General features: G+C 56.3%; 1 protein-coding gene across 1 annotated transcript; it reads right to left on the bottom strand.

Moving 5' to 3' along the window:
• Positions 1 to 28,313: 28,313 nt before the first annotated feature.
• Umodl1 (uromodulin like 1) lies at positions 28,314 to 61,579 on the bottom strand. Its single transcript, XM_042687206.1, has 21 exons — positions 61,504 to 61,579; positions 58,100 to 58,342; positions 52,788 to 52,952; positions 52,726 to 52,733; positions 51,193 to 51,303; positions 50,264 to 50,450; positions 48,816 to 48,956; positions 47,646 to 47,700; positions 46,284 to 46,417; positions 43,947 to 44,531; positions 42,579 to 42,836; positions 40,485 to 40,597; positions 38,899 to 39,112; positions 37,880 to 38,017; positions 35,624 to 35,943; positions 33,055 to 33,200; positions 32,551 to 32,787; positions 32,246 to 32,405; positions 30,423 to 30,507; positions 29,044 to 29,257; positions 28,314 to 28,328 (listed from the first exon to the last, which is right to left on the bottom strand). The coding sequence occupies exons 1-20, from the start codon at positions 61,577 to 61,579 to the stop codon at positions 29,076 to 29,078; spliced, it is 3,558 nt and encodes a 1,185-aa protein (XP_042543140.1). The 3' UTR covers positions 28,314 to 28,328; positions 29,044 to 29,075.
• Positions 61,580 to 71,510: the final 9,931 nt, after the last annotated feature.

The raw sequence follows: 71,510 nt of genomic DNA, 5'->3' as shown, positions 1-71,510 counted from the left end.
CCCTCTGCTTTCCCTCCTTCCATCCTCTCTTCCTCCCTTCCTCCCTCTCCCCCACACAAGCACACACACACACACACACACACACACACACGCGCGAGATCCACTATTACCACTTGTGGTGAAGGCTGGGAGGGCGAGCTGGTGCGGACTGTAATACTTCTCCTCCTCCAAGAGCCCCAGGGGAGTTTACTGAGAAAAAGTCTGGCGAGCATCCCCTTGGGGCTCTCTCGAACCCCTCCCCCTCCCCCCCCCCACCACCGCCACCTCCCCCACACTGAGTGGCCTCCAGGCTCCCAGAGGCTGCCTTATCCTCTGGTTCCCAGGAAGCCGGAAGCCCCAAGCCACCAACCCAGCCAGGCACCATGGATGGCTGCAGCTGCCAGGCCCTCACCCAGCGCCCAGAGGGGCCGGTCACTTCCCAAGGCCGCCGGCCTCCTCTCCACCTGCAGCACCAGGGCTGGGGGCAGAGATGGCGCTGTAGCTCAGCGGCAGAGCGCTCACCTTGAGCTGAAGAGCTCAGGGACAGCGCCCAGGCCCAGAGTTCAAGCCCCACAACCAACCAAAAAAAAAAAAAAAAAATCATAGCAGCGGGCTGTGAGCCACCTACTGCCACCGTGCGTAGCACATGCAAAGGTAGCTGGACTTCATTTTATCTTTGCATGTGCAACAAAAGTATTGAGCTTTCAAGCATGGCTTCAAGCAGGCCTGAAAGACCCTTCTTTGAAGTGAGTTCTCTTTTATAATGGGTTAAAACGAACTAGAAGCAGGGGGTTGGGGGGGGATATTATTTTGTTTTTAAGTTTGTTAGAAACTTTCATTAGAGCACATTGTGAACATTTTTCTAACCATTCCAATATCTTAAGCCTCAGAAATGATTTGAAAAAGGTCAGCATAGCATATTTTTTTTAAAAAAAAAAAACCCACAATGCTATAATTGTTTGGAATTCAAAATGCGGAAAGAGAAATGTTTCCACTTTCTCATATTTGGACGAACCAAGAACACTTGCCTGTTGTGCCCTGCGCCCCCAGCCCCCGCGGGAGGCGGATCGAAGCCCTGCGCCCCCCAGTCCCCGCGGGAGGCAGATGGGAACCCTGCGCCCCCCAGCCCCCGCAGGAGGCGGATGGAAGCCCTGTGCCCCCAGCCCCCGCGGGCGGCGGATCGAAGCCCTGCGCCCCCCAGTCCCCGCGGGAGGCGGATGGGAGCCCTGCGCCCCCAGCCCCCGCGGGAGGCGGATCGAAGCCCTGCGCCCCCCAGTCCCCGCGGGCGGCGGATCGAAGCCCTGCGCCCCCAGCCCCCGCGGGAGGCGGATCGAAGCCCTGCGCCCCCCAGTCCCCGCGGGAGGCGGATGGGAGCCCTGCGCCCCCCAGTCCCCGCGGGAGGCGGATGGAAGCCCTGCGCCCCCCAGCCCCCGCGGGAGGCGGATGGAAGCCCTGCGCCCCCAGTCCCCGCGGGAGGCAGATGGGAGCCCTGCGCCCCCCATCCCCCGCGGGAGGCGGATCGGATCGAAGCCCTGCGCCCCCCAGCCCCCGCGGGCGGCAGATGGGAGCCCTGCGCCCCCCAGCCCCCGCGGGAGGCGGATCGAAGCCCTGCGCCCCCCAGCCCCCGCGGGCGGCAGATGGGAGCCCTGCGCCCCCCAGCCCCCGCGGGAGGCGGATCGAAGCCCTGCGCCCCCCAGCCCCCGCGGGAGGCGGATGGGAGCCCTGCGCCCCCCAGCCCCCGCGGGAGGCGGATCGAAGCCCTGCGCCCCCCAGCCCCCGCGGGCGGCGGATCGGAGCCCTGCGCCCCCAGCCCCCGCGGGCGGCGGATGGGAGCCCTGCGCCCCCCAGCCCCCGCGGGAGGCGGATGGGAGCCCTGCGCCCCCAGCCCCCGTGGGAGGCGGATGGGAGCCCTGCGCCCCCAGCCCCCGCGGGAGGCGGATGGGAGCCCTGCGCCCCCAGCCCCCGCGGGAGGCGGATCGGATGGAAGCCCTGCGCCCCCAGCCCCCGCGGGAGGCGGATGGAAGCCCTGCGCCCCCCAGCCCCCGCGGGAGGCCACCCACAGGGAATTTTGAGGTGTAAGCACGGCATTTTTACATCCCAGGCAATCAGTGGTATCCACCGCATCGAGCAGACCGCTCCAATTCAATGAGGCAGATGAAGTGGCCCAGCTGCCTCAGCTTCCCCAATGAGACAGGACAGAGGCCAAGGCTCACTTTCCAGGGCGAAGGTCGAGCTTGGTCCTGATGTGACTTAAGCCGCCATCCCTGGACCCAACCCTCAGTCGCAGCTGTACAAATGCAAACACACCCCACGCCTCCACAGGTAGCCCGTCACCCAGGACCACACCCACACAGCTTCTAGAAGGTGGCCAAAGCCCGCCTCCACCTGAGCCCCCTCCGGAGTATTCTGAGGTCAGGCCGCTGGGCCCTGCGCAGTGGCCCTTGGCTTGCTCTTCTCTCCTGCCTCCGGTTCCCTGGGCGGCTGGGTGGTGGAGGAGAACGCGAAGCCGTCTCTGGCTCTGGCCGCCATGCCCAGTGTGTGAAGCCGACCCCTTCGCCCCTCCACCCAGCAAGCCAGCCAGTGCACAGTCAGGAAATGAGCGGTGGCCCAACATTTGTTGACCTCCTACCAAGCGCAAGCATTGTGCTGAGGCTGCATGAATAGACATTGTTTCTGCTCTCAAGAACCTAATTGTCTGATGTGGAAGAAAGACAAATAAATTAGAGCAGCGCTGAAACAATGCCACGATCCAAGTACAAATGTTCCGTGCTGCAACAAGAGGAAGAGGCCACGCGTTTGGGTGTCAGGGTGGCGCTTGATGCTTACAACCTGAGCAGCTAGAAACGTGTTTCCCTTCACTAAATAACAGAGACAGAGAAAGTCCACGCCGGTGGCTCACTCCTGCAATCCCGACTACTCAGGAGGCTGAGATCTGAGGATCGCGGCTCAACTCTGGGCAGAAAAAGACTCATCTCTAACTCAGCAGCCAAAAGCCAGAAGAGCCCCAACCTGGACAGTGCCCGGCCCTGAGTTCAAGCCATGGGACTGGTACACACAGAAATGAGAGGACAAAAGAGAAATGAGTGACCAAAAGTAGAAATGAGATCAGTACCACTGAAACGAGGCGCACCTCACCACAGAGAGCCAGGACTCAACGCGACCGAGCGCTCAGCGAAGGGAGGAAAGAACAACAAAGTCTGAGACAAATCGCAAGACACCTTCCCCCCCTCCCCAGATGATCCCAAATATGCCCCAGCCAAGAACCCCAGTTAGAAGGCAGAGAGTTTCAAACCAATGCCAAACAACCAAACAAACAAAGGCAGAATCAGGTTTACCCTGCCCATAAGAAAGCCCTGCCGGAACCGCCACCAGACAGCGGGTATCTCAGTGAGAGGGAGATGCTCCCCTCACTCCTGACTGCGGAGGTGTGTGAGCGCACAGGTTCCAAACTAGACAAGAAAAAAAGCAAGAAATCCCAAAGGAAAGACAGCTGGGCCCTGGAGGCCAGTAACCCTAGCTTCTCAGGGAGCTGACATCTGAGGATTTCAGCCCAGGTGGAAAAATCCCTGAGACTCTTCACTCTCCAGTTAACCAGCAAAAAAAGCCAGAATGGGAGCTGTGGCCCAAGTGGTAGAGCACCAGCCTTAAATGAGAAACAAGCAAGAGCATGAGGTTCTGAGTTTGAGCCCTAATAGTACAAAATGTAATTGATTTTAACTAATGGAGACCTTCCTCCCCACCTCCCCAGGCCTCATCAGGGCCTCCCTGATTCCAGCCTCTCTCTGTGTTCCGGAAGACACACAAAGGCTTCATCTGCTCCTGCAGGAATATTTTCCCCTCCATTGAGTGAACATTTATTGAGCACCTACTATGTAGGACTGTGTTGGTCCTGGGCCTCAGCCCAGAGGTAAAGATCACACCGTGGCCCGTGACAGAGCCCAGATCACAGATAGCACCCACAGCCCGGGGCCAGGCCGGCCTCCTGAGGCAGACAGCGTCTGCCTGGCGTGGGGCCGGGAGGACAGGAGGACTGAGAGTGCGTGTGTGCACTAGGGAGCAAGGCCTGACACGTGGGAGCAGCTCAGAAGGTAACACTGCGATGCTCTGTGTGTGCGCATGCACATGCACACACACGCATGCACATCTCTATGCACTGGGTCTTGAACTCAGGGCCTGCGCTGTGTCCCTGAGATCTTGTGCTCACAGCTACGGCTCTACCCCTGGAGCCACAGCAACACTTGCAGCTTGTGCACCAAGGCCGTTTAGTGTGAGTTCATATCGCCAATTCCTGCAGGGTCGTGGCGAACTGAGCCTGCTCTAGGCTCCATCAGTCTGACAGTTAGGTCGAGACCCTCCGTGAGATGTTTGGTCAGGCTGACTGCCGTGGTGTACCCTCCCATGCCATGGACCGCTGACCTCAGGCTGACCTGGTGATGTGAAGGCAGATCAGGCAAGCGCTAGAAAGGCTTCTGGATTCCAGAGTGCAATAAGGACAAGGACATAAGTCATAGTAAAGTAACTAGAAGGTTGAGTAAAGTGCAAGGCATTCCTTGTCCAAGCCTGGTCTACCTGGCTGGCCATGGGGGGGGGGGGGGGCAATGCCACTGAGGGGCGGGCGGGGCTCAATAGCTGGGCGGGGCTCAATGGCCTCCCGGGCCAAAACCCTCCACGTGGCTCAACCTTGGGACGCGGGAGGGGAAAGAGGGGAGTGGAGGATATAACTTGGCCACCGCTCATCTGCCAGTAGAGGTTTCATTCTGGATGACACAATGCAATGACCAGGATCCTTCGATGCAGCGAGAGGAAGAAAGGAAAAGGAACTCCGCTTACTCCTGCTGCCTTTGAAGACGCAGGCCTAGCGAGATCCAGGGGTGTGGGTGGCCTGGAGACGCCGGGGAGGCCTAGAGAGGGCACGCCCCACGCTTAAGGTGTGTGTGTGTGAGAGAGAGAGAGAGAGAGAGAGTTCCAACTCCACTCGTGGTCTTGGCACAGCAGCTGGGGGCCGCGGTGTCACCCGCCTCCACCTCTCATCCTCCTGTCTCTCCCCCTGTGAGGAGGCTCTGGGCGATCCAGGAATCATGATAGCAGAGTGACCTCAGGAGACCGTCCCTAGGGTCCAAAGCGGCCATGAATGAAGGGGCTCCCTCAGGGTGGGCAGTGAGCCACGGGGGGCTTGGGCCCAGGGGGCTGTCAGCTGCTGTGAGGGTGGCCTCTCCTCTCCCCTTCCCCCTCCCCGCTCTGCCCCCCCTGCCCCCCACCATAGCCCCGCCCTCCCAGCCAGCAGGACCTGCTGCTTCTGGGCCGGCTTTTGTCCTGCAAGGACGTGGAAAGGCCACTCTGGGACGCGGTGGCCTTACCCAAAGCTGCCAGGCTCTTTGCCCATTGCAGCAGACCCGCCTGTCCATCCGGAGTTTGCCTGTGATCATAGAGCCGATTGAGGGCAAAGCTGGCTCTTGGAGATGCCACCTTGGGCGGGCGGCTCAGCCTCCTGTTTCTCTCCCTGTCTCCTGGCCCACGTGGAGCTGGGGTTTCTGACCGGTGGCCCCCTCTCAGGCGGATGGGGGCGGTGTGTGCTGAGCACCGGTGCCCTGAGCGGAGGGTGGCTCCCGGGGGAAGGTCCGTGCCCGGGAGAGGGAAGCTTCCTACGGCTCTGTGGGGTGGACGATTCCTATGTCTGACGTGGGTTCTGAGGCCCCAGGGCCGGGCTGAGTTGCTGGGTCGTCTGATGTTTGAAGACCGGCTTACCAGAACTTGCTGCCACTCCGAGTTGTGGGGAGTCAGACCCCAGTAGCGCACGTCTGTAACCCCAGTTATTTAGGAAGTGAACTCAGCACCGTGCTTTGAAGCCAGCTGGGCAGGAGAGCCTATGGGACTCAGCTCCAACTACACAGCAAAAAGCTGGAAGTAAAGCGGAGGCTCGAGCGGTAGAGCACTAGCCTTGAGCAAAGAAAGCTCAGGGACAGCGCCCTGGCCCTGAGGGGAAACTTCACTACCAGTACAAAAAGAATTCCAGGAGACCCGCGGCCGGTCCCCCACAGCCCTGCCACTGCAGGGGGGAGACCCGCGGCCGGTCCCCCACAGCCCCGCCACTGCAGGGGGGAGACCCGCAGCCGGTCCCCCACAGCCCTGCCACTGCAGGGGGGAGACCCGCGGCCGGTCCCCCACAGCCCCGCCACTGCAGGGGGGAGACCCGCGGCCGGTCCCCCACAGCCCTGCCACTGCAGGGGGGAGACCCGCGGCCGGTCCCCCACAGCCCCGCCACTGCAGGGGGGGGCAGCGCCTGCCTGTGGCGTCTCCTCAAAGCACGGTGCATGCCCACAGGTGAGCGGAAGCCAGGCCAGGCTCACACAGGGTCTCCCTGTGAGCTCACCAGGGGCAATCTGGCCAAGCACAGGGGCTGTGGGCTGGGCCAGGACTCACCTGTTTCCAAGTCTGGACAAACTCTGGGGCCCGGGTGGGGACCTGGGGGCCTACCCCACAGGAGCAGGTGACTGCCCCTCGCTTTCCACTGTCCCTAACTCCTGATGCTTCCTGGTGGTTGTCTCTGTGGCTGTGTGTGTGTGTGTGTGTGTGTGTGTGTGTGTGTGTGTGTGTATGTGTGCTGCCTTCACAAGTCTCCGCCTTCCTGTTCCATCACAACCTTTCTGGGATGAAGGCTGCGTGTCTTGTTCCCATCTGTCTTCCCCAAATGACTTCTGCTGTGACCTTGGAGATGGTCAACGATCATTTGCCTTATCAATCTGACATAACCAGCAGACATTCTCTGAGGGATGCGGACGTGGATGTTTATGTGGGACCCGCAGTGGGTTGGAAGGGTAACACGTGCTATAAGGAAGGCGCACTCAAAGCCATGGAGCCCCTGGGAAGCTTTTCAAGCGGGAGGGAGCACTGGCGTCAGACAGCTTCACACGCCGCTCAGTGGCACAGGGCAGCTAACGGAGGGCCGGCATCCTGACGCTGGACGGGCAGTCGCCTGCAGACGTGCTGTGGCCCTGACAGTTTTGTGATGGTTACGATCGGGCGAGCATGTGCAAGAACGCTTCGTAGGCCGAGTTTCCTTCTGTGAGGGCTGACACCAGCCGCTCTGCCTGGAGTCTGACCCTCCGCCTCCCGCACAGGGGCTCCCCGGCATCTCCAGACGTACTCCGCAGTGCCCTCTAGAGGTGAGTGTCTAGCCAGAGGACAGCATCAGACTACGTCCCGGGGAGCATGGAGCAGTCGCCTCAGACTCCGAAATCCACAGAGGACTCCAGTCCTGCCAGAGCCCCCAGTTCTTCCACCATTAGTAAGAACCTTGCATCAATATGAACTCTACCTCTGGCTTATCAAATCAGTCATCTGGCCTTACCACAGAGGAGAGGGGACACGGAGTCACCATGCACACACGGCCTGGGCGTGCTGCAGCGGTCTTGGGTCTCAAAGCATTGGGGCCGTCTGCCAGAACCAGGACTCGTGGTCTCTGCACACAGCTAGGTAGGTCTAGCTCTGCCCGTGCACATGGATTCTAGTTTACAACGCTCCCTCCCGCTCCCTCCCTTGTGGCCTCGTGGCTTTAGAACCCAAAGGGGTGAGAACAAGAAGTGCATGAACAGGGTGGGGCCTGAGCCCACCTGCACACCTGGAGCTCAGGGCTCTGGATGTGGCTGGGCAGTGGGCGTGGCTGGGCAGTGGGCGTGGCTGGGCAGTGGGTGTGTCCCTGCAGTAGGCGTGGCTCCACAGTGCCCCTCCCCTAGCATACTCCAGGCTCTAAGTCCATACTCAATACCAAAATAAAAAAACAAAGGGGCTGGGAAGGTGGCTCAGTGGTAGAGCGCTTGCCTCGCATGTGTGAGGCCCTGGGTTCCATTCCTCAGCACCACAAAAGCAGGAAAAGCTGGAAGTGGTGCTGTGGCTCAAGGAATAGAGCACTAGCCTTGAGCTGAATTTCTGAGGGACAGCGCCCAGGCCCAGAGTTCAATTCCCATGACCTACCAAAAAAAAAAAAAAGAAAAGAAAAGAAAAACAAGGAGCTCACCAACTCTCCACCAATCGTTCACAGCCCATGGGTCAGGCAGCCACAGTGCCTCACAAAGCAAATGAAGAATTCAGTTTCAAATGTCTGAGGAGAAGCCAGAAGTGGGTGGCCCAAGCCGGTAATCCTAGCTACTTGGAGGCTGAGACTGTTGGGACTGACGTTCAAGGCCACTTCTCCAGTGAAGATCTGGACTCGTGGAACATGCCGGATATTCTAGCTGTTGGAAACTCAATGTAGGCAGATCATTCCAGCTGTGTGCCCGGCAGGAAGCAAGACCCCCTCTTAATCATAACCAGCAAAAATCACTGCAAAGGGGGTCCACCTGGCAAGTACAAAGCCCTCAATACTGTAATAAGTAACTAAATAAACAAATCAGAGGGGAATTTAATTAACAGGATTGTTTACTAGGTTTTTAATCACTTGAGTTGGTCAACCATTAATCAAATGTCTCTTCGAATAGAATCACTAAAGTTCCCAGATGTGTGCAAAATACATGAGGCTAACAAGTAGAAGGCGCTAAGGGAAAGGAATCACCTCTGGACGCTACCCTTGATGGGGTCTGTAGTGTTTTCACAGAGTGTGAGGCATCTGCCGGGCGTCACCCCCATTTCCAGGCCCACAAACTCCCCGGCTCCTGCCGCCTGCTCTGAGGCCCAGGGTGGGCAGGCTGGAGACAGCCCAGCACTGCAGCTCCAGGCGGCATGAGAGCTGGCTAGCAGCTATGGAGCCCCATCGATGGACAGACTGCCGGGCAGAGCGAGGCGAAGGTGGCAGGTCTGTGTGCCCTACAGGCAGCCCCTGAGACCAGAGGTAAAGGAGCCTCCCCAAGACCAGGCAGAGCCCAGAGCTGACCTGCGGACCTAACAACCCAGCCCGCCCTGCAGAAGGTGTGGCTTATATTAGACGGGGGGTGGGGGGGGCATTAAGGTGGAAAGGGATGATGGGAGAAGGGTAGATTGCTGAGACCCCGATAGTAAAAAGGGGGGAGCAGCAAGGCAAATTCTGCCTCTGGGAGGAGCCATTTACCCTGTCGGGCCACTCGTGTGAGGGCATCTGGTGACTGGTAGGTGGTCAGTTTCTTCCCAGCCCCAGAGCTCAGCATGAGGACGCTGGGATCCAGAGGCCACACAGCTGTCCCCGCACCACGCTGGCTTCCACCTGCCCCCCACCTCCTCGTCGGGGCTTCCCGTGCAGCCAGGAGGCCACAGATCCTAGAAGCTGCAGTCCCAGCAGGGCTGGGCTCCGGCGGCCTGTGCACAGATAGCTCGGGCTCCAGTTAAGAGGAGAGAGCCCCAGAAACCACTCCCTGCCCCCTCTCTAGCTCAGGAGGAGGGGACTGGAACCAGGGCAGGATCAGGACAAGCCCTCCCGGGAGATGGCGGCTGGGGCCTGTGCTCATCTCTGGGCCATGTCTCCAGTAGTCTAGCCACTGTTGTAAGAGATCAGCAGAGTGAGGGTCCAGGGGCAGCGTGGTCTGGGGGTGGATGTTTCCATCCAACTGTCTGTCAGCATGGTCAAGGGACTGGAAACCTTAGTCACCTGGCCCAGCTGCCCTTCCCTCCTGGTAACAGGCCGTGGGCGGGCTGTCTCCCTCCCTGGGGAGCTGCACCTGGGAAAGCAGTTGTCCACATTGGTGCTGCCCCACGTCTAGCAACACCACACATGGAGGATGACCGCTCACAGTGACTCCGTTCCATCAGTAAAGACCAATGTCACTTTCAGGGCTGTTGAGGGGCTGATGGTAAAAGAATTCCTGATAACAGATGCTGGTCTCACAGAGGAGGCCCTGTGTGAAGGTCTGACGGAGGAAGCCCTGATAGAGGTAGAGGGTCTGATGGAGGAGGACCTGATACAGGTAGAGGGTCTGATGGAGGAGGACCTGATATGGATGGAGGAGGTCTTGATACAGGACCAAGTGAGATGGGGAAGGTCTTCATATAGATGTTGAACTGATGTAGGAGGCTCTCAGGGAGGTGAAGCTACAATGATAGGGTTTAGTGGAGGAGGGCCTCAAGGCTCTGCTATATATTCTGAAGCCTCAGAATAACTTCAGATTTGCTGTTGTTTAAAAGCAAGAGGCTCAAATGCAGTGGAAACGGAGCAAACACAAGAAGCAGGGATGTGGTTGTGGCACAACAGAAGAGGCCTGGAATGCCTGATGCAGACCGTGGCTTAGGGTGCCACCTAGTGTCCATTATGGACAGCTGCAGCCCAGGCCAGCTGGTGTCAGAGCACCCCCTTCCCAGAGGCATCCGCTGGGTTTCACGCCAATCCTGGCTCCTCCACACATCATAAACTCTGGAAACTGTGCATAGCATCTCAGTGTCATCAACGTGGGAGTCACCTGCCTGGACAGATCCCGGAGGAGCCAAGAAAAACGCCTGCAAGTAAGTGGCCCTCCAGCCTCACCCTCCACAGAGAGGGTCAGCCTCACCCTCCACAGAGAGGGCCAGCCTCACCCTCCAAAGAGAGGGCCCAAGGGCTCATTTGTCTGTGAAGGGGGGACAGCTGAGGAATGGAAAATGGGTGAGTAGATAGACAGATGGATGGATGACTAACTTGGTGGAGGAATGGACGGTTGGATGAGGCGGATGGACGGATAAACGGATGGATGCTGAATGGATGGATGGATGGTGGTAGGTAGATGTTTGGCGGGATGGGTGGGTAGATGGATAGGTAGATCAATGGGGGTGAGGAGATGAATGGATGGGCAGAAGAACTGATAAATGGGTAACTGTGCAGGTAAGTGAGTAGATGAATGTCTGTATGGCCAGACGAGGAGACGGATGGATGGACCAGAGAGCCAGACCAGGAGACGGAGGGATGGACCAGAGAGCCAGACGAGGAGACAGAGGGATGGACCAGAGAGCTAGACCAGGAGACGGAGGGATGGACCAGAGAGCCAGACGAGGAGACGGAGGGATGGACCAGAGAGCCTGAACAGGAGACGGAGGGATGGAGCAGAGAGCCAGACCAGGAGATGGAGGGATGGAGCAGAGAGCCAGACCAGGAGACGGAGGGATGGAGCAGAGAGCCAGACGAGGAGATGGAGGGATGGACCAGAGAGCCAGATGAGGAGACGGAGGGATGGACCAGAGAGCCAGATGAGGCCCCATAATGCGCTCTTCTTCCAGCACTTGCTGTGGATCCCATCTATTGATTGGAGTGTCTCCCTTCCCCCTCACCCCACAGGACCATGTTTTCCAGGAGGGCGGGATCTCTCCGCTGGCTGTCAGCATCTGCTATGGGGCCTCAGCTTGGAATCCGGTACCCTATGACTGTGTAGGAAGCACTTGTCAAAGAGCAGATTAGGGTGGGGTGGCAAGGAGAGCAGTTTCCCTATTGCAGAAAACACACGAATAAGCCAGAGCACAGCATCAGGGATTACATGAATACTGGAGACAGAGTTTGAAAGATGGAGCCTGCTTGGAAATCTGAAGAGCCATCTCAGCCTGGGCTCCACACTGGCGTTGACCACACCTTGCACACTCGTTCTCAAGAGGGGAAGTGGAGGTTCGAAGCTGAACTCACAACAGATGAGTACAAGTTGGGAAGGACCAGAGACGAGTTCAGGGCTTTCCCAGAGGATCTGCCACAGCCCTGGGCCTCAACTAGTGCTCAGAGAGCCTGGGACACAAGTAAGCCACACAAAAAACCACAGCCGTCACACTGCTGTCAACCTCACAGACAACCACAGCCGTCACACTGCTGTCAACCTGACAGAGAGCCACAGCCATCACACTGCTGTCAACCTCACACAGAGAACCACAGCCATCACATTGCTGTCAACCTCACACAGAACCACAGCCGTCACACTGCTGTCAACCTCACACAGAACCACAACCGTCACACTGCTGTCAACCTCACACAGAGAACCACAGCCGTCACACTGCTGTCAACCTCACACAGAGAACCACAGCCGTCACACTGCTGTCAACTTCACAGAGAACCACAGCCGTCACACTGCTGTCAACTTCACAGAGAACCACAGCCGTCACACTGCTGTCAACTTCACAGAGAACCACAGCCGTCACACTGCTGTCAACCTCACACAGAACTACAGCCTTCACACTGCTGTCAATCTCACAGAGAACCACAGCTGTCACACTGCTGTCAACCTCACACAGACAACCACAGCCGTCACACTGCTGCCAACCTCACAGAGAACCACAGGCGTCACACTGATGTCAACCTCACAGAGAACCACAGCCGTCACACTGCTGTCAATCTCACACAGAACCACAGCCGTCACACTGCTGTCATCCTCACAGAGAGCCACAGCCGTCACACTGCTGTCAACCTCACACAGAGAACCACAGCCGTCACACTGCTGTTAACCTCATAGAGAACCACAGCCGTCACACTGCTGTCAACCTCACACAGAACCACAGCCATCACACTGCTGTCAACCTCACAGAGAACCACAGCCGTCACACTGCTGTCAAACTCACAGAGAGCCACAGCGGTCACACTGCTGTCAACCTCACAGACAACCACAGCCGTCACACTGCTGTCAACCTCACACAGAGAACCACAGCCGTCACACTGCTTTCAACCTCACAGAGAACCACAGCCGTCACACTGCTGTCAACCTCACAGAGAAGAAGCACAGGCGTCACACTGCTGTCAACCTCACACAGAGAAGAACCACAGCCGTCACACTGCTGTCAACCTCACACAGAGAAGAACCACAGCCGTCACACTGCTGTCAACCTCACAGAGAACCACAGCCGTCACACTGCTGTCAACCTCACACAGAGAACCACAGCCGTCACACTGCTGTCAACTTCACAGACAACCACACCCGTCACACTGCTGTCAACCTCACACAAAGAACCACAGCCGTCACACTGCTGTCAACCTCACACAGAACCACAGCCGTCACACTGCTGTCAACCTCACACAGAACCACAGCCGTCACACTGCTGCGAACCTCACACAGAACCACAGCCGTCACACTGCTGTCAACCTCACACAGAACCAAAGCCATCACACTGCTGTCAACCTCACACAGAACCACAGCCGTCACACTGCTGTCAACCTCACAGAGAACCACAGCCATCACACTGCTGTCAACTTCACAGAGAACCACAGCAGTCACATTGCTGTCAACCTCACAGAGAGAACCACAGCCGTCACACTGCGGTGAACCTTACAGACAACCACAGCCGTCACATTGCTGTCAACCTCACAGAGAAGAACCACAGCCGTCACACTACTGTCAACCTCACAGAGAGAACCACAGCCGTCACACTGCTGTCAGCCTCACAGACAACCAGAGCCGTCACACTGCTGTCAACCTCACAGACAACCACAACCGTCACACTGCTGTCAACCTCACAGAGAAGAACCACAGCCGTCACACTGCTGTCAACCTCACAGACATCCACAGCCGTCACACTGCTGTCAACCTCACAGAGAACCACAGCGGTCACACTGCTGTCAACCTCACAAAGAACCACAGCCGTCACACTGCTGTCAAACTCACACAGAACCACAGCCGTCACACTGCTGTCAACCTCACAGAGAAGAAGCACAGGGGTCACACTGCTGTCAACCTCACACAGAGAAGAACCACAGGTGTCACACTGCTGTCAACCTAACAGAGAACCACAGCCGTCACACTGCTGTCAACCTCACACAGAGAACTACAGCCGTCACACTGCTGTCAACTTCAAAGACAACCACAGCCGTCACACTGCTGTCAACCTCACACAAAGAACCACAGCCATCACACTGCTGCCAACCTCACACAGAACCACAGCCGTCACACTGCTGTCAACCTCACACAGAACCACAGCCGTCACACTGCTGTCAACCTCACAGAGAACCACAGCGGTCACACTGCTGTCAACCTCACAAAGAACCACAGCCGTCACACTGCTGTCAAACTCACACAGAACCACAGCCGTCACACTGCTGTCAACCTCACAGAGAAGAAGCACAGGGGTCACACTGCTGTCAACCTCACACAGAGAAGAACCACAGCCGTCACACTGCTGTCAACCTAACAGAGAACCACAGCCGTCACACTGCTGTCAACCTCACACAGAGAACTACAGCCGTCACACTGCTGTCAACTTCAAAGACAACCACAGCCGTCACACTGCTGTCAACCTCACACAAAGAACCACAGCCATCACACTGCTGCCAACCTCACATAGAACCACAGCCGTCACACTGCTGTCAACCTCACACAGAACCACAGCCGACACACTGCTGTCAACCTCACAGAGAACCACAGCCATCACACTGATGTCCACCTCACAGAGAACCACATCCGTGACACTGCTGTCAACCTCACAGAGAGAACCACAGCCGTCACACTGCTGTGAACCTTACAGACAACCACAGCCGTCACACTGCTGTCAACCTCACAGAGAAGAACCACAGCCGTCACACTGCTGAAAACCTCACACAGAACCACAGCCGTCACACTGCTGTCAACCTCACACAGAACCACAGCCGTCACACTGCTGTCAACTTCACAGAGAGAACCACAGCCGTCACACTGCTGTCAGCCTCACAGAGAACCACAGCCGTCACACTGCTGTCAACCTCACAGACAACCACAGCCGTCACACTGCTGTCAACCTCACACAGAACCACAGACGTCACACTGCTGTCAACCTCACACAGAACCACAGCCCTCACACTGCTGTCAACCTCACACAGAACCACAGCCGTCACACTGCTGTCAACCTCACAGAGATCCACAGCAGTCACAGTGCTGTCAACCTCACAGAGAAGAACCACAGCCGTGACACTGCTGTCAACCTCACAGAGAACCACAGCCGTCACACTGCTGTCAACCTCACAGAGAAGAACCACAGCCGTCACACTGCTGTCAACCTCACAGAGAACCACAGCCGTCACACTTCTGTCAACCTCACAAAGAGAGCCACAGCCGTCACACTGCTGTCAACCTCACACAGAGAGCCACAGCCATCACACTGCTGTCAACCTCACAAAGAGAGCCACAGCTGTCACACTGCTGTCAACCTCACAGAGAACCACAGCCGTCACACTGCTGTGAACATCACAGACAACCACAGCCGTCACACTGCTGTCAACCTCACACAGAACCACAGACGTCACACTGCTGTCAACCTCACACAGAACCACAGCCCTCACACTGCTGTCAACCTCACACAGAACCACAGCCGTCACACTGCTGTCAACCTCACAGAGATCCACAGCAGTCACAGTGCTGTCAACCTCACAGAGAAGAACCACAGCCATCACACTGCTGTCAACCTCACACAGAGAGCCACAGCCATCACACTGCTGTCAACCTCACACAGCGAGCCACAGCCGTCACACTGCTGTCAACCTCACACAGAACCTCAGCTGTCACACTGCTGTCAACCTCACACAGAACCACAGCCCTCACACTGCTGTCAATCTCACAGAGAAGAACCACCGCCGTCTCACTGCTGTCAACCTCACAGAGAACCACAGCCGTCACACTGCTGTAAACCTCACACAGAGAACCAAAGCCATCAAACTGCTGTCAACCTCACAGACAACCACAGCCGTCACAGTGCTGTCAACCTCACACAGAACCACAGCTGTCACACTGCTGTCAACCTAACAGAGAACCACAGCCGTCACACTGCTGTCAACCTCACACAGAGAACTACAGCCGTCACACTGCTGTCAACTTCAAAGACAACCACAGCCGTCACACTGCTGTCAACCTCACACAAAGAACCACAGCCATCACACTGCTGCCAACCTCACACAGAACCACAGCCGTCACACTGCTGTCAACCTCACACAGAACCACAGCCGTCACACTGCTGTCAACCTCACAGAGAACCACAGCGGTCACACTGCTGTCAACCTCACAAAGAACCACAGCCATCACACTGCTGTCAAACTCACACAGAACCACAGCCGTCACACTGCTGTCAACCTCACAGAGAAGAAGCACAGGGGTCACACTGCTGTCAACCTCACACAGAGAAGAACCACAGCCATCACACTGCTGTCAACCTAACAGAGAACCACAGCCGTCACACTGCTGTCAACCTCACACAGAGAACTACAGCCGTCACACTGCTGTCAACTTCAAAGACAACCACAGCCGTCACACTGCTGTCAACCTCACACAAAGAACCACAGCCATCACACTGCTGCCAACCTCACATAGAACCACAGCCGTCACACTGCTGTCAACCTCACACAGAACCACAGCCGTCACACTGCTGTCAACCTCACAGAGAACCACAGCCATCACACTGATGTCCACCTCACAGAGAACCACATCCGTGACACTGCTGTCAACCTCACAGAGAGAACCACAGCCGTCACACTGCTGTCAACCTCACACAGAACCACAGCCGTCACACTGCTGTCAACTTCACAGAGAGAACCACAGCCGTCACACTGCTGTCAGCCTCACAGAGAACCACAGCCGTCACACTGCTGTCAACCTCACAGACAACCACAGCCGTCACACTGCTGTGAACCTCACAGACAACCACAGCCGTCACACTGCTGTCAACCTCACACAGAACCACAGACGTCACACTGCTGTCAACCTCACACAGAACCACAGCCCTCACACTGCTGTCAACCTCACACAGAACCACAGCCGTCACACTGCTGTCAACCTCACAGAGATCCACAGCAGTCACAGTGCTGTCAACCTCACAGAGAAGAACCACAGCCGTCACACTGCTGTCAACCTCACAGAGAACCACAGCCGTCACACTGCTGTCAACCTCACAGAGAAGAACCACAGCCGTCACACTGCTGTCAACCTCACAGAGAACCACAGCCGTCACACTTCTGTCAACCTCACAAAGAGAGCCACAGCCGTCACACTACTGTCAACCTCACACAGAGAGCCACAGCCATCACACTGCTGTCAACCTCACAAAGAGAGCCACAGCCGTCACACTGCTGTCAACCTCACAGAGAACCACAGCCGTCACACTGCTGTGAACATCACAGACAACCACAGCCGTCACACTGCTGTCAACCTCACACAGAACCACAGACGTCACACTGCTGTCAACCTCACACAGAACCACAGCCCTCACACTGCTGTCAACCTCACACAGAACCACAGCCGTCACACTGCTGTCAACCTCACAGAGATCCACAGCAGTCACAGTGCTGTCAACCTCACAGAGAAGAACCACAGCCGTCACACTGCTGTCAACCTCACAGAGAACCACAGCCGTCACACTGCTGTCAACCTCACAGAGAAGAACCACAGCCGTCACACTGCTGTCAACCTCACAGAGAACCACAGCCGTCACACTTCTGTCAACCTCACAAAGAGAGCCACAGCCGTCACACTGCTGTCAACCTCACACAGAACCACAGCCGTCACACTGCTGTCAACCTCACACAGAACCTCAGCTGTCACACTGCTGTCAACCTCACACAGAACCACAGCCCTCACACTGCTGTCAATCTCACAGAGAAGAACCACCGCCGTCTCACTGCTGTCAACCTCACAGAGAACCACAGCCGTCACACTGCTGTAAACCTCACACAGAGAACCAAAGCCATTAAACTGCTGTCAACCTCACAGACAACCACAGCCGTCACACTGCTGTCAACCTCACACAGAACCACAGCTGTCACACTGCTGTCAACCTCACAGAGAGGAACCACAGCCGTCACACTGCTGTCAACCTCACACAGACAACGACAGCCGTCACACTACTGTCAACCACACAAAGAGAGCCACAGCCGTCACACTGCTGTCAACCTCACACAGAGAGCCACAGCCATCACACTGCTGTCAACTTCACACAGAACCACAGCTGTCACACTGCTGTCAACCTCACAGAGAATAACCACAGCCGTCACACTGCTGTCAACCTCACAGAGAAGAACCACAGCCGTCACACTGCAGTTAAACTCACACAGAACCACAGCCATCACACTGCTGTCAACCTCACACACAACCACAGCCGTCACACTGCTGTCAACCCCACACAGAGCCACAGCCGTCACACTGCTGTCAACCTCACACAGAACCACAGCCATCACACTGCTGTCAACCTCACACAGAACCACAGCCGTCACACTGCTGTCAACCTTACACAGAGAACCACAGACGTCACACTGCTGTCAACCTCACAGAGAACCACAGCCGTCACACTGCTGTCAACCTCACAGAGAACCACAGCCGTCACACTGCTCTCAACCTGACACAGAACCACAGCTGTCACACTGCTGTCAACCTCACAGAGAACCACAGCCGTCACACTGCTGTCAACCTCACACAGAACCACAGCCGTCACACTGCTGTCAACCTCACAGAGAGGAACCACCCCCGTCACACTGCTGTCAACCTCACACACCACCACAGCCGTCTCACTGCTGTCAACCTCACACAGAACCACAGCCGTCACACTGCTGTCAACCTCACACAGAACCACAGGAATCACACTGCTGTCAACCTCACAGAGAACCACAGCCGTCACACTGCTGTCAACCTCACACAGAACCACAGCCGTCACACTGCTATCAACCTCACAGAGAACCACAGCCGTCACACTGCTGTCAACCTCACAGAGAACCACAGCCGTCACACTGCTGTCAACCTCACAGAGAGCCACAGCCGTCACAGTTCTGTCAACCTCACAGACAACCACAGCCGTCACACTGCTGCCAACCTCACAGACAACCACAGCCGTCACACTGCTGCCAACCTCACAGTCAACCACAGCCGTCACACTGCTGTCAACCTCACAGAGAACCACAGCCGTCACACTGCTGTCAACCTCACAGACAACCACAACCGTCACACTGCTGTCAAACTCACAGACAACCAGAGCCATCACACTGCTGTCAACCTCACAGAGAAGAACCACAGCCGTCACACTGCTGTCAACCTCACAGACAACCACAGCCGTCACACTGCTGTCAACCTGAGAGACAACCACGGCCGTCACACTGCTGTCAACCTCACACAGAACCACAGCCGTCACACTGCTGTCAACCTTACACAGAGAACCACAGACGTCACACTGCTGTCAACCTCACAGAGAACCACAGCCGTCACACTGCTGTCAACCTCACAGAGAACCACAGCCGTCACACTGCTGTCAACCTCACAGAGAACCACAGCCGTCACACTGCTGTCAACCTCACACAGAACCACACCCATCACACTGCTGTCAACCTCACACAGAGAACCACAGCCGTCACAATGCTGTCAACCTCACAGACAACCACAGCCATCACACTGCTGTCAAACTCACACTGAGAACCACAGCCATCACACTGCTGTCAACCTCACAGAGAAGAACCACAGCCGTCACAGTGCTGTCAACCTCACACAGAACCACAGCTGTCACACTGCTGTCAACCTCACACAGAACCACAGCCATCACACTGCTGTTAACCTCACACAGAGGAAACAAAGCCGTCACACTGCTGTCAACCTCACAGAGAACCACAGCCGTCACACTGCTGTCAACCTCACACAGAGAACCAAAGCCGTCACACTGCTGTCAACCTCACACAGAACCACAGCCCTCACACTGCTGTTAACCTCACACAGAGGAAACAAAGCCGTCACACTGCTGTCAACCTCACAGAGAACCACAGCCATCACACTGCTGTCAACCTCACACAGAACCACAGCCGTCACACTGCTTTCAACCTCACAGAGAACCACAGCCGTCACACTGCTGTCAACCTTACAGACAAGAAGCACAGGCGTCATACTGATGTCAACCTGACACAGAGAAGAACCACAGCCGTCACACTGCTGTCAACCTCACACAGAGAAGAACCACAGCCGTCACACTGCTGTCAACCTCACACAGAGAACCACAGCCGTCACACTGCTGTCAAACTCACAGACAACCACAGCCGTCACACTGCTGTCAACCTCACACAGAGAACCACAGCCGTCACACTGCTGTCAAACTCACAGACAACCACAGCCGTCACACTGCTGTCAACCTCACACAGAGAACCACAGATGTCACAGTGCTGCCAACCTCACACAGAACCACAGCCGTCACACTGCTGTCAACCTCACACAGAACCACAGCCGTCACACTGCTGTCAACCTCACACAGAACCACAGCCATCAAACTGCTGTCAACCTCACAGAGAACCACAGCCATCACACTGCTGTCAACCTCACAGAGAACCACAGCCGTCATACTGCTGTCAACCTCACAAAGAGAACCACAGCCGTCACAGTGCTGTCAACCTCACAGAGAAGAACCACAGCCGTCACACTGCTGTCAACCTCACAGAGAACCACAGCCGACACACTGCTGTCAACCTCACAGACAAAAACAGCCATCACACTGCTGTCAATCTCACACAGAGAACCACAGCCGTCACATTGCTGTCAATCTCACAGAGAACCACAGCCATCACACTGCTGTCAACCTCACAGAGAACCACAGCCGTCACACTGCTGTCAAACTCACAGAAAACCACAGCGGTCACACTGCTTTCAAACTCACACAGAACCACAGCCGTCACACTGCTGTCAACCTCACAGAGAACCACAGCCGTCACACTGCTGTCAATCTCACAGAGAACCACAGCCATCACGCTGCTGTCAACCTCACAGAGAGAACCAAAGCCGTCACACTGCTGTCAACCTCACAGAGAACCACAGCCGTCACACTGCTGTCAACCTCACGCAGAACCACATCCGTCAAATTGCTGTCAACCTCACACAGACCCACAGCCGTCACACTGCTGTCAACCTCACAGAGAACCACAGCCGTCACATTGCTGTCAACCTCACACAGAACCACAGCCGTCACACTGCTTTCAACCTCACAGAGAACCACAGCCGTCACAGTGCTGTCAACCTCACAGAGAAGAAGGACAGCTGTCACACTTCTGTCAACCTCACAGAGAACAATAGCCGTCACACTGATGCCAACCTCAAACAGAACCACAGCCATCACGCTGCTGTCTACCTCACAGACAACCACAGCCGTCACAATGCTGTCAAACTCACAGACAACCAGACCCATCACACTGCTGTCAACCTCACAGAGAAGAACCACAGCCGTCACACTGCTGTCAACCTCACAGACAACCACAGCCATCACACTGCTGCCAACCTCACAGACAACCACAGCCGTCACACTGCTGCCAACCTCACAGTCAACCACAGCCGTCACACTGCTGTCAACCTCACAGAGAACCACAGCCGTCACACTGCTGTCAACCTCACAGACAACCACAACCGTCACACTGCTGTCAAACTCACAGACAACCAGAGCCATCACACTGCTGTCAACCTCACAGAGAAGAACCACAGCCGTCACACTGCTGTCAACCTCACAGACAACCACAGCCGTCACACTGCTGTCAACCTGAGAGACAACCACGGCCGTCACACTGCTGTCAACCTCACACAGAACCACAGCCGACACTCTGCTGTCAACCTCACACAGAACCACAGCCGTCACACTGCTGTCAACCTTACACAGAGAACCACAGATGTCACACTGCTGTCAACCTCACAGAGAACCACAGCCGTCACACTGCTGTCAACCTCACAGAGAGAACCACAGCCGTCACACTGCTGTCAACCTCACAGAGAACCACAGCCGTCACACTGCTGTCAACCTCACACAGAACCACACCCATCACACTGCTGTCAACCTCACACAGAGAACCACAGGCGTCACAATGCTGTCAACCTCACAGACAACCACAGCCATCACACTGCTGTCAAACTCACAGTGAGAACCACAGCCATCACACTGCTGTCAACCTCAAAGACAAGAACCACAGCCGTCACAGTGCTGTCAACCTGAGAGACAACCACGGCCGTCAAACTGCTGTCAACCTCACACAGAACCACAGCCGACACTCTGCTGTCAACCTCACACAGAACCACAGCCGTCACACTGCTGTCAACCTTACACAGAGAACCACAGACGTCACACTGCTGTCAACCTCACAGAGAACCACAGCCGTCACACTGCTGTCAACCTCACAGAGAGAACCACAGCCGTCACACTGCTGTCAACCTCACAGAGAACCACAGCCGTCACACTGCTGTCAACCTCACACAGAACCACACCCATCACACTGCTGTCAACCTCACACAGAGAACCACAGCCGTCACAATGCTGTCAACCTCACAGACAACCACAGCCATCACACTGCTGTCAAACTCACACTGAGAACCACAGCCATCACACTGCTGTCAACCTCACAGAGAAGAACCACAGCCGTCACAGTGCTGTCAACCTCACACAGAACCACAGCTGTCACACTGCTGTCAACCTCACACAGAACCACAGCCATCACACTGCTGTTAACCTCACACAGAGGAAACAAAGCCGTCACACTGCTGTCAACCTCACAGAGAACCACAGCCGTCACACTGCTGTCAACCTCACACAGAGAACCACAGCCATCACAATGCTGTCAACCTCACACAGTGGACCACAGCCGTCACACTGCTGTCAACCTCACACCGCACCACTGCCGTCACATTGCTGTCTACCTCACACAGAGAACCACATTCGTGACACTGCTCTCAACCTCACACAGAACCACAGCCGTCACACTGCTGTCAACCTCACACAGAGAACCACAGCCATCACACTGCTGTCAACCTCACAGACAACCGCAGCCGTCACAGTGCTGTCGACCTCACACACAACCACAGCCATCACACTGCTTTCAACCTCACACAGAACCACAGTCGTCACACTGCTGTCAACCTCACACAGAACCACAGCCGTCACACTGCTGTCAACCTCACAGAGAACCACAGCCGTCACAGTGCTGTCAACCTCACAGAGAAGAACCACAGCCGTCACACTGCTGTCAACCTCACAGAGAACCACAGCCAACACACTGCTGTCAACCTCACAGACAAAAACAGCCATCACACTGCTGTCAACCTCACACAGAGAACCACAGCCGTCACATTGCTGTCAATCTCACAGAGAACCACAGCCGTCACACTGCTGTCAACCTCACAGAGAACCACAGCCAACACACTGCTGTCAACCTCACAGACAAAAACAGCCATCACACTGCTGTCAACCTCACACAGAGAACCACAGCCGTCACACTGCTGTCAACCTCACAGAGAACCACAGCCGTCACACTGCTGTCAAACTCACAGAAAACCACAGCGGTCACACTGCTTTCAAACTCACACAGAACCACAGCCGTCACACTGCTGTCAACCTCACACAGAACCACAGCCGTCACACTGCTGTCAATCTCACAGAGAACCACAGCCATCACGCTGCTGTCAACCTCACAGAGAGAACCACAGCCGTCACACTGCTGTCAACCTCACAGAGAACCACAGCCGTCACACTGCTGTCAACCTCACGCAGAACCACAGCCGTCAAATTGCTGTCAAACTCACACAGACCCACCGCCGTCACACTGCTGTCCACCTCACACAGAGAACCACAGCCGTCACATTGCTGTCAACCTCACACAGAACCACAGCCGTCACACTGCTTTCAACCTCACAGAGAACCACAGCCGTCACACTTCTGTCAACCTCACAGAGAATAGCCGTCACACTGATGCCAACCTCAAACAGAACCACAGCCATCACGCTGCTGTCTACCTCACAGACAACCACAGCCGTCACACTGCTGTCAAACTCACAGACAACCAGACCCATCACACTGCTGTCAACCTCACAGAGAAGAACCACAGCCATCACACTGCTGTCAACCTCACAGACAACCACAGCCGTCACACTGCTGTCAACCTCACAGACAACCACGGCCGTCACACTGCTGTCAACCTCACAGACAACCACGGCCGTCACACTGCTGTCAACCTCACACAGAACCAAAGCCGACACTCTGCTGTCAACCTCACACAGAACCACAGCCGTCACACTGCTGTCAACCTTACACAGAAAACCACAGACGTCACACTGCTGTCAACCTCACAGAGAACCACAGCCGTCACACTGCTGTCAACCTCACAGAGAACCACAGCCGTCACACTGCTCTCAACCTCACAGAGAACCACAGCCGTCACACTGCTGTCAACCTCACAGAGAACCACAGCCGTCACACTGCTGTCAACCTCACACAGAACCACAGCCGTCACACTGCTGTCAACCTCACACACCACCACAGCCGTCTCACTGCTGTCAACCTCACACAGAACCACAGCCGTCACACTGCTGTCAACCTCACACAGAACCACAGCCGTCACACTGCTGTCAACCTCACACAGAACCACAGGAATCACACTGCTGTCAACCTCACACAGAACCACAGCCGTCACACTGCTGTCAACTTCACACAGAACCACAGCCGTCACACTGCTGTCAACCTCACAGACAACCACAGCCATCACACTGCTGTCAAATTCACACTGAGAACCACAGCCATCACACTGCTGTCAACCTCACAGAGAAGAACCACAGCCGTCACACTGCTGTCAACCTCACAGAGAACCACAGCTGTCACACTGCTGTCAACCTCACACAGAACCACAGCCGTCACGCTGCTGTCAACCTCACAGAGAGAACCACAGCCGTCACGCTGCTGTCAACCTCACAGAGAGAACCACAGCCGTCACACTGCTATCAACCTCACAGACAACCACAGCCGTCACACTGCTGTCAACCTGAGAGACAACCACAGCCGTCACACTGCTGCCAACCTCACAGTCAACCACAGCCGTCACACTGCTGTCAACCTCACAGAGAACCACAGCCGTCACAATGCTCTCAACCTCACAGACAACCACAACCGTCACACTGCTGTCAAACTCACAGACAACCAGAGCCATCACACTGCTGTCAACCTCACAGAGAAAAACCACAGCCGTCACACTGCTGTCAACCTCACAGACAACCACAGCCGTCACACTGCTGTCAACCTCACAGACAACCACAGCCGACACTCTGCTGTCAACCTCACACAGAACCACAGCCGTCACACTGCTGTCAACCTCACACAGAACCACAGCCGTCACACTGCTGTCACCCTCACACAGAGAACCACAGCCGTCACAATGCTGTCAACCTCACAGACAACCACAGCCATCACACTGCTGTCAAATTCACACTGAGAACCACAGCCATCACACTGCTGTCAACCTCACAGAGAAGAACCACAGCCGTCACACTGCTGTCAACCTCACAGAGAACCACAGCTGTCACACTGCTGTCAACCTCACACAGAACCACAGCCGTCACGCTGCTGTCAACCTCACAGAGAGAACCACAGCCGTCACACTGCTGTCAACCTCACAGACAACCACAGCCGTCACAATGCCGTCAACCTCACAGACAACCACAGCCGTCACACTGCTATCAACCTCACAGACAACCACAGCCGTCACACTGCTGTCAACCTCACACAGAACAACAGCCATCACACTGCTGTCAACCTCACACAGAGAACCACAGCCGTCACACTGCTGTCAACCTCACACAGAGAACCACAGCCGTCACACTGCTGTCAACCTCACAGAGAACCACAGGAGTCACATTGCTGTCAACCTCACAGAGAAGAACCACAGCCGTCACACTTCTGTCAACCTCACAGAGAACCACAGCCATCACACTGCTGTCAAGGTCACACAGAGAACCACAGCTGTCACACTGCTGTCAACCTCACAGCCAACCACAGCCGTCACACAGCTGTCAACCTCACACAGAACCACAGACGTCACACTGCTGTCAACCTCACACAGAACCACAGCCGTCACACTGCTGTCAACCTCACACAGAACCACAGCCGTCACACTGCTGTCAACCTCACAGACAACCACAGCCGTCACACTGCTGTCAACCTCACAGAGAAGAAGCACAGCCGTCACACTGCTGTCAACCTCACACAGAACCACAGCCGTCACACTGCTTTCAACCTCACACAGAACCACAGCCGTCACACTGCTGTCAACCTCACAGACAACCACAGCCGTCACAATGCCGTCAACCTCACAGACAACCACAGCCGTCACACTGCTATCAACCTCACAGACAACCACAGCCGTCACACTGCTGTCAACCTCACACAGAACAACAGCCATCACACTGCTGTCAACCTCACACAGAGAACCACAGCCGTCACACTGCTGTCAACCTCACACAGAGAACCACAGCCGTCACACTGCTGTCAACCTCACAGAGAACCACAGGAGTCACACTGCTGTCAACCTCACAGAGAAGAACCACAGCCGTCACACTTCTGTCAACCTCACAGAGAACCACAGCCATCACACTGCTGTCAAGGTCACACAGAGAACCACAGCTGTCACACTGCTGTCAACCTCACAGCCAACCACAGCCGTCACACAGCTGTCAACCTCACACAGAACCACAGACGTCACACTGCTGTCAACCTCACACAGAACCACAGCCGTCACACTGCTGTCAACCTCACACAGAACCACAGCCGTCACACTGCTGTCAACCTCACAGACAACCACAGCCGTCACACTGCTGTCAACCTCACAGAGAAGAAGCACAGCCGTCACACTGCTGTCAACCTCACACAGAACCACAGCCGTCACACTGCTTTCAACCTCACACAGAACCACAGCCGTCACACTGCTGTCAACCTCACAGACAACCACAGCCGTCACAATGCCGTCAACCTCACAGACAACCACAGCCGTCACACTGCTATCAACCTCACAGACAACCACAGCCGTCACACTGCTGTCAACCTCACACAGAACAACAGCCATCACACTGCTGTCAACCTCACACAGAGAACCACAGCCGTCACACTGCTGTCAACCTCACACAGAGAACCACAGCCGTCACACTGCTGTCAACCTCACAGAGAACCACAGGAGTCACACTGCTGTCAACCTCACAGAGAAGAACCACAGCCGTCACACTTCTGTCAACCTCACAGAGAACCACAGCCATCACACTGCTGTCAACCTCACACAGAGAACCACAGCTGTCACACTGCTGTCAACCTCACAGCCAACCACAGCCGTCACACAGCTGTCAACCTCACACAGAACCACAGACGTCACACTGCTGTCAACCTCACACAGAACCACAGCCGTCACACTGCTGTCAACCTCACACAGAACCACAGCCGTCACACTGCTGTCAACCTCACAGACAACCACAGCCGTCACACTGCTGTCAACCTCACAGAGAAGAAGCACAGCCGTCACACTGCTGTCAACCTCACACAGAACCACAGCCGTCACACTGCTTTCAACCTCACAGAGAAGAAGTGCAGGCGTCACACTGCTGCCAACCTCACAGAGAAGAAGCGCAGGCATGGCACTCTTGTGTCATACGCTATTTATTGTTCAATGTCAGTTATCCAAACCTGCTACTTATTGTCATTCTTACTCTAAGAACATCCCATAAACCAAAATACTCCTTTTCCTCAAGATTTTATAGGAATGATGTCAAGTACTTTAATAAAAGTTAATCTCATGAATTACAAACTAAGACACTGTTGCAATTCTAACTTCATCAAGGGAAAATATACTTTCAGGTGTTAGCCCTCTAGTCAATTCTAATTTGCATGAAATGACGTATATCACAGTATCTGCTCCTGTGGTATAGCAGAGGACATTGCAGAGCACGGCACTGTGTTTCTCATTAACTCGGGTGATGATGTTCAGCTTGTAGCCCCTCCCCCGCCCGTGTGGTTTCTCTGGTTGCCATGCGCAAATCACACCTTCCTTGAAGTGAGATTATGTGAAAGGTGGCTATGACCGTGCCGGGAACCCGGAAGAGAGGTGCACACGTGTGTGTCCTGTGGTTTCACTTCTCAGGAAGATCTCCATATAATAGCGTTGTGTTTGAGTCAGTAGGAAAGTCAGATTGCACTAAATATATCTTTAGCAGAGGATGTGTGTGTGAATGAGTGTGTGAGTGTGTGTGTGTGTGTGTGCACGCACACCAGTACTGAGGCTTCAACTCAGTACTTGAACTGTCCCTTTGCTTTATTTCTTAAGGCTGGTGCTCTACCACCTGAGCCACACTTCTACTGCTGGCTGTTGGGTGGCTGATAGGAGACAAGCGTCTCCCAGCCTTTCCTGCCTGGAGAAGCAGCCTTCTGAGTATCCAGGGTCACGGGTGTGAGCCTCCGGCACCTGGCTAGCAATAGACTTGTCAGAGATCTGCTCCAGAAGCCATGTGGCGCCTTTGGAGATGTGTACTGGGACTGTGGAGGGGAGGGGCTGCGCAGCCAGAGGGCAGCTGTACAGCAGGGTCAGGAGCACGGGGTCCCGCGCCCGCGCCAGCAGCCGCCACCTGCCGGGCGATCTGGGCCTGCGGGATGGAGGCCTCCGGGAGGGAGGTGGCAGAGGCTGCCCGGCCCTGAGCGCACCGTGTACCATGGAGTCGTGTCGATCCGCTGAAAATCGAGCTTTGGCTTGCTGTGACCTGCATGGGGGAGGGGAGTGGGTCAGGCTGCGCGGGAGGCAGGAGAAGGCCCCAGATCCTTCGTGTGCAAGCACTCCACACGCAGGCTTGCCTGAGCACAGACCACGGCAGTCTAAAACTGCCCGTGCCCTGTGCACGTGCGGACACACTAACACTCCTGAGCAGGACAGCACAGCTACACACCAAGCATTCACCACACACCAGGTGTTCCCGCCGGGCACAGGTGGTGTGGCACAGCGGAAGACAGGACTCCACACACGCAGAGACTGCACACAGCAGGAGTAGACTGTCTCCAGCCCCTGCGACCCAGTATCCCCCCACATCTTAAAGCACAGCCCCCACACAGGCCTGTGAGGGGCCGAGCCCTGGCTGGAATGATCTGGCACTTGAGCTTGGAGAGGCTCCTGCTTTGGCCCTCAGACCATCCCCGCCACTGCACGGAAGTTACACGCTTTCTGCCATGAATGGGGAAACTGAAGCTGCCCAGCCAGTGGGGAGGAGCGTTGGGGTTTGGGGAGCTTGCGTGGCTCCCCGTAGATCCACGGAAACCATCACTGCTGCAGGAGCCATCCACAGGCGCGCCAGCCGCACACACTTGCCCTGAGCAGGGGATCAGGTCCTACGTGCCTGGGCAGAGACGGGACCGTGGCGGGCCCAGAGCTGCCCTTGGCTGGCGTGATGGCGGCAGGCAAAGCTGGGCCGCAGACACACTCACCTCTACCCACCTCCGGCCGGCCGGCAGGATGACTATTCGTAGAACACTTGGTAGCCAAAGTTGCCCGCCTGGGCTTTGAGGTTGTAGTTGCCGGTCATTCTCTGGTAGCGTGTGATCAGGAAGGCCGCCACAGCCCCCACTACCACGAGGATGGCCCCCACGATGAGGAGGATGAGGCCGGCCCTGGGGCCCGGCTTCACACAGGGAGAGGAGCCTGCGCAGGAGAGGGCACAGGGTGTGAACCCACGGCCCCACGGCCAGCGGCACACCAGCGCTCTGGAATGAACCTCTCACACAGCGCGTTAATAAAATGTTGGCTGGAAGAAGGAGGAGGAGGAGGAGGGGGAGGAAGAGGAGGAGGAGGAGGAGGAGGAGAAGAAAAGAAGAAGAGGAAGAGGCAGAGGAGGGGGAGGAGGGGGGAGGAGGGAGAGGAGGGGGAGGAGAAAAAGAAGAGGAAGAAGAAGATGAGGAGGAAGAGGAGGAGAAAAAGAAGAGGAAGAAGAAGATGAGAAGGAGGAAGAGAAGGGGGAGGAGGAGGGGGAGGAGGAGGGGGAGGAGTGGAGGAGGAAAGTCTTATTTCTTATATCTGGCAGAAAATGGGTAGGATCTCAGTTTATTATTTTACCTAAGACTCATTAAAAGACCCAAGACTTCTGGTTTGATCTAGCTTTTGTTTTATATATGGGAACATGTCTGCAATTACAAAACTCTTTGCTTATTTTTAGTAGTCTGGGATATTTTTTAAAAATACAGAAATAAATGCTGCCCATTTCTTTGGAAGATTAATACTATGTATCAAATATAAGACTTGAAATCTCAAAAGAGAAAAAAAAAGAATGTGTTTTCCTAGTGAACTGACTTCGCAAATGCATGGAATGCGAGTGGCTGTTGGAAGTTTTGCTTTGAGGAGCACAGAAATGCTGGGCATTTGGCATATTCTGAATACAACAGCTATATTTGTGAGCACTGGCAGACACGCACATGTGTGCACGTGTGTGTGCACACAGAGAACCTGACACTGCCTGTCGCCGCGGGAGTTTCTTCTTCTCCTCTCCACTCGATGTGCTCTCTCAGGGTCAGACAACTCTAGGGGTCCCCAGGGTGAGGCTCAAAGCATCGCCTTAATCAGCCCCGCTCCGGCCTCTCTGGGCCGAGCTTTTGACCACAGAACCGCTTCGGAGGGGTCAGCCGAGAGGTACCTGCCTGGCGCTGGTGCTGGCTCTTCCCTTAGATGCTGGCTCTCGAGCAGTATTGGAGCCAGCACCTTCTACTAGGATCTAGCTAGCTCCCCATACTTGGCAGCCCACTCTTTGCAGTTTACAAAGGCTGGCGGCGTCATGGCTGAGATCTTTTCTTTGCTAGATCCATTGTGGACTCACGTTCAGACCGCATGAGGGGCCCCCAGGACATCTGGAAGACCTCAGAGTCTTCACTGTTGCTCACCGACCGGAAGTTGCGGCAGCTCTGGGTGTTCAAGGAGAGAAACTCAAAATCAGTCCTAAGGGTGCTCATGGGTTAACTCGATCCCAGGGGCGATCGCTAGCCCGGGAGACCCCTCCATCCTCTGCGAAGTCACCGGATGCTTGAGTCTAGACAGGCAAGCCGACAGAGTCTGGACAGTGGACTCCGTCTGTGTGAGACACGTCCAGGGGACAGGAGGGAGGGAGTTGGGCACAAAGAGCTGCAGAATAGAGAGCTGGCCCAGTACCCTTCTGGCCCAAGTCTGTTTTGGCCCAAAGGCCACTACGGGCACCTGCTCCTCTGAATGTCTCTCACAAAAACAGCTTCCTGGCGCAGTGCACCGAGCAACCTGCTCACTATAGACAGGTAACACTGTGTCCTCCAAAAAGACATTAGAATCCTACACCCACACCTGGGACCAAATCCTGCACCCCACCCCTGGGACCATAACCTCTTTTGGAAAGAGCTCATTCGGGCTCTAATCCACAGTGCCCAGGTCCTTATGAAAAGGCAGAAGGTGGCCACAGTGTGGAGACGCGGGGGGAGCACCCGCGAGGCCGGGGCCGAGGCCGCCGGAGGCCGATGAGGCCTCTGCTTCCAGGCTCCCTGTGGAGAGACTTAGAGTAGCTGTGGTCCCAGCAGCTCTGGAAATGCAACACTATTCTCAGTGGAGCCTGGGAGGCCTCTACCATGCACAGGGCCAGGATGAAGCCTGGCCAGAGCCCAAGAGCGGGCGGCTCCCGGGGGTGGGGGGGACAGGGCCTGGCTGCTGGCCCTCTTTCTAAGCCTGGGGACCCTGTGGACTGGGCTGCAGGTTCCAGGGTCCCCTCATGGCCGGGACGGGGTCACCTGGCCTGGCAGGAACACCTATCGTTTTGAGAAAGGGGACACCAACCAAATGAGTTGCTGTCATTCAGATTCACTGGCCTGTGTCACACCGTGGAAGGGCACAGGAGAATGCACACGCGGGAGCTGAACAAAGATGGCACTGACACAGGCGGATGGTGAGTGAAGAGCCGGCGAGCTCTGCGAGCCCTGCCCCAGGTAGCACAGAGACGCAATTGCTTCCCATTCGTGTGTGCAGCACCGAGAATAGCCTAAAACCTCAGCACTGAAGAGAGAATTTCAAGCTGGGAGATGATTCCAGCCCCCCTCCCCCCGCCTCCAGTAGGAGCGGGAAAGGAGCTGGCCTTGGATCATGTTCCACCTACATTACAAAAAAAAAAATCATCTTAACTGAGGTAATTTGTGTTCTCCTAAAAACCCTACCAGTTACCTTGGGGAGGTGATCAGGAAGAGCCGTGAGGCCGCCAGGCACAAAGCAGCCTCTAGGAGGACTTAGAAGCAGGCCACAGAGGCTCACGCCTATAATCCAAGCTACTCAGGAGGCTGAGATCTGTAGATCGAAGGTCAGAGCCAGCCTGTGCCAGGAGAGCCCAGATTCTTATCTCCAGTGAACCACCAAAACGCCAGAGATAGAGCTGTGGCTCAAGTGGTAGAGTGCTGCTAGCCTTGAGCAAAAAAGGCCAAGCTAAAGCACCAGGCCCTTCGTTCAAGTACCAGCTAAAGCAAGGACTGAGCTACTGATAGAAGTTTGGTATCAATGATACGTTGTTTAGCCATAGTCAAGTCCCAAACACCCCACTAGCCCTGCCAGAGCCCCTGGCTTCCATTGGCCAAGCGGCTTTGCCCGCTGAGCAGAAGGCCTGTGCATCAGCCTACGGTCACGCCGGACACTTACAATCTTGCACGTGGCTCCCGGGTTCTCCAGGCAGACGCGAAGCTTGCAGTGCAGGTAGACGATGGAGTTGTTGACGAAGGAGAAGATCCTCAGCTTAAACTGGGCCTTGCTCGAGTCTCCGTTCTGGATCACGCTGGTGTAGGTGTTGGGAATGGGGCAGCTGGGAAGGGGAAGTGCCGATGCCGAGTTGGAGCCGGCCCTGCAGGCGGGGCTCAGGCGCCTCCCCAAGCCTGAGACCCAGGGCCAGACCCGCCTCTGCCTGGTGTTCCAAGCGGCACGCGCCAGTGCCCGCCCGAGCCCCCTACCTATTGTTGATGAAACCGAAGGTGACCGGGTCCCTGGCGTTGCTCGAGGGGGTCGCCCAGCACTCCATCAGAACCACCCTGAGGTTGCTCTTCTGCCTGTAGAGCCCCACTTCGATCTTGACGTCATCACTGGCAGACACGCTGTAATTCTGAGGGATGGGGGAATCACCGATGAACACCTGCATCTCAGTGACGAAGTTCCCGGCACCGTGGAGGTCTTCAACGATGGTGTACACCCTGCAAGAAGGAGCAGCGTCACAGGCTTGTCTCTGCGCCCCTCCTTCCCGTTCTCCCCCCCCCCAGATGCTCCCAAGAAGCGTGCTGATCCGCTAGGGGTTCTGAGCCTCTCTAAGGTAACCTGACCGAGGACTGAGGCCTGGCCACCGTCCACATTTGTATAATCGGGCTCCAAGAGAGGGGTCAAGCAGGTGAATTCCTAACGGGTCCACAAGGAAGGTGCTGGGAGGGGCCAGGGCTGGGGAGGGGCAGCCGGGCCCCGCTCACCCCCACTGCGGCGCGTAGCCTGAGGACGCCAGCAGGTTGTTCCGGAAGGCGCAGAGGATGGGGCTCAGGATCTTGGGGTGGTGGAGGACGCCCTCTGGGGACAGGTCATTCCTCAGCGTGGTCCTCACCACAGTATCTGTCATGTTCTGAGCACACAGGGGACGCGAGTGGGCGTCTCGGCCCCAGGAGCCCTCCTCTCCCCCCCGGCCCGGCCGTGGGCTGCACTCTCGGGGTTGGGTGTTACCCCCAACGTGTGCAGAGCTTGAAGTCAAGTGGACCCCCGTGTCAGTGCCACAGACAGCACAGGAGCCGCTTCCGCCGCTGCCTGGGGCCTGTGCTCCCCAGGGAGGCAGACGCCGCCCAGCGAGCAGGCGGGCCCCGTGCTGCAGACGCCGGTCAGCCGGTCAGCCGGTCAGCCTGCGGATTCCAGCGGGGGAGATGCAGAGAAACACCGCTCCCCACTCTCCCACTGAGCCCTCCGTGCCAGCCCCCACGGAGGTACCGTCACCCTGCAGAGCACCCTGGGTGGTGGGCACCCTGGGCACAATGGGCAGACACTGACCTCGCGTGCAGGCATGAGTGTGTGAGTGTGTGTGTGTGTGTGTACGTGCACATGTGCGTGCGTGTGTTTCTAGGATTTAAACTCAGGGGTTCATGCTTGTTAGACTTGCACTCTATGCCCCATGCCTCCAGCCCTGTTTTTTTCTATCTTGGGGAGCTGCTCTCTCAGACTTTTCTGCCCAGACTCAAACCAAGACCCTTCTACGCTCAGCCTCTTAAAGAACTAGGATTACAAATATGAGTCACTGGCTCGAGCGAGGGAAGGAGGGAGAGAGAGAGAGAGGGGAAGGGGGAAAGAGGAAGGAAGGAAAGAAGGAAGGAAGAAAAGTAAAAGAAAGAAATAAAGAGAAAGAGAGAGAGAGAGAAGAAGAGTGTCTATACTAGGGCTTAAACTCAGGGCCTGGGTACCTCTAGCTTTTTTGCTCAAGGCTGGTGTTCTACCACTCAAGCCATGCCTCTACTTCCAGCTTTTTGCTTGTTAAGGAGGGACAAGAGTCTCTTGTGTTTATCTTCCCTGTCTGGCTTCAGACCATGATCCTCAGATCTCAGCCTCCTGAGTCGCCAGGGTTGCAGGCGTGAGCCACGGGTGCCCACGAGCGACTTTTGGGGACTAGAGTGGGGAAGGGAGGCTGGTGGCTTCTGCTGCCTCTTCAGACAGAAACTGCCCAAGAGCCCCGGCCTCTGAGAGGCGCCAGTCACGCTGGACGGACACCCATCTGCCAGGCACCCCAGGCCGGGTCCCCTACCCCCGCCACTCCCTCTGCCAAGTTGCCCTCTCATGCCATCTGCTTCCCAGCTGTGCCGGAGCCTGAGCCTCTCCTCCGGACGCCACTCCTCCAGGTTCCATCTGCAGCCCAGCAGTCCCAAGCGTGCCCAAGACTCCAGCCAGGGGGTCAGAAAGCCCCCCCCCCGGGGAACCTCAAGGGCTTGGGAGACCGAGCCAAGGGCATCACCTGGCCCTGGCCCCCGTGGACCCAGCTGAGCCTCAGCCCTAAATGTGCCAATGACACCTGGACCTGGGCACTAGGGAGGTCAATCAAGCCCGTCTTGTGGTGAACAGGGGACAGGTCCCATTCCCTACCTACCCCCCTCCCCCTTTTCCCTAGAAAGCCCATAGGCCCTCAGAGACAAAGACCAGGCAACCCGAGCTCCAGTCTTGCTGTGAGGAATGGCTGGCTCTCATTCAGCTTCCCTGGTGTTGGTGCCCTCCTGGCCCCAGCCGCTGGCCAGCTGTCACCCCTGCAGGTGGGATCCAGAGCCAGCCGCCCACCTGGCCGGAGCCACGTCTACACTCCTCCTGGTTAACCCTGCCAGGTGAGGGTTAACCCAGGCTGGTGAGGGGTCACCAGCCTGCTTATGGCCACACCCGCGTCCTCTCTCCTCACTCCACAGACACCTTTCTAGAATGGACCTCATTCCTGAATGGCGCCATTTCCCTGCACGAAGCTGGCAGGGTGGCAGGAGCCTGGAGCTCCCTGGCCTGGCGGAGCACCCCGCTCAGCCCCTGGGGAATGGCCCGGGGTTGGGATCTCAGCACCCAGAGTCCCACAGCAGGGTGGCCTGCTCCCTCAGGCGACAACTGTGCACCCCAATGCCTGCCACTGGCTGAACTCACGAAGGATGCCTTTTCTCCTCCCCCCTCCACTGCAAGGACAGTGCTCAGGCAGGCAGGACGCTGAGGGACGGGAGGGGGATCCACTCCTGTGACCCACAGACAACCTTCCACACCAGGCCCTGGGGCCTGAGGGGCTCAACGGACCTCAATACAGCAGCTCCCGAGGGACAGCATACAGAGCCCCTCCACGCACAGAGCGGGGGCCCTCCCTCTCCCTCCCAATCCAGGGGTACAGGCTGGACTCTGCCTTTCCTGGGGTCCCGTGTTTGGAGCCCAGGGTCCCGCCTCTCACTCCCCCTGTCAGATGTGCCCCCTCCCACCCTGGGGTCCCTCCCGATGGCTCACAGCTGCGCCCACCCCCGCCCCGCCCCGGCCTCCAGTCCCCGGCCTTACACTCTGCACCAGCGTCCCACATTCGCCCCAGCCGGCCACCAGGAACACGTGGGAGGCGTTGCTGCTGCTCGCGTTGCAGGAGGGCTGCCCCAGGTACAGGGAGGCCTCGGGGATGGACTCCTGCTGCAGGAAGCGCCTCTGCACGGCCAGGGCCACCTTCTCCACCTCACAGCTCACGTCCACCGCCTCCGTCAGCGTCAGCCGGGGGGGCCGGCCCTGGGCCGCGGAGCTGGCGCCCGGCACAGCCCCTGCCCTGGTACCCGCTGGGGGGAGAGGCTGCTCCGGACTAGGGACCTGGCTTGCACTGCCCGGAGAGGCACCTGCAGGAGGCGGAGAGACAAAGACACGGGCGGGGCTCGGGGCGGGGCTGGGGCGGGGCTGGGGTGGGGCTCGGACGGGGCTGGGGGGTGGGGCTGGGGCGGGGCTCGGGGGGCGGGGCTGGGGACGGGGCTGGGGCTGGGGCTGGGCTGGGGTGGGGCTGGGGTGGGGCTCGGGGGTGGGGCTGGGGCGGGGCTGGGGCGAGGCTGGGGCTGGACTCGGGGCGGGGCTGGGGCGGGGCCGGGGCGGGGCTCGGGGCAGGGCTCGGGGCGGGGCTGGGGCGGGGCTGGGGCCGGGGCTGGGGTGGGGCTCGGGATGGAGCTGGGGCGGGGCTGGGGGCGGGGCGGTGCGGGAGCGGGGCCCGGGGTGGGGCTCGGGGCTGGGGCGGGGCTGGGCTGGGGCGGGGCTGGGGCGGGGCTCGGGGCGGGGCTGGGGTGGGGCTGGGGCGGGGCTCGGGGTGGGGATGGGGGTGGGGCTGGGGCGGGGCTCGGGGTGGGGCTGGAGCGGGGCTCGGGGCGGGGCTGGGGCGGGGCTCGGGGCGGGGCTGGGGCGGGGCTGGGGCGGGGTTGGGGGTGGGGCTGGGGGCGGGCCCGGGGATGGGGCTCGGGGCTGGGGCGGGGCTGGGCTGAGGCTGGGCTGGGGCGGGGCTGGGGCGGGGCCCGGGATGGGGCTCGGGGCTGGGGCGGGGCTGGGCTGGGGCGGGGCTGGGGCTGGACTCGAGGCGGGGCTGGGGCGGGGCCGGGGCGGGGCTCGGGGCAGGGCTCGGGGCGGGGCTGGGGCGGGGCCGGGGCGGGGCTGGGGCCGGGGCTGGGGTGGGGCTCGGGATGGAGCTGGGGCGGGGCTGGGGGCGGGGCTGGGGGCGGGGCGGGGGCGGGGCTGGGGCGGGGCGGTGCGGGAGCGGGGCCCGGGGTGGGGCTTGGGGCTGGGGCGGGGCTGGGCTGGGGCGGGGCTGGGGCGGGGCTCGGGGCGGGGCTGGAGTGGGTCAGGGCAGCCTCTGGAGAGGCCCCAGCTGGAGAGGCCCTCCATGCTGGGGGCAGACACGGACTGCTCACTTGAGCCCTATTACACACATGCTGCCAACTGCCGTGGGTCCACACCGGCTGGGCTGTGCCAGGCTTGTGGGTGGCCAATCACCAGTCCCCAGGACCAGTCTCTAAGCTGGGGCCCTGAGAAGGCCTCTCAGCACTCCTGGGGTCTCACACCTGCCCTGGCTTCCCGCCTGCCTCAACACTGGCCCCATCTCGGCCTCTACAAGTCCAGGGGCCTCTACTGAGGCTTCAGACTGTCCTCAGAGGCCCCTCAGGTCACCAGGATGCAGCTCCCAGGCCCAGCTCAGCCCCCCCAGCCCTGGGGCTCACCTCCCTTCACCCCCCCCACTCCTCCCCTCCTCCGCCATCTTATGTCTCAGGCTCTCCACCATCTTGCCCAAATCTCCCAGGCAGACTGTCTGTGGGGACCCCCCCACAGGAGCTCGCTCTCATTCCAGTCCTCACCCCCAACCACCCTACCAGGTGCTGCCCTCACTAACCCTGACGGCCAGTCCCCAAACACCTCGTCCAGGAAGCCGTCTGTGACCACGCTCACCCTGACACCACTTGATCCTGGTGCCTCCTGCTTCCCCCGCACGGCCACACACAGCGACCCCCGTGCAATCTACCATCTCTCACTCCAACGTATGTGGGAGACGAGGGAGGGCCGTGGACACTAAGCCAGAAGCACACAGTACCGATGCGCACACACACATGAAAGCATCGCAGGTGTACTCCAGCACACGTGCACACCGCCTACCCGTGCATTTACCCGTGTGTATGTGTTCACGTATACACATACAGGAAACTTATCCAGGACAAAGATATGCTGATTTCATTTCGACAAAAGTCTGTAAGAGATCAGATTATGGGCCAGTATTACAGAAAAGGATTATGAGACTGTTCCTACCTTCACAGGGTCTTCCGGAAAATTCCACGTGGAAGTTGGAGGCTCCTCCTGCACAGCTGCAGGCGAAAGACCCGAGGGTGTTGTGGCAGGCCGTCCCCGGCACACAGTCGTGCTCCATGCTTGCACACTCGTCGTAATCTGTGCAGCGCGTAGAAGACAGAGCCTTGCGTTCCCTCATGGGCAGGGCCTACAACTCGACCGCAGCCATTTCTGACACTTTGCTCTTAAAGCAGCACTGGGGGTGAATACCTTCCATAAACTGTGCTCCAAACAGGTCCACTTTCTCAGACCCAAAATGGACAGATCCTTTGGAAAGTGTTGACATGGCCTGCTAAGCCAGTTTCCAGGGGAAGTGAGCAAATTCTATCTCCTGCCCTCCCCGTACTTGTCATCTTTTACATATTTAGTTAGGGTAGCCATTCCTCATCAAAGCAGTGAAAATAAACTTTCTGTTTTTGTTTGTAATGGTGCTTTAATTTTGCTTGACACAAAAGACTTCTATTTCTATGTAGGTAAGTACTTCAGCTTTTTTCTAGAAATCTGACTTTCCTTGGGAAATCCTTCTCATCCCCTCCCCCCAAAAGAAAACACTAACCCCTCATTATAAAATCCCCATTTTTATATGTGTAATGATAAGCCATTTGCCATTTATTTTAAAACATGAGATGACAAATGAATCTAATGGCCTTTTCCTCCCAGCCTTTCTCTTCTACTGCTTGTCAGGCTCTGGGAAGCCATGCCTGGGCAAGTCAGCTGCCCAGGGTACACAGAGTGACCAGGGAGGGGTGGATGGGGGGCGTCCACCCGAAGGGGGTCTCCATCCCCTAAACCCTAACAGCAACCACAGTAGCCAAAGGACAGAGCGGAGGGCTCCGTTGGTGCCACCTCTTCTCCAGTGATCCCGGGGACAACCCCTGCGCGAGGCCCTGGGACACCTTCCAGAACCACAGCGGCTGAGCCCTTGCTGCCACTGCTCCCGGAGCTGGGGGAGGTGGCCCTCAGGCCCGGCCTCCACGTACCCTGTATGAAGGTGTCGCCTCTCACCACCTCCAGCCGAGACCCGTTGTGAAGGGCACTGAGGAACGCAGCGGACACCTCCCGGATGTCCACGTCTGCGATTACGAGCAGGGTGAAGTCCACCACCACGCTGCCATTGGTGATGCTGGTGACGTTCAGTCGAATCCCGCCGGCGTCCATGTGCTGGCGCAACATGGCTGGCAAGGGCTCCCGCACCTAAGAGCCACGGAGCACCCAAGAGCCTGCGTCCATCTGCCAAGCCCAGGAGTGTTCCACGGAGGCCTGGCAGTGTCTGCAGTGCTGGCAAGGGGGCTGTCCCCCGTCCCCTGTCCCCAGACCTCCTGTCACCATACCCTGCCGAGGAAGCAGCCTGTCCCCGTATCCCTGTCCTCCACTTCCTGTCCCTGGACACCCTGTCCCTGGGTCCCTGCTCCTGTAACCCGTGTCTCTATTCACGTCCCCAGCAGACAGTTGCAGACATGTTTGTGGATTGAGCGGGACCCCATCTCACCAGGCCAAGAACAACGGGTTCACAAAGGAATCAGAGCCTACCTACCTCTCTCAGCTCTGCGCTATGGAAGGTATCAAGGGGAGGAAGACCACCTTTCCCCTTTGTTTTTTCTAGAACCATCCTTTGCTCCTGCAGTGCAGAACATTTCCTTTCCATCCCCCCTCTGTGCCTGGCCCCGGGCTGCTTCCTCTGTGAGCCTCTCCCGCATCCCTGTCAGCACAGGCAGCCCCAGCCTCTGAGAAGACTTGCTTTCATCCCACCCCTTCGGATACATCCTATGCTACATTATTCCATTCCAGCCCATGAGCGTCAGAATGCCCACAAAGACACAGGACCTCACTAGCAGCACGTGTCATTCCCTGTGACGGAACAAAATTTCACTGTGTGCACATTAAGCAGATGGGCACCTACGCTGATTCCCTGGTTTGGCTGTTGTGAAGAACACTGTTATATGTCGCCGGATCTTTGCTGTGTGCTGGCTTCCATTCCTTTGGATATATGCCTGGAAGAAGCACGGCAGGGTCCTATGATAGCTCTATTTTCAGGCTCTTGATGAGCCTCCCTACTGACTTCCATAGTGGCTACGCTAATTTACATCTCCACCACAGTGTGTGGAGGGGGAGGGCTTCCTCCCTCTGCACGCTTGCTGGCCATCTGTCATTTCTTTTTTTAATGACAACCATTCTGATTGCAGCGATATGGAATTTCAATGTTGTTTTGATTTATACTTCTTTATAGCTAAGGATTTGTATTTCTACTTGTGAGCGGTTTGGTTCATTGGCCTACTTGTTGATGCACTGTGTGTCCTTTGGGTGGTTAATTCTCTAAGTGTTTTGTGTGTTCTGGATGTCCCCCCTTGGCTGGCTCTCTCTGTGATGTGTTGGCATGCAGGGGAAAGGTGAGTCTGCCATCTCAGGTGTATCTGTGCTGCTCCTGTCCTGTTGGACCTCAGTCTCGGCCACCACAGGGTGGCCACAGGACCTGCAAGTCTAATTCTTGGTCGGATGCATCAAGGATTCCAACTTCCCTCCAGCCTCTATGTCCACACAGGAGCCGAGGACCGAGGGCCCCACTCACCGTGCTGAGGAAGCGCCCCAGGAAGTCCCGGTGCTCCTGGCTGCTTGTGTTGCCGAGGGCCTCAGAGTAGCTGACGTTTGCTATCCTGACTTTGCCACGGAGTTTCTGGGCCGCTGCAGGGTGGAGAACACGCCATGTGTCAGGCCCCCACCCACACGGGCTACCTTTCCATCTGATGACCGACCGTACCTCCATGCTGGAGACAGAGCGGCAGGAGGAGGCTGACCTGCCCTCCAGAAAGAGGGATGGAGGACTGCTGTCCATAGACACGTGCACCAGGCTCCAGAGGACGTGTGACAGACTGAACACAGCGGGAAACGCTTCTGGGGGCTCCAGAGCCATCTCGGCACTGTGTTCTTTCCCTGTCCCCGCTCCGGGGGCATTCCCTGGGCACAGGTGTTCAGGCGAGAGACTCGCAAGCCAGACAGCTTTGAAGGAGAAGGGACATGTATAAAATAATTGGCCGAGAGCCACAGGTGAGCGAGCTGCGCCTGACAGCCCGGGACGCTGCCAGACCTCTGCTCTGAGCCTGCGCCAGGACAGGACACAAGGGCGTGTTCAGCCAGCCCCCACAGCCCTGCCTCTGAGTGTGCAAGGCCATTTCTTCTGCATCTTGTCTTCTGCAGGGCTTCTAGGACTTCATGGCATGAGAACACAGCTCAGGAACCACCCAAGCAACCGGCTCCGTCCTCATTCAGTCCTCCCTGAGTGTGTGTGTGTGTTTGCACGCGTACCCGAGAGAGAGAGAGAGAGAAAGAGAGAGAGCCCTGCCTTGTGCCAGAAGCCTCCGGCCAGTGAAGGAGACAGGCAGTGTTTGCCTCTTAGGGATTTCACGTTCATCTCTCAAGAGCTTCTCACAGAGCCTTAAATAAACCCCACAGCCCCCTGCTACTGCTTCCTGCAGAAACCCCGAACTCCCTGTCCTAGGGGGATTGCTGCTATCATCGCGTCTGAGAGCTGGGCAGGGTGGCAGGGGAACCATCGGAGGCAGAAGGGGTACACAAGTGAGAGCGGCCGCGGGCCCGCGCCTGCGCACAGGACGGTGTCCCACGCAGCGCATCCTTCGCACCAGGGAAGCCCTGCTTTGGCTGGGACGCTGAGGCCACCTGCCAGACCATCCTGCCTCACCCGTCTCCCTCTTCACCGGACGGTGGTGAGCTCACACAGTTAGCATCATCGCATCCTGTCTTGTTCTCTAATTCTCCAGGTCACCGCCAGCTAGTTCTTTGAAGTTCACTCTATACACAGGAGTTCTAAGCTGTTCTTGCCATCTCTGGTGGGCCCGTGTAAGCATCCCCCATAGGACTGTGTCCCCCAGCATTACCAGCATTTGGGCCCCTCCCCAAGAAGCGAGGACTAGCGCTGGATACACAGGTGGCAGAGACAGAGCAGTCAGAAGGGATTCGTCGGCTGGCTCGTTTGTTTTTGTGCCAGTACTGGCACCTGAACTCAGGGTCTGGGTGCTGTCCTTGAGCTTTTTCGCTCAGGGCGGGCTCTCGACACTTGGGTCACAGCTCTATTTCCAGTTTTGTGCTGGTTACTTGGAAATAAAGCGTCTGATGAACTCTTCTTCCCTGCGCTGGCTTCAGATCTCTATCCTCAGATCTCAGCCCCTTGAGTAGCTAGGATTACAGGCAAGAGCCACCAACACCTGCCAAGGAAAGGTTTGTCTTTTTTTTCTTTTTCTTCGTAAAATCTAACTCTGTGTGAGTATTGACAAGGACTGTCTCTACCAGGCTTCAGTCCTCCCTCATTTCAACCACCACCCCCGAAGGCCTGGCCCACCTCTGCAGTTAGACCGCCCGCAGGCATCCAACGCCTTGCTCTACTTCCTGAGAGCAAGGAAGGTCAGAGGGAGAGGATGCAGCTTATCTGTCTTTTTTGTGCTGTGTACCCGGGACTCAGGTGAGTGGTGCTCCAGCCCTGCTCAGCGTCAGCCCCACTCTATTCCCGGAACCACAAGTCCTGCTGGTTGGGTGCAAAAGTTTCCACACCAAGAGGACAGTGGAAAGTCAGTGAGCCACAGGTCCCCTGTTCCTTCCCTTTCTTCCTCCCCTGAAGAACAAGATAAGGCATGTTCCAGAAGCTTCTCACCTGTCCTCACTTTCAGGTCTGTTCTGGCACCTTCCTTCCCACAGGCCTTGGCTGTGATCTGGACCAGGTGCAGGACCCCAGGCTCCAGCCTCGACAGCGCCACACTGGTGTTCTGCGTGTCCACACGCACCGCGGGGCCCTGAGCAGGGACCAGGCTGAGGTGGAAGGTGGGGAGCGGGGCTGGATCTGCTGCCCACTGCAAGTGGAAGCCAGTGCTGCTCACGTTGGAAACCGTGACCCTTCTGATGGAGCCGGGACCTGGGGAACGGAGCCAAAAGGCTGAAATTAACATCAGTGCAGCTGCTCTGGGCAAAAGGAAGAGAACCCTGCCACTTCCTCAAATCAAATGCCCCACGTGGGGCAGGAGAGGCTGGGGGACACCAGCCGGGGAAAGACGGGGTGCCTCCGTGATGGTGGCCGCGTCAGGACCTCCACTCTGGCTTCCTGGGACAGTACCCCAGGACTCCATTGCTCGGATGACAAGAAACACTTCCCCGTTGTGTTTGTGTCTGCCCGTGATGTAAACTCATTCTTGATCCCAGGAAGCCACCTCCGTGGCACTGCTGACTTGAGAGCCACTCCGATATGGAGGTTCTGGCTCCTTATGGGACAGTCCTGGCCTCTGTGCCTGGACGGTTGGACCCCAGACTGTCCAGTGGCACAAGAAAAGCCATGGAAGGGTACCCCAGCAGCCCCATCTTTGAAACCCAGTGCTGCAAGTCCACAGGGAGGCACCAGAGAGGCCTCTGGGTGACGGCCGGAGTCCCAGACGGTTCCTGGACATAGCAGCGACTCGTCCCTGGGGTGTCCCCAGGGCTTGGGCTGGCTGAGCCTCTGGACCCAGTGTGGGTCCTTGGGGAGCGGCGTGGTCACGGGGTGCAGACGGCTGGAGGGCAGGGAGCTGCCGAGCAGGGGGGCTGGGCGGGGCGGTAGACAGCTGGGGTGGCAAAGCAACTCAGGGTACAGACAGCTGCGGTGCAGGACGGGTGGAATTAGACAGCTGGGAGCAGAGAACTGGGGTTTGGAGCAGCCTGTGGTGAAGAGCACTGGAGCGGGAGGGGGACACTGTACTGCAGGACGGCTGGGGTCCCCAATCTCCACAGGGTGGCCCGAATGCCCCATGGCACACGCACGCCCCCTAGGCTCCTTCCCCATCGGGCTCGCGCTACAGCTGCGACACACAGGGGTCCCCAGGAAGCGGGAGGAGCGGGCAGGCGGTGAGGGGCTATGTCTGAAGCCACCAGGGACCACACAGCTCTGCAGCTGCCCCCGAGCCGCAGCCTCTGAGGTCACCGCTCTGCGCGGGGCCCCCGGGGTTCCCAGTGGCTCTCAGCGGGGGGCAGGGGGGACATTCCCGGCATGACTCACCACAGGCAGGGTGCTGCAGGGGCACGGGGGTGGGGGCCGAGGGCAGGCTCGGGCCGGGGGCAGGCTCAGGCTCCTTGGTCTGCAGGGTTGCGGCGTTCACGGGAGTCTCCCGAGGAGGGAGGCCGGTATGCCACACAACATGGCCTGAGGCATCCTTGGTAGTGGGAGGGGAGGGCAGCTCCATGGTGGCGTCTCCCAGGAGCTGTCCTGGGGCCTCCGGGGTGCTGGGCTTGGTCCCGTGGAGGGAGCCACGGGGAGGTGCTGGAGCCTCGGCGGCAGCGGTGCTGAGCCCCACTCTGGTGCTCCCAGGGCCTGTCTCCCAGCTTGGAGCCATGCTAGGTGCCTCTTCTTCTGCACCCAGTCCTGTGCTGTTCCTGTCATGACTTCCCAGGTCACCAGCACCTCTCCTGGATGGGGGCCCTGGCGTCTGGGCCTGGCTTGTTGCTGGGGTGCCCTGCGGGGTCCAGGGGCTGGGTGACAATGTGAGGCTCTCTGGGCTGGGCACCGCTGTTCCACTGTCTAGAGCTGGGACAGTGACCCCTGCTACTGTCGACAGCCCACTTCCTGTGGAGTTCACCACATCCCCTGCAAGATACAGCCATGGTCAGATGCCACACATGCCAGGCCCACCAGACTCCACACAGGCATGCACGGGGACTTCCTGCATCCCTGGAGACCAAGACCAATGGAGCACAGGGCTCTCAAAGGGGTGAAATGCACCCTTGTCTGCAGGCTCCTGGAAGTCCAGAGATCAAGGGCAGGCTGACACCTTAAGAGCCCAGGGATGCTGCACACTAGGGCTCAGAATGTTGAGCATTCAAGGCCTCAAATAATCCATGGAGGCTTTGGGAGATGAGTAAGTTCTCCATGCTTATGCTCAGTGGGCGACCAGGGACCCGGGCTAATTGCTCTAATTAGCTTGCTGGACATCAGGTGGATAGGAAAGCAATGTGAGACATGACATGGGATACCAGGAAATGGGGTAGCTGGCTGTTCATTAGGTAATGAATAGCTATCCTCCCCAGAACTAGGTCCCCTTGCTTCTCCCAGCTATTCAGGCCTCAGCTAGAGAGCATGAACAGACACCTGACCTCCTCTGCCCATGCCTATGTCCAGGCAGACATGGCTAATCAATCACAGCATCTAGCCTTCAGGTAGCTTGTTTTCTGATCTGCAACTCTGCATTCAGTGGCCCCAGTCTATCAATCAAAAGCCTTGGTGACTCACACCTGTAACCCTGGCTACTGGGGAGGCTGAGATCTAAGAATTGTGGTTCGAAGACAGACTGGCAGGAAAAGTCCATTCAATTCTTATCTCTAATACACTACTTTAAAAAGCAGGAAGTGGACCAAGTGGTTGAGCACTAGCCTTGAGCAAAATAGCTTAGGGACAGGGCCCAGGCCCGGAGTTCAAGCCTCAGGATTGGCATACAAAAAAAAAGAAAAGAAAAGAGAAAAGATACCAGGTCCACAGTTCCTGTCTTAGTTGACCCACAGCGGGGTATGGTAGTATGCACCTGTCATCCCAGCTGGCACCATGGCCCTACCAGTCCATAAGGTCAAGAAACTTCCCCTTGTGAACAGAAAAGCTGGTGGGTTCCGGCTGTAAATGGAGATCATGAGGGAAAGATCCAGTCTTTCTAAACGCTGGCCACCTTCCTGGAATAGTATTTCTTAGGGATATGGAATTGTGCAAGAATCTAGCCACCCTGTGTGTCATTAATTGGGTGACTAATTTCTCAAGAAAAAGATCTGAAATCTGTGCAGTATTTTCCAAGGACTTGTACCTCTAAGTCATCCAACAGATTGCTCATTTATATTAGTTTCTAAATTTAAAACACATGCAAGTTCCCTTAGCAATAATGCAATTGGAATTTGCTTTGCATTTCAGATCTGGAAACTGCCTTCTGGGCCAAGCCATTAGAAGTGCATTGGGGCTGCATGGTGCCCCTGCCTGTGTCGGCCGTCTGTCCACATCCTGATGTGCGTCTCTGCTGTCTGTCCACGGTCCTGCTGTGCATCTCCAGAAGCGTGGCACAAAGCAAAAACTCTCATTTTCCTAACAGGATGTTGGAAGCCACCTACACAGCTGCATGGAGGAACTCAGGGAGGGCATTACATCATTGCTGTGGAAGACGTTTGTATTCGAGCCACTGAGAATCGTCCTTAGGAGGACCTGGGTGCTTCTCGGAAGCCTCGTGTGACAGGCACAAAGGCCAGAGGAAAAACAACAGGATCCAAATTACATCTACAGCTGGACCTGAACCAGGCAAAACGCAGCCTGGACTAAGGGAGAGCCAGGGAAGCACGCCGCGGCGGCTTCCTGGGCCAAGCTGACCAGGGGACTGGATGTCCTTCACTGCTGCGTCCACGTCCTTCCGTGACAAATCAGGGGACGGCTCCCTGGCTAAACGTAGGAAGCCGGGTCTGCCACCCAGCCTGTACTGGAGAGGAGACACGGATCCATCAGTCCTGTTCCCGCATAATACAGCAACCCGTGAGGGAGGGGGTAGTGCACACTGCTTGCTGGTTGTCAGGGAAACTGTCAGCTTGGTGAGTCTTCCAAGCCCCTGGCAGCTTACACCCAGGTACACTGCTCCGTGGCTGCCTGTGGAGGTCTCTGGTGGGGCTAGTTCATGCCCTGCCCAGCACCCCTGCCTGCTCCCAGACCCGTGATGCCCTGCTGTGCCTCTGTCCCTTCCACCTGCCTCAGACCGAGAGGAACAGAGGTCAAATGGCTGCTACATGACATAGCAGCAGACCTCAAATGGGCCAGTGTGGGCCTCCCACAGAGAATGGCACCCAGCCCTGCAACTCCAGCCCAGCAACTCAGCTGCATCTCTGTGCCCTAACCTAGGACTCGGCCTCGAGGTCACCATGTGGCTGAGGCAGCCGGCAGGGACTCAACAGTGCCAATGTTGTCCAGCCCAGGGTGCTGATCCTGAACCCTACCTCCATCAGCTCCCCACAACTGGGCTGAGAGACAGGACTAAGGCTTTCAGGAAAGGTGAAGATTAGGGCCAGGCACTCAGTGGGTATCCTTTTGTTAGTGTGGAGGAAGACAGGGAAGGTAGTGTCTCGGCCCTAAATCTCTGATCTGCTCCCCACCCAGCCCCAGAGTGCACCTGAGAGATGGATTTCAATCCCAGCCTGGCCCAATCCCAGCGTGGACCAATCCCAGTGTGAACCAATGCCAGCCTGGTCTAATCCCAGCCTGGTTCAATCCCAGTGTGGACCAATCCTAGCCTGGACTAATCCCAGAGTGGACCAGTCCCAGCCTGTACCAATCCCAGAGTAGACCAATCCCAGCCTGGTCCAATCCCAGCTGTCCAATCACAGTGTGGACCGATCCCAGTGTGGACCAATCCCAGCCTGGTCCAATCCCAGCCTAGACCAATCCCAGCCTGGTTCAGTCCCAGCCTGGACCAATCCCAGCCTAGACCAATCCCAGCCTGGTCCAGTCCCAGCGTGGACCAATCCCAGCCTGGTCCAATCTCAGCCTGAACCAATCCCAGCCTGGTCCAATCCCAGTGTGGATCAATCCCAGAGTGGACCAATCCCAGCTTGGACGAATCCCAGCCTGGTCCAATCCCAGCCTGGACCAATCCCAGTGTGGACCAATCCCAACCTGGACATGAGGGATTAGAAAGGGAGAAGGTGATGAGGAAGGGTGGCGGCTAAAGGTGGTGCCACCTGGCACCATTGGGACCACAGGAGCATGGCAGCATGGCTCCTGGGGATGCTGGGAGCTGACCCTGTAGAGAACAGGGCTGAGAGTCCCAGGAATGAATCCCCAAGTCCCCAGGGAGAAGCAAAGTGCCAAATCCATGGAGGGGAGCTGGTGACCCCCGCACAGAGGACCCCGTGTGTCAAACACGAGTGTGCTCGCTCTGCTGTCGATGTTTTTATGCATCTGAAAACTTTCCATAAGTCTCCACCCACTTCACCAGGCACAACAAAAGAAAGGCTCTCCACTCCAGAAGTGATGACCTACCACAGGAAATCCAGACCTCCAGGAGCTCACCCAGCCAGGGGGAGAGGCTCCCAGCAAGTTACAAAGGGCGAGAGAGAGAGAGAGAGAGAGAGAGAGAGAGAGAGAGAGAGAGAGAGAGAGACTTCCAGAATGCAAAGGAAATAATCGGAGTGCTGTCATAGCTAACTGGTGGTCCTAATTCAAATTTAAATTCCAAAGAACTTCAGAGCCTGAGTGTGGTGGCTCACACCTGTAATCCCAGCTACTCCAGAGGTAAAGATGGTAAGAACTATGACTTGAGGCTGGGCTAGGGGAAAAAGTTAATGACATCCTATCTCGACCAACAAGCCAGGCTTGGTGGAGTGTGTTGGTAATCCTTACTTATGCGGAGGTCTAGGTAAGAGGGTCCAGATCTGAGGATGGCCCTGGTCCAAAAGTAAGAGACCCTATTGGAAAAATAACTAAAAGAATGAGAAGAGGGCTGGTGATGTGTTTCAAATTGTAGAGAGCCTACCTAGTAATCATGAGGCTTAGAGTTTAAACCCCAGTGCTTCCAAAGCAGCAATAACAAATAACTTTAAGCATCATGCCAATGATGAGACATTTGATATTTGAACAGATTGGACCCTTGATCATATTAAGGAGTCCTTGCTTTGGTTACGGGAGAGAGAATGGTATGGCTGTGTTGTTCACGGTCTCTCAGACATGCTCTGTAATAGTTACAGTGAAAAGACAGTCATGTGGGGAAAAATGAAGGAATGGTCCATGGGCTAGGCAGCCTGAAAAGTCTTCACCCCACACAAACACCCCCCCATCATCCGGGGGCACGTAGGGAGCTTCACCCCACACAAACACCCGCCCCATCATCCGGGGGTATGTAGGGAGCTGCAGCATTACCGCTGTCCGTGTGGTTCGGCCTCTGCGGAGACGAGGTTGACGACTCCTGAGCACGGACACACAGGTGGGAGCCCTCCATGTTTTGACACAGCTCGGCCTCAGAGCAGGTGTGGAGTTCATTGTACAAGCATTCATTCACATCTGGGGAGAGAGCAGCAGGAATCCCTCAACCACGGGGCTGCACGCACAGCGGGCCGGCCACGTTCAGGGCGGGGCCTGGGGCACTGGGGCTGGCCCCGATGGGAGTGACCAGGAAATGACAGGCCTGAACATAAGTCAATGAATGATAAGGGAGGAGCCGGAGCAGCAACCGCCCGCTATCCTCCAGTCCCACAGAGACCATCTCCTAGATGCTCTGGCCTTGGACAAGGCCTCTCTGTGCCCAAGATGGGGCAGGGCAAAGCCAGACCTCACAAGAACAAGCCCGTGTCATCCACCAAGTATCAGCCCCCTTCTCTTAGCCAGGAGGGATAGTTCTTCAATTACAGCTTTCCCACTGCCTGTGGGTGAGATTTAGTGAGACACCCAATAGTAGAATTGCCATGCAATGACAGCATCCAATCAGCTCTTTAGGCCTCCTCGAATCACCCAATCAGGTCTTTAGGTCTCCCGGAATCACCAATCAGGCCACCTCTAGTAACAACCCTGCTTAGCACCTCCCAGGGTGCCCCAGGGACCAGTGCCCCATGTGTCGGCACTTGCACAACCCAGCTTTGTTTTGGAGAACATCATGTGGGGGCTGCAGGGGGGGGTGCAGTCCCTGGAGCATTTCCTGAGCTCCAGGTCTGGGCATTACCACACACGACCTGCAGCAGCAGCATGGACAAAGCTCTATCCCTGATGGCAGGTGCTGCTGCCTCTGGCTTCATAGGCCCTAGACATTTGTTCTCATGCCAGCATGGCTGCCCCGTGCTACCACTGCAGCACCAAGCAGCTAACACAAAGACCGTGTGGCCCACACAGTCAAAGATTGACTATGTTGCCCCTTTCAAAACTAAAGCGTGCCAAATCCTGACATAGATCCAAAATACCAAACCACTTATTACTTCCAGAAACAAGGCCATATTCATGCACTTTAGCACGCTCAAGTTCAACTGTGCATGAGCGTGCAGGACCAGCCTCACAGGTGCAAAGATGTCTTTGCAAGCGTGGAAGGAAGCAAGAGGGAAACTTAGGAGCCCGGAGGACTGGGCTGTGGGGCATTCTTGTGTGCTCTGGTGTTCCCAGGGCAGTGACAGCGTTATAGCAGGAGAAGCCTACGAGGAGGATGGAAGCGTGTGAAAGGAAAGAACAAGATGGAGTAAAACAAGCCCTCAACCTTGGTGCTTGAGCTCAAGACAGGATAGCTGTCTCCCAGTCCTGACGGTTTGAACACACAGAAGCACCACGCGCACGCAGCTGGGCCCAGCCTGTGTCCACCTGGCCTCCGGTCCTCGGCCCACACCCACCTTGCACCTGGATGTTGATCACTTCATAGACCCGCTTCACCATGTCGTCCAACATGGCAGAAACATTGGCCACAGGCAACAGCTGGGGCAGGCCCAGCAGCAGCCACGACACCGTGGTGAACGTGTCCCCGCCAGCCGAGTGCAAATAGTGGACAGCAGGGTTCAGCGGCTGCAAGGCACTGGTGACCTGTGAAGGCAGAGTCAGGGCATCAGATGGTGGAAGGGCGCCCCCTGTAGACGCACAGGGATCTGAGGCCAGAGAAAGAAACGGTATACCCTCTCTCTCTGTGTCTCTCTGTGTCTCCCTCTCCCTCTCCCTCTCCCTCCCTCCCTCTCTCTCTCCCCCCCCTCCCTCTTTAAAGACTGAGGGGATTTGGGTGTTTGAAGATGTTCAGTTTAAATGGCTGTGACCTGTCCAAGAGCCTGGGGCCTCCACCAAGGTGGCTCTGCTCCCAGGGGACAGAGGCAGTGTCTAGAAATGCAATGGGTTGTCGCAGCTGGGGCATGCTCCCGGCCTGGGCTTCCTACATGCTCTGGGAGTGGACAGAGGCAGAGATCTGGGCTGCAGGCCTGGTGCTGTGCCACCCACGGTGCAGGCTCCCTAAAGTGGGAAGCAGGACGTCAGGGATTGGGGATGAGAAGCGGCTGGCAGAGCCGGCCCCGCTGGTCCTCCCTCTTGTCTAAGCAACAGATCATCCAAGATGATCCAGGGTCACCTGCCTCATGCCATGCCAGGGACACCTGAGCAAACACGTGCACATCGTCGGAGACGTGCTACAGTCCTGTGCGTCTGACTACGTGTTGCAGACTGCTCTTGCAATGAGTAATTCAAGCGTGGCTCCGGTCGGGACGACTCATGAATGCCTCCACTTCCTGTCCCCACCCTCGGCCCCTCACAACCTGTCCGGAGACCACAGGCTACATCTCACTAAGGAGTAGAGGAGGCGTGTGTGGTTCCGGAACCCAGGGTCCACTTGCTGCAGGTCCTTGAAGTCCATTTTCACCAGCACTGTGATGTTGTACCAGCTCACCAGGCTCCTCTTGGCAGCAGCACTGGCACCTGGAGGATGGATGCTGGTAAGTTACCATCGGGACAGAACAGGGCCTCCGGGAGCCACAGGACAGCAGGCCGGGAAGGCAGGAGGCCTCACATCTGCGTGCACCTCCGCCCATGAAACACAGGCCCTGGGTAGCTTCCTACAGTCTTCTTCCTTCTCTCCTTCCTGATGACCACAGAGACTGGTCAAAGGCCTCAGAGCCAGTGCAGAGGCCATCCCCCAGAGAGATGCACTTAAGGTACAGGTGCACCTTCAACCCACATTAGGATGCAATGTTACATTGAGACACAAAACTGTTAAGCCAGGCAGGCACCGGTGGCTCACGCCTGTAATCCTAGCTACTTGGGAGGCTGAGATCTAAAAATAGTGGTTCAAAACTAGCCCAAGCAGGAAAGTCTCTGACACTCTCTAATCTCCAATTAGCCAGCAAAAGTGGAAGTGGAGGTGTGGCTCATGTGGTAGAACGTCAGCCTTGAGAGAAAAAGTAAACCAAGAGTGCCTTGAGTTAAGCTGTATAGTGGCACATACACAGACCAAAGTTTTTAAAAAACCTATTATGTACTATATTTATTTATACTATTAGTATCAACTAGTTTAATATGTAATTGTTTATGTTGCATAATAGAATATTGTTTATATCACATGTACTATATTAACACTATACTTAATACTTGGTATTGCAATATTAAAATACTTGATGCTGTTGATAACTTTAGGACTATATAACTCCATGCGAGTATGATGCTGTATTGAATGTGATATGTATATGAATGTTGGCTTTATGTACTTCCCTAGCCCTGAATACTGCTTCATCTCTGCTTCCAGAAAAGCATCTGATCAGATGGAGCTTTGCAGCCCAGCAGACATGCATGGCAGGTGTCTGGTGTTCACCCATGGGGCTCTGAAAGAAAGTAGTCAGGCACTGAGATACCCTTTGTGTTTTTTGTCTGTCAGTTATGGGGCTTGAACTCTGGGCCTGGGCGCTGTCAGCTCTTCAGATCAAGGCGATCACTCTACCACTTAAGCCACAGTGCCACACTCCGGTTTTCTGGTGTCTCATTGGAGATAAAAAAGTCTCATGGACTTTCCTGCTGGGCTGGCTTTGAACTGTGATCCTCAGATCTCAGCCTCCTGAATAGCTGGGATTACAGGCGTGAGCCACGGGCACCCAACTAGGCTCTGGCATGTCTTGGGGGCAGTCAGCTACACATCCCTCAGGAGACAGCTCGGATGAGCTCACTTGCAGCTCCTAGAGCTCCTGTAGACCTGCAAGGGTCGGTCTGCCTGCCAAGAGCATTTCCCGCTCCAGGCCCCCTGAATGAGCCTTAGTCTCCGGAAGATCTTGGGGCCAGATCTGAGAAGAACAAGCCCTGTTCTGCACCCCGCTGCAGGCTCCCCAGTGACTGGGGGTGCTGCCCCTCCCCCCAGGCCCTGGCTCCCAGAGACCCTCCTCCATGCAGCCCTACCTTGGGGCACAGGGGCTGTGCAGCGGTGGCCCGCTGGCCAGGGGCAGCATTTCTGGAGTCCAGGGCAGTCTGTGTCCCAGCTGCACCACCGCGGGGTGGGCAGCTCTGGCTCCGAGGCCGGGCAGCTCCCAGGTCTGGATGCAAACTCCCTGGACCTATTCAGGGCTGGGGAAAGAGACAGTGAAGGAGGCTGAAGAAGGTGTGTACATGAGCTGGGCAAGCATCCGCTGCATTTGCCCTACCCGCCCTTGCTTCCGACCCTTTCTGCTACGGCGGTGTCACTGCAGCCCCCCCTGCCCCAGGAGTCCAGGTACAGGGCTCCTCCACGCTGCTTCGTCCTGACAGCTCACTCACACATACATGAGGTATAAGCCAGGCAGGATACTTGGAGCCTGGGTCCTAGCTGTGGTCATAGTTCTGCCTTTAGGAACTGGCTTCTAGTTGTGGACAACGTGGAAGGTCAGAGGGGTCAGACTCTCAGGGGAACGAGGCAAGCTGGGGTGAGTCAGTGTAGAATGCCCCGTGAAGGCCATTGTGCCTGGGCCACAGAGGCCTGGAGAAGCCCTGTGGACTTCAGCCCTGATGCTAGAGAAACAATGGAGCCCGTGGGCCTGGGTGGAGTGGAGTGGGGGACGGAGGTGCTGGGCACAGGGAGGCCCTTCCTGTGTGCAGAGGGGCCCAGGAGGCTCAGAGCAGTCCACTGGCAGAGGAACACTGCTGGCCCTCGTAGACCCTCAGACACTCTAACCAGCTTTGTGCCTCTCTCTCCTGTGACCTTCAGGCTGTCCTGAGCGCTTGAGCTGCCTGGGTCCTGGGAAAAGCTAAAAGTTCTAGAGTTTCACAAGTCACACACACCTGCACACACATACACACACCCCTCTACCACCCACACTCACATACATACATGCCCACACACACACACCCCTCTACCACCTGCACACGCACACACACGTGCACACATACACACACACCACTCCCTCCACCCCATCACCAAGAGTCCAGGGTGCCTAAGCTCAGAGCACAGACTGGATGTGGAGCCTCCCAGGGCTCGTGGCGGCTGGTGGACCTCCTGGGACAGCACAAGGGTGGAGTGGGCCCAGCGCCTGGAACAGCCTCACTCCCCAGAGTCCAGCAGAGTCCAGCTCGGCCTAGCAGGGTCTGGACACATGTCTGTTGCATGCAGTCAACAGACATGCATGCAGCACTGCACACACAGCCACAGGCTGCAGGCTCTGCGGCCATCAAGTCAGACCATGGAGCAATCACCACTGACATATCAGATGCTCTGGCAGATAGCTAAAAATGTCCAGGCAGGGACAAACATCCTCTTGTGTGACATCTGTCCTGGATAAGAGCTTGGAAATGCTAAGCATGGTTATTCTTAGGTGGCAGGCTTTATATGGTAGCGTTCCTCTGTGGTTCCTGGTGCCTCCAAATCGTCTGTATGGCTTGTCCGGGTCATTATTTTACATTTTAAATAAGTGAAGGCATGACTCATCCTTGCATTCCAAGGCCCAGCTCACAGAGTCGGACGAGGCAGGTCCACGGGAGACCTGCCCTGTGTATTCATGCCTCTCTCTCCCTCTCAGGATGACTGCCTGCTGAGTGGGAGAAGAAAGAAGGGAGACGTCTGGCATTTTGCTGCTGCTCAGGCCAAGACACCGAGTCTGTAACACCAGACGACTGTCACCCACATTCGGGCATCCCGGAGATGCACAGCCCCAGAGGAGGAGGCCATCCTGTCTTTTCGCTGTCCCCCTCCAGCCCTGCCCCTCGAGCTCTGCCCACTCAGCCTCGTTCTGAGCTGATTCCTTCCAGCTTCGGGCAGCCAGGCTGCTGTGCTGTGCTCATGTCCTTGGTGTAAAAAGCACCCCCCAGCACTTCCTAGCCACCGTGAGCTTTCTGTGAACACAGAGCTGGGAGGAGCTGGTGCTCACTCACCACCACCAGAAAAAAGGGTAGAAGTCGCAATGGCCCCTACAGCTCACGACATACCAAGTCCTGACTCTAGCAGGAACCTCCCCGAGGGAGGACCCCAGAGTTCAACGGTGTCCCCACATTATCCCCACTGCGCGCCTGCCTCCCTAGCAGCACGGGCAACCAACTCTCTAGCCTCTCCCAGGCGGTGTCCCACGGGAAGAGCTGGGGTGCTCCTGTCCCTGCTGAAAGGGACAGATGCCAGGGTGGGAGGGGATACCTTTAACCCAGATGTCAGGAAGTCCCAGGCGGTGCCCTGAAGGGCACAGAGCGGAACACAGAACAGACACCAACTGGCCAGCTGACTCGCCTGTTTGTACAGGTGATGGTGGGGTCCTTTGCCCTCCTGTTTATCAGGTCAACAGCTGTTTGATGGCTCAGACTAGCACTGCCCAGCCAGTTCTCTGTGCCTGGCCCTCAGAACTGAGCAGGGCAAAATGTCAGCCACACCATCCTGTGAAGCACCACCTTGGGCACCTGGGGGAAGGAACTCTCGGGAGGGTTCAGTGAGCCAAACAAGATGCCATCTGCAGCTTGGTGATGACCTGAGGCCCCGCGGGCTGTGGCTTCCTGGGGGAGCTGACTATAGGAAGTTCTAGCCTGCCATGCTCTGGTCCGGGCCATGGGATGGGGCATTCAGAGCTGTGCTTACATCTTCAGGGGCCTGGCTGACACGTAGTCCAAACCCTCCAACTTCCACCCACACGGGATGTGAGGTAAGACCTTTGACTGTCAGAGCTTGTTTGATATGGTACTGACTCAGAATGAGAAAGCACCATATACGGCGCCCCCCCCTACTCAAAAATACACACACACACACACACACACACACACACACTTCCCAGAGGTAATCATCATGATAGTCTCCTCCAAAGTTCAGTAGCCAAAGCTCTAAAAGCCCTGATCCCTGAAACTGAGCTCTGAATCCTGAGCCTAAATCCTGAGCCCTGAGCCTTGAAGTCTGAGCCTTGAGTGCTAAGCTTAACTCTGAGCCCTGAGCCAGCACCTGAGCCTATGCCATGAGCTTGAGCCTTGAACATTAGGCATGATTCTGGGTTCTGAGCTTGAGACCCGGGTCCTGAGCCTGAGCCTGAATCCCAAGCCCTGAGCCTGAGCCAGAGTAAGGATACCTGGGGCTGAGTGCTGAGCCCTGAACGTGGAGCCTGAGCCTGACATTTGAGCATATAAGCCTGAGCCTCAGTGCTGAAACTGAGCCCTGAGACATGTGCCTGAGCCGTGAGCCCTAAGACTGACTACTTAGCCATGAGCCCTGAGTTTGAGCCAAAGCTTGAGCCTGAGCCTTAAGCCTTGAGACCTGAGCCAGAGGGTGGATCCCTGAGACTGAGCACTGAGTACTGAGTGCTGAGTGCTGAGCCCTGAGCCTAAGTCTGAAATCTGAGCCCTGAGTTTGGGCCAAAGCCTGAGCCACAGCCCTGTGCCTTGAGCCTAAGCTCTGAACTCTAAGTCCTAGAGCCTGAGTGGTGACCTGATCCATGAACTTGAGCTCTGAGTTCTGAGCCTGAGCCTGATCCCTAAGTCCTGAGTCTGAGCCCAAATCTCTGAGGATGAGTTTGAACCCTGAGCCTGAGCCTGAGTGCTGAGGCCTAAGCTCTGAGCCCTGCTCTGACCCCAGGCCGCTCTGAGTGCGCCTCCTGTGACCAGGACAGCCCCCGCGGTCACCTTAGTAACCGCCCCCACCCCTATATCCTACACGGAAGCAGCTGCAAACTGCAGGTAGGAGACAGGAAGATACATTCAGGGACTTGTGCACAGAGATGGCGGGTTCAGAATTCAGAGCAGAACTGGAGCTGAAACAGTATGAGGGCACTGCAGCCTTTGGGAGGGAGGGGGGCACGGAAGTGAGGGAGGGAAGGGGCACGGAAGTGAGGGAGGGAGGGGGCACGGAAGTGAGGGAGGGAGGGGGGCACGGAAGTGAGGGAGGGAGGGGGCACGGAAGTGAGGGAGGGAGGGGGCACGGAAGTGAGGGAGGGAGGGGGCACGGAAGTGAGGGAGGGAGGGGGGCACGGAAGTGGGGGGACCAAGGGTGAACACATGCAGCGGTGGTCCTCACTGGACACTGTGGACCATGAGCTGTACAACTTGTGGGTGGGGGTGGGCGGGAAAAACTGGGAGAGAGAGAGGGGAGGGATGACATTATTACGTCCCTGGTCACCTCCGCACATCACCTTCATAACAACAATTCTAAAATTCTTAAAGGAAAATGGTGATTTTTTTCCAGCCATAAAGAAATTTGCAGGAAAATGGATGAACTGGAGATTGACATGTGGAGAGAGATACGCTTAGCTCAAAAAATCAAATATTACATGGGGTTCTTTTGCTCATCTATGGAATCTAGACCTAAAATAGATAGATAGACAGACAGACAGACAGACAGATAGATAGATAGCAGGTTTCTGATGGATGGATAGGTAGGTTACATACATGTATACACTTACAAATACAGAGAGAACATGCCAGCCACTTGGCACTGTCAGGGGACAGGAAAAGAGAGAGAGAGGATGGCAAAGAGCAAGTAACACCAGAATCCACGGCATCTGGGTGTGAAGAGGGCATCAGGAATCTCGAGAAAGCTTTTGAAAATGGGAGTTGGAGAATAGAAAGAGAGAGCAATAAAGGGAGTTAATCTGACTCAGCTCTAATGCATGCACATGTGACGTGCCAAACATGCCAATGGCAAAACCCCTGGGTACAATTAACATACACCTTTTAAAAAATGACACAAGGCCAAAACAAGCTCCGTGGGAGACGAGCAGGAGTGAGGAAGGTGGTGGAGATGTGACACAAACAGAACAATGAACCTGCGGAGCTGGCCTTCGGAAATGGGTGGAAGGTGAAGAGGGAGAGAGATAGGGGGGTGACAATTTAAAGGAAAAAGGAAGAACAGGCAAATGTCACTGTGCAGAAAGCTAGGCCTCTTGCCTTGCTTTAAATTAGACTCACAAGAACTTTTTAGTGTCACCCAAGCCCAAGCTCTGCTCCCCACGGTCTCAGGGTGGAGCCCCGGTGCCACATGGCTACAGGCGCCCAGAGACTCTCCACGTGCAGGCCCGGGTGAGACCCAGGGGCCCTGAAGCCAGGGCCCTGGCCCACACTTCAGCGTCACCCAGAATGTGTTAAGAAAGAGAATTCTAGAACTTCACACTGACCCTGGGAAATTGGAAACCTTGGGGTGGGCCAACAAGAAGCCTGCCAGATGGAGGCCGAACACCTGTGTTCTAGAAAGATCTGGCACATTCAGGCTGCTTGAACAGGGGCTGTCCCAACAACTGCTACCCCAGGAGCTGCCCTGTCCCACCCTGTGATCCTGGACTCACACAGGACGCAGTAGAGGCCGAACTGTTCGTGGCCCTCACAGCAATCGGTCACGTTCTTGGACTCGGGGACCTCCATGGCCAGGTACTGGGTCTGGTACACAGTCTTGGGGCACTGCCTCCAGGGGATCCAGCCACCGCAGGACGTGTAGATCACGCGGGACGTCTGCACCGCCTCCACCTTCTGTACCCTTCGCGTCACGTGGTAGTTGCAGAGCTGGTAGCTTAGCAAGGACAGGCCTTTCTCTAAGAGAAGGAGGAGGCAGGCGGGGAGGAAAACACCAAGGTCAGACCAGCAGGCAGAATCGGAAAGGTGAGCCACTGAGAGATCAACAGGAATGAGGCCTCTGCCCTTTGACAGGGTCTTGGAACTGACCCACTGTCCTAACTATGGATCTCTGACCCCACGTGTGCAGAGAACATCTGTGACTAATAACTCAGGAGTTAAAGAGCCAAACCCTACTGGCTCACGCCCGTAATCCTAGCCACTCAGGAGGCTGAGATCTGAGGTTCAAAGCCAGCCCAGGAAAGTCCATGAGACTCCTATCTCTAATTAACCACCACAAAGCGCCAGAAATGGAGGCATGATTCAAATGGTGGGTAGATCACCAGCTTTGAGCATAAAAAGCCAAGCCAGTTCAGTTCTCAGTTCCAGCACAAGATAAATAAATAAAATAATTAGCTAAAGAACAGATACAGAGTTGGCATCAAAGACCCAGAGATCAGACCCCAATTTCCCATGCTTCCCAGTCTGTAGAAAGATCCCACAGGCTTCAGCGTCTCCGGTCCTAGAACCTCAGTGGCAAATGAACATGCAGATTCTCCTTGACAAGTGCGTACTAGAGACCGCTGCAGGCCAGTAGGTGACAATGACAGCCATTGGGGAGGGAGAACAGAGTGGAAGACATATATTTAAGCTGCATTGTGTGCTTCGGCTCATGCTGAGGGAAGACAAGTCACCATTGCCATGGGTGGGATTGCCCCGTGGACGGGGTGGGGGCGGGGAGGGGGAGGGCTGTCTCAGCAGCCTGGCCCTGAGCACAGTACGCGCTGCCAGCTCTTCTCTTTGTCCTGCCCTGCCCCCTATGGAGCCCCTGTCACCTCCTGCTCAGGACGTGATCCCAACCACAGAGGTGAGGTGAGGGCCCAGGGTGGCCCTGAGTCAGGAGGCCTGTGCTCAGGGACAAGGGAAATTTGGACCTGGCCCCGTGAACACACACACACACACACAGATAAAAGCAGACAGTAGGGCGATTCCTCTATCAGCCAAGAAAGGCCAAAGATTGCCAAAAGTGACCAAGCTGGAACTGGGCCTGGAACTGGGCTTTCTCTCCAGCCTCAACACCCGGGTCTTGCGCTCAGGCCTGAGTGTGAAATGTCTCCTGTTTAACGCTATCTGGTGCCTCCAGCATCTCTTGGCTGGGCTTCCAGGGCTTGGGCAGGGTCCAGGGGTCCCCTCTAAGCCTCTCAATAGAGGATGGACAAGCGGCTTCATATGACAGCGTCTCTAGATACCCAGCCCCCTTCCCATGGACCCCCCTCCCCTGGAGGCAGCTGCATTCCAGCCACCCCATGGGGTCAGCCTGGCCTGGCCTGGCCTGACAGGGCTGGGGAAGGGGGGACCTCTTGCTGGTCTTCAGCAAAGACCTCACAGTATTCCCTGGAGAGGAACACGTGGCAGAGGTGTTCAGAAGGCCAGGACCAGGATGTGACTTGGATGAAGAGCTGTAGAAAATGCCAGAAGAAAGAGTGTGAGATTCGTTCTGTGGTCATGTGGAGCAAGACAAATGTCCACAAGAAGCTAGTGAGGCAGAGGCGGGTCAGAGCTGTCCAACTTAACCTCACATGAGCAGTCAGCCATGCCTCGAAGGCCACAGTGCCTGGTCTCTAGAGACACCTGGCTCTCTCTGATCATTACAGGGCCTGGAGCAGAGCCTCCTCCTTACACCCACATGGGAACATACACACACACACACACACACACACCCCTCCAGGGAAGCCCGGCAGGTGTTTGTCTTGTTTTGTTTTCACCCGCTATAGAGGCTACCATGGCAGCCCCAAGCCTGGCTTCTTGACAGAGCCAGAGTGGAACCTTCTAGCAGGTTCTGCCAGTCAACAACTCCTTGCGGTGCCATCACTTGTCCCACGGGGCCTGGAGTCCAGTCCGAGGTGGGAAGACAACATGCTGGAGAGCTCAGGATGCTGAGTTCAGATCCAGCCATATTTGCACCCACTTCACAACACACACCCCCAAGACCCCGGGGCCTCTGCTCCCCTCCACAGAGCTTCCCTTGTGGAGAAGAGCTACAGGCCTCCCCAGCCCAGATGCCCCTAGGGACACATGTGCACCTCAACCTTGCCATTTATAAAATAGGCACTATGCTCTGTGGTCATAGAAGGAGCAAGCAAAGTCCTGGGTGTGGGGCCAGCGCTGGGCACCGGAGAGGACTTGAGACAGGAGTCTGAGCTCCACCACTCTTCTGTACCCTGGTCCACGAAAGGGACCACAATCCCCGCAGTGTCCCCACCTGCCCCGCACCTGAGCTGCATGAGTCACACACCTAACTCCAAAGCCACATCATCATCATCATCATCATCATCCCTCAAAGTAAAATCAACTCTAGATGAAAAAAATCACAGACTTGTTTTTTTTTTTTAATGAAGGTAATTACAGGAATAGAATATCTCTTTAAACTCTCCATTGAATACTACAGCTCTGAAGAGGAAAATTGAAGGTTTGCCACTTGGATTCCTTGGAATCCGGAGCCTCAGAAATCCAGTGGCTTGTTGGTTTCGTTGTGAGGCTCACACAGGCTGGGCAGACACTGAGCCCCTGAACTGCATCCAGCCCCCATACTGTGGTTTCCACGGCAACCTTGCCAACCACACACTTCCTGACAACGCACTCCTGACACCCAACACTTGGGACAGTGCACTCAATGCCCCTCACCGCCCCCGGAGGGATTTGGCCAGGGGTGGACCCACCACTCTGCCGCCCTGTCCTCATCTGTAAGCCAGGGCCTCGGGGCACCGAGAGGTAAGAGATCTTATTCCGGGTCGCTAGGGACTGGCTGTTCTCAGTGTGGTCCTCAGGCCTGCCATCTTCCAGCCATCTGCAGAAAGGCAGAAGAGCTCCTGGCCGCACCCCAACACAGCCCCTGGCCCTCTGCAACTGAACCCACAGACCCCCTTCTGCTCCCGGTTCACGCGCATGCTGGAGGAGTGCTCTTCCCTGTTCTGCCCACCTCCACAGCGACGGCGGCGGCGGCTAGCCCTGAGAAGGCGCCCCTCTCAGAGCATCTGTGTCCTGGCCTGCCCTGAGCCCAAGAGGTCCCATCCTCATGAGACCCATTCCCAGGGAACCCTCCACCCGACCCCCACTGCAGCCTGGGTCCCAGGCCCCTCACCTGTGAAGCTGCTCCCCTGGCTCAGGCCAAGGGTGCCAGCCCAAGCCAGCAGGGCCAGCCCCAGGGTCGTAGGCATCATCCGGTAGGAGCAGTGGGCAGTGCAGGACTCAGGGCCTTCCCCACAGCAGTCTGGAGCCTGAGCAGGGACACAAAAGGGTCCTGAGCCACCCCAGGCTGCAGAAAGGGCCCTTCTGTCCCCGAGATGGCTGGCGGCAGCAATGGCTTCAGAGAGCGCGCTGATGCGAGGAGTCCCTTATGCCCGCTCATTAACGCCTGCCACCGCCGCGGCAGCCTCCCTGGAGGCACCTGCATCTCACGGCCTATTCTTGCCGCAGGCAGATGGCATCTTTTAGGAAAGGCGAGCAGACAACAGCCCCAGCCACATCACCGTGAAGCATCTCATTGTTGCGCAGAAAACGCATTTCAGACCTCTATCTGACTCCACCGAGTACAAAGTATTCTCTTACCCTGTCATTCCCAACTGGCAAGAGAAGACAGAGTCCAATCAAAGTAGTACATCAGGCTCAGAGAAGCGCCTTCACACAGCATGACAATGCCACTTGGAAGGCACCAACGTGTCCCCCGGCCCAGCGCCAGCCCCTCCTCCTGGGTTGGCAGGAGCTGTGTTCAGAGGGAGACTTCCACTAACCTAATATAATACCGGGATGTATATCGGGGGTTGGGAGCATCGCCCAGGGCAACATGCTCACCATTGGAGCTGTTTGGGCAGCACCAAGCGAAGTCCAACAACAACTCCCAAGTCCAAAGGTACAGAGACGTCGGGGCTGCGAGGCTGTGTGCAGGACTCTTTGGGAAGGGGGTTTGAGGTAGGACTCTAGATGGTGTGCCTTTCGCTTCAGCAGCCGGCAGGTGGTATACAGAATGGATTTTTAAACGTTATGTCAGATCCCCAGATGCCTTTGCTCTTGGCGGTTGAAGGTTCACGGTGTGTGTAGAAAGCCCGAGCAGAGTTCACAGGAGATGAAGAAAGCCTCTCTAGCTTCCCGCAGACAGGTAACAAGAGCTGGCCCACTGGTGCGCAGAAGGGCGATTCCCCGCGTTGTAAGTCTGAAGCAGAGCAGCTCTTCCAGGGGCCTCCCCGAGCCCCACACCAAGTCCTTCCACCTTGCAGTCCTCTGGACCGGCGTCCTAGGGACTGGCCGCCGAGCCACGCTGCGGAATCACAGAGCTGGGAATAACGGCTCTGCGGAGGGCCCAACGATGCGTTCCCTTGGAAGCTTCGTGAGGATTGACTCATCAACTGAGCTGTAACTTGGACTTAAAAAGTAGTTTTAAAGAAAAAAGATTTTAAGCTGGGTGTGAGTGGCTCATGCCTGTCATCCTAGCTACTCGGGAGGCTGAGATCTGAGGATCACGATTCAAAGCCAGCCTGGGCAGAAAAGTCCCCTTGAGACTCTCACCTCCAATGAACCACTAGAAAACAAGAAGTAGCTGTGGCTCATAGGCCATAGAGAGCAGTAGCTGAGCAAAAGAGCTCTGGGACAGAACCTGGTCCCTGAGGTCAGCCCCATGACTGACAAAAAAATCTCCAAACATCCTACAGAAAAACGATGTGGGGGGGGTCAGGGGGGTCACTTATTGGGCCATCTTAAAAGAAGAGCCTGATCAGGGCCAGAATGGACTGACAGACTTTACAACTGCACTGTGCAAGTGTGCACACCCGTCATCCTAGCTATTCGGGAGGCTGAGATCTGAGGATCATGGTTCAAAGTCAGCCCAGGCAGGTAAATCCAAAAAAAAAACAAAACAAACTTCTTATCTCCAATTAACCAGCAAGAAGCCAGAAGTAGAGGTGTGGTTCAAGTGGTAGAGCACCAATCTTGAGCAAACAAGCCAAGTGAGTAGGTGAGGCTCTGAGTTTGATTCCCAGCACTGAAAAAGGGCAGAAAATGAAAGAAAAATTGCAATGTCGTGTTCAAGAAAAGCAATTTAATTAGCACTGAAAGAATAAAGAGACAAAAAGCTTACTTACCATTTGGATTCATCCGAACATTTTAAAATGCAAGGTGAATCTGTATTATCTCGTACTTACCACCTCTAAGAACCTTTGCTGCCTTAATATATGAATGTGCAATCCAGGGTGAGATTACAGTCTGAACCCCAAATCCACCTTGTGCAATTTGTAACAACTCTGTAAACTCTTCACCGGTGAGGATACAGAGGTGCAGGAAGACACAGAGCCGGTAGGGGAAAACTGAACTCCAATTTTTCCATGTTCCGGCTCCTCCACACCACAGTGCCAGCTTGGGCAATGTCCTCTGTCTGAAACCCCAGGAAGGTGATGGTTCATTGCAGATAAGAGTGTTGTGAGATCTCCTGCCCAGCCTGGCTTAGATCTCAACCTCCTGAGTAGCTAGGATTGTAGCTAGGATTGTGAGTCACTGACGCCCAGCTCATTTTGCATCTTTTCCTACGTGATGTCTACCGGGATCGTCCCTTGCTCTCCACTGCATGTAGATACTTTGAGCAGGAAATAGCCACACCGGATAGCCACGCGGCCCTCTCCAGGCAGTGCCAGCACTGTCAGGAATGCCTCCAACGTGCCAGCCAGGCCCAGTGCCTCTGCCCGGCACAGGCAGCCAACGGCACGCAGAGGTGCTCGCCAGCACACTCACTCACACCAGTCAGTTTACACAGGCACCCGCGCCCTCAGGGACTCCAGTTCCCAGATGATCATCCCTCAGCACACGCAGGTCCCCCACACGCGCCACACGCACGCCTCACACCGGCTCCCACGTTCACACTACTGCCCGGACGCCATCGCTGGAAACCACCTCTTCCCCCAGTCACTCCTGAGAGGACTGCTGCCTCAGTTCCCCCATGTGCTGGAGGAGGACTGCAGTCCGTGGCTTTTGGGACCCTTCCTGGACTCTAGTGCTGCCCTACAGGGGGAGGGGACACAACTTGAAAATGCAGGCTCCCAGCCTCTCCCCAGAGCTACTCAGGGCACCCAGGGAGAGGCCTAGCCACGCACAACCAGGCTCACCAGGAGTTCCAGGGCAGTGACTCACCCTTCCCACACCAGAGGGTGGGGTTCTGGCTACACCACCCCCCCTTCTTAAAATGACGTGTAGCAACAATGCCTCCTACAGTATGACAGTAGACATACCCAATGTGCAACGATCACAGCAAGGTCACTAGCATACCCATCCCATCACCATCTCTGTGCCACAAGTCACCTCTCCTATCTTCTAGCTCTTTATCAAACACATGATAAAGCTCTGAGGGCTCTGGTGACCACTGTGGCTGCGGACACTGGCACACATCCCTCTTGTCCCGTGGCACTCTGGGATCTATTATCCACCTTCCCTCCATGTGCCCCTTCCCAACCTCTAGGAACCACGTTAAGGTTGTGGGTATGCGAGAGGCTATGAGTACCTTTCTGTGGCTGTTTTATTTCACGAAACATGTCCTCCAGCCCGTCCATGCTGTCTCAGCAATCAGATGCTCTCCTTTCTTTCAAGGCTGAATAGTATTTCATTGTGTGTAAGTACCACATTTCCTCTACCTATCTATCTATCCATCCACCCACCAGTGGATATCGCCATTGATTTCTTACCTTGGTCATTGTGAACGGGGAGAAAAGCAGCCCTTCCCTCTCAGAGACGCCCTCCTAATATGTAGTCACGGCTACCTCCCTGCTGTGGTCACCACCTGGGGGCTGCTCTTCCCTCATGATACATGCTCAACTGCCACACCCCGTCCCCATGCAACCACCTTTCAGACTCCTCTAGAATCAATCTCTGGCTCCTCCTCCTCCTTCCCTCCAGCCGCCTTTTCCTTATTTCTTTTTGTTTACTTTAGCAGCTGCCTGGGGCTCTTCATTCACAGCACAGAATATATCTCTCCCCTCTCACACTGGCATTCCACCTTGGAAGCTGGGTTGCCTGGAAACAGACGGTGCAGCCCAGTGGGATGTGGGTGCTAAAATCCCTGAAGGGCACGACTCATCCCCACGCTGGAGTCAGAATGGGTGGAGGCGGGTGAAGAGAGGCCAGCACGCAGGGAGAGGTTCTGGTGGTCGGAAGCCACCTGGCTCAGATGCAGGGCAGATTCTGGGACCCCAGGGCCGGGCCTGAGAGGCCAGAGGCATGCCTAGGACTGGGCAGGCGATGTACACACACCTCTGGCTTTGTTTTCCCTCCTGTGTTTCTCTCAGTGGAAGTGAGGGGTACTGGCTCTGTCCTCTGCTTTGCCAACTCAGCAACAACCAGAGCAACAAGTATGGCCGCACTTCCGGTGGCCGCACCCAAAGTCTTCTGGAGAGGCAGCTCCAGAGAAGGGCTGAATGCTTCCTGTGTGAAAATCAAACCAAGTCATGGAAGAAGAAAAATCAAACCAAGTCATGGAAGAAGAAAAATCAAACCAAGTCGTAGAAGAAAAAACCACCTCCTAGAACCTAAAGCATTTCCAAAGGGTGTCTTTTATTAAGTGTTGATAAAACAATGCTGGGGAAATAGACTTTAAAATAAAACCTGTGCCTAGTCCCTCCTCCCCAAACTCTCTGCAACAGAAGAGGAAAAACATCCGTTGCAACGTGTTGAAGAACCCTTCAACCAGAAGCCAACAGGCATTAGAGACGGTTGCTAAGAGACGGCAGAGGGAAGCCGACCAGGCACACCCAGCTCACACACGGGTTTGTGATGATCGGTAACAAACCTCTTGAAAGCAGACCACGGCTCACATGGCTCCTAATTCATCTGGTGACTGGTGACACCTGTGTCCACTGACTGCTTTGATCCAGAGGCTGGGGTGGGGGAACCTGTAGGATGGAGTTGATCTATGGGGGTTTCTTGGAGTGAGGGTACTTGCTCTCTTTGCATGTCATGTCTCAGAGATGGCTTTAGACCCTTATGGACAATATTCTTAGGTCACTGGGCCACCAAAGTGGCAATCTAGTCTTCATATGGTTTGTTCTTATTTCAAACAGAGGAGAAAGCCTATGCAGAGGAACTTTTTTTTTTTGGTCAGGCGTGGGTCTTGAACTCTAGGCCTGGGCACTGTCCCTCAGCAACTCTGCTCAAGGCAAGCGCTCTACCAATTGAGCTACAGTGCCACTTCAGTTTTCTGGTGGTTTACTGGATAGAGATAAGAGTTTCATGGACTTTCCTGCCCAGGCTGGCTTTGAACCAAGATCCTCAGATCTCAGCCTCCTAAGTAGCTAGGATTACAGGCGTGAGCCACCAGCGCCTGGCTTGCAGGGGAACTTTTAAACTTCTCAGAGGAAAAGGAGGGAAGAGGCTTGCTTCCCTCAACAAAACAAAATGACCCTCTTTTTATTTTTTTGTGCCAGTCCTGGGGCTTGAACTCAGGGTGTGGGCACTGTCTCTGAGGGTTTGGTTTTGTTTGCTCAAGGCCAGTGCTCTATCCCTTGAGCCACTTGGCTCTACTTCCTGCTTTTTTCGTAGTTAATTGGAGATGAGTCTCATGCACTTTTCTGCCTGGACTGGCTTCGAACTCTGATCCTCAGATCTCAGCCTCCTGAGTAGCTAGGATCAGAGGCGCGAGCGCCACCAGCATCCATCTGAGCCTCTTATTTTTAACACACATTTGTCCCTGTAGCTGAGCTCAGAGAGCAGCTGGCAGATGGCTTGGGCCACACAGCTGTGGGTCGGGGTGGTCTCAGATTTCAATGGACTTGAAGTCCTGATGTCCTTACAGGAGGAAGGAGGGCACACGCAGGGACAGGTCATGGCTACATGCGTAGAGACAAGGGCGTGAGGCAGCCACATTCCACAGATGGCCAGGGATGGCCAGCATCACCAGAAGCTGGAGGCGGCATGGGACAAAGCCCCCTTGGCCAAGCACAAGAAAGTGGCCCAGCCAGCATCTGGATCCTCACCGCTGACTGCAGGCCTGGGAGAGTAGTAAGGCTCTGCTGATCCAGCCGCCATCTCTGATGCTTTGTTACAGTCACACCCAGCCATCAGAGCTGCAGCCCCACTGCCTGCAGGACATCCCAACCGCCGTGCCCTCTGCCCCCCACCCCGCTCCCGTCATATTTAGTGGGGTGGAGTCTTGTGCACTTGGCAGGTGTGCATGGAGTCTGAAACGCGGCCTGAGTGCGAGGTCTTCCCTCGGGGCTTCCTTGCATCCCAACTCATCGCTTCTCTGCCAGCTGTGCCCGTCGCTTCCTGGGAGCCAGCAGGCTCTCGCGCTTTCACCCATCCCCCGGCTTGTTTGCTACGGGGAGTGCGTCCGTGTTCCATGTGGCATCTCCACACCACCTCCTCGGGAGTGACTGGGTCCAGGTGCTGTGGACACGCAGATGGCACGCGGTGGTGCTCACAGCTCACTTCCCTGAGCAGCTCTGGTTTTCATCTGGACGTTGTTCTCTCACCTCCTCTTTCCTGAGACAGCAGCAGCGAGTTGTGACACGGTCTGTCCCTCTGCAGCCCTCGCCCGCTGTCCCAGGACAGTCCCAGGGTCGGGTGGTAGCCTTCCAATGCGGAGCCCCGCACTGGGAGCCGCCCAGAGCCCACACAGCTTCTGCGCTGCTGCGGAACAAAGCTGGCATGACGTGCTTCGTACTCACCAAGATGGACACCAATTTGTCTATTTTTATTTTTTGTCAGTGGTGGGGCTTGAACTCTGGGTCTGGGCGCTGTCCCTGAACTCTACCACTCGAGTCACAGCACCACTTCTGGTTTTCTGGTGGTTCATTGGAGATAAGAATCTCGAGGATTTTCCTGCCGTGGGCTGGCTTTGAACTGTGATCCTCAGATCTCAGCCTCCTGAGTAGCTAGGCTTGCTGGCATGAGCCACCGGCACCTGGCTCCTGTCTATTTTCTGAGAAGGCAGGGCTGGCCCAGAGCCTCCTGGCTGCAGACAATTTGCACAGTCAAGGCCAAGCCCATGGCACCAGGTCCGCCGGTGGGGTTTGCTCTGTGGCCCTGCCGGCCTGTATGCAAAGCGCCCCTCGGAGGCAGCAAGCGCTGGGACTGAGGGGCCACGTGCGGGGTGGAGCGGGAGGCGGCGCCCCTGCCACCTGCCCGCGGCTCCGGTGTGGAGAAGAAAGGCAGCCGAGTCACTCACGTGTGCCAGCCCTTGTGGTTTCAACTTCTGAAACAGCTTAGGGAGAGAGAGGAAACAGGAAGCGAGGGATGGGGGGGAGGGGTGTGGGGGGTGACGATGAGACAGAAAACCACACTGGGAAGAATCAAGTCACTCGGAAAATAAAAGCGTGGGGAAAAGAGCTGGCCCGAGCACGGTGGTGCTGTCAGGAGGCCGGCTCTCCGCACCTTCCGGCTTGTTGGAAGAGCTCATCGCTCCCGTGTGTGTTCACGTGCCAGTCCCAGAAAGCCTGACGGTCTTCGGGGTTCAGTTGTGCCCCACCCACCCCTCCAGATATAGCTGACTCCTGTCCTTATAAGAAGGGGAAATCTGGACACACCGAGAAGAGAAGGCGTGTGCTGATGGAGGCAGGCTGGGAGGAGGCAGCCTCAAGCCCAGGGTCGCCAGGACTGCTAGTGGGGAGAAGCAGTGATGAACATAATTTCACGGCTACTGTGCCTGAATGAAGCCCTGCGGCTTCTGGAGAGAGCTGTGCAGAGGCCCCAGGCTGAGGGATGGCTGGGGGAGGAAATGGTAGTCTCTGGAGCAGGGTACATCTCATCACCCACCACTCCATCTACCCAGCCCACAGCGTGGCATCTAAGGACCTTGGAGTGGGCGTGGAGACAGCGTACCAGCGAAAGCTGGCCCTGATCACCCTCAACACCTGCGTACGAGGACCCCCCCCCCGGGGGGGGTGGGCACAAGGCCCAGTCAGAGAGGGCGCCTTAAATTTCAGCAGGAGGAATTCAGGTCAGATCGTGAGGGCTGTTAAGCTCTGGGATGTCTGGTGCCGTGGAGCGCAGTGGGCCCGCCTGGTCCCTCCCAGGTCCCTCCAGCCTCTCAGATACCAGCTCCAGGGCAGGGTATTTACTCAGCCCACGGATGGTTTTGTCTGCAGGGGATAAGGTGAGGTCCGGGAGGGGCAGGGTACTGCGCTCACTCCCGGGAAGCTGTCGGAACCTTCTGCCTGCCCGTAGTACCAGGGCCTCGGTGGATCTAGACCTAACTCAGATGACCATTCTCCTGAGTGGCATTTGGGAGACATTCGGCCTTGGTCCTCATCTGCAAACAGGGGACAAGAAGGCTTGCCCACAGCAGGTCACGTGAGCTCCATCACTCAAAGGTCAGAGGGCATCATTGGGCTTCCCAGATTTGTCCTCCTCTGTATGAGTACACGGGTGAGCAGGGGTAGTCTCAGCCGCAGACACCGGCCAACTGAGGGACCCTCCATAGTCAACATGTATCTTCCCGTTGGTCATCCACTGGGACCAACAGGCAGGAAGCGAGGACCTAACCTGAAGTGGAGCCACACTGGACTGGGCACCCTTGAAGTGCTGTCCCGACAAGCGCATGGTCAGGGCCGCTCAGCCTGAACCAAGCTGGGGCCCCCAAGGGGTGTAGTGGCTGGCGGTGGTGGCGGCTGTGGGTCACAGCACACAGGCCAGACTGGACACCAGGCCCAGCTGTCAGGCAGCCAGCCTCAGGGATGTCCTCCAAGAGGTAGGAGGACTGAGGCTGGGCCCAGAAACTCCTCATCTTCAAAGGTCCAATAGCCAGGGTCATCCCAGGACAGGATGCACTGAGCAGATTCCCAGGAAAAGGACAGCAGTAGGGCTACGCCACAGGAACTAGACTCAGGGTCCACAGCCATCTACAAGTTAGAAGCCATGTGCAGGCTGAGATCTGCCCGAGGCTAGAGCTCAGGAAAGACCTGGAGGAGAATGGAGTCTGGATCAGACCCACAGGGGAGCAAGTGCGGATCCAGTGGATGGTCCCCTAATACCTGCCTGTCCACCGGCCTACTCTTACCACAAGCACCACTGCTCACCCCCCTGGCCTTTCCAACAATGTGGGCGAGGGACTCCTTGGCCTGAGAGATGGCAGTGATACAACAAGAGGAACTGCAAACCAGCTTATGTCTGCCAGCCAGACAGTAGGTGCTCAGTAAATGCTGTTGAATAAATGGTGAAGAGGATCTCTCTAGCCAGCTGCTCCTGCCCTCCCCTCTCGGCATCTTCTCCTCAGGAAGCAGTCAGCCCAACAGAACCACAGTCCCGCTGCCCAGGACTGGAAGGCACCCACTGGCTCACCATTTTCCCCAGGAGATCACAATGGAAAAGTGACCCTGGGGAGCTTTCTCTGAGTATGATGCCAGCTCAGAAATGGATGCCTGTGGTGCTCGTGGGCTTGCCAATGCCGTGTTGTCCTACCTTTAAAGTTACTAAGGATGGAGCTGCTCCTATTAGCACTGATGACTTTCCAGATCACTGCCAGGAATGGACGCGGCTACTGCACCTGCAAGATGAACAATGACTCACCCAGGAGCTGCTTTTTCTTCTCTATTTGATCTTCTAGCTCTGGTCCTGCGGGGGTGCGGAATGACCAGGCACCCGGAGAACTGGAGAGAATGAAGACCCACTGGAAAACTCCCAGAGGGGGATTTAAACATGTGTCACCAACATTACTGCGAAGCTGACTCTTCTGCTTAGACCATTTCCTTGGAGGCCGGCGAGGGAAATGCTCAGCACAACATGGGTTTGCCTGCAGGTTCTTTTTTTTTTTTTTTTTTTTAATAATTGTCAGTTGTAGGGTTTGAATTCTGGGCTTGGGCTTGGGCTCTGTCCCTGATATCTTCCGCTCAAGGCGAGCACTCTACTGCTTGAGCCTCAGCGCCACTTCCAGTTTTCTAGTGGTTTAATGGAGATAAGAGTGTCATGGACTTGCCTGCCTGGGCTGGCTTTGAACTGTGATCCTCAGATCTCAGCCTCCTGAGTAGTTAGGTGAGCCACCGGCGCCCGGCTTGCCTTAGAATTTCCTTCCAGATGAGTAACGTCTTTCCCATTTTCCAAAGGTTAGGAAGCTTCTGTGAAGGCATTTGAGGTGATGTTGGGGAAAATGTACCCTTTCTAAAAAACCTGGACATGTGTGAA

The sequence above is a fragment of the Dipodomys spectabilis genome, unplaced genomic scaffold, assembly GCF_019054845.1.
Source record: "Dipodomys spectabilis isolate Male_0828 unplaced genomic scaffold, ASM1905484v1 ptg000107l, whole genome shotgun sequence".
NCBI lineage: Eukaryota > Metazoa > Chordata > Mammalia > Rodentia > Heteromyidae > Dipodomys > Dipodomys spectabilis.
The sequence above is the reverse complement of the archived record's forward strand: the minus strand, read 5'-3'. Positions and strand labels throughout refer to the sequence as shown.

Excerpts from the sequence above, each read along its gene's own strand:
- Umodl1 (XM_042687206.1), bottom strand. The coding sequence starts at position 61,579 with ATGCCTACGACCCTGGGGCTGGCCCTGCTGGCTTGGGCTGGCACCCTT. Across the intron at positions 47,701-48,815 it reads GCCGAACCACACGGACAGCG|GGTCAGCTCCCAGCATCCCC; the intron begins GTAATGCTGCAG and ends TGTTCTCTACAG. Across the intron at positions 32,788-33,054 it reads GGCTACGCGCCGCAGTGGGG|GGTGTACACCATCGTTGAAG; the intron begins GTGAGCGGGGCC and ends TCCTTCTTGCAG.